The sequence below is a fragment of the Hydra vulgaris genome, chromosome 09 (assembly GCF_038396675.1).
Source record: "Hydra vulgaris chromosome 09, alternate assembly HydraT2T_AEP".
NCBI classification, from domain to species: domain Eukaryota; kingdom Metazoa; phylum Cnidaria; class Hydrozoa; order Anthoathecata; family Hydridae; genus Hydra; species Hydra vulgaris.
The window spans coordinates 7,306,784-7,378,872 of NC_088928.1; the positions used below are offsets into that span (position 1 = coordinate 7,306,784).

The window sequence follows — 72,089 nt, forward strand, 5'->3', positions numbered from 1 at the left end:
AATGGTAAAAACTAACTTTAGACCATACAGGAATTTTTTAAATAATACAATTTAAAAAAAAATAGTCAAAAAATAAAATTTTCATTAAGAATTTTTCTTCATGAATTTAAAAAATATTGCCGAATAATAGATACGACCTATCAATCCTTAACCTTATTGGTTAGAATCATTTCTATGAGATGAGTTAGCAACTTGCGACCTATAAAAGTAGCGGGCATATGATAAGTATTTAGCAATATTATACATTACAAAAGTAATAAAAATTTATAAATTTTTAATATAAAATTAATTTCCAAAAACGAGTAAAAAATATACAATGTAAAATTAAAATATAAAAATCAAAAACGAATCGTCAAAAAATTTACAAAAATACCATAAATAATGTAAAAACGTTTTTTCGAGGTTATAATAAATAAATAAATAAACTGATTAAAAAATTTGTTATATCAAAGGCTTCTAAGATACACAAAGTAAAACTTTTTTGTCTATAATGTTTTATGAAATAAACAAATAAATGAAAAGTGCAACAAGAAATTTCATTAATAAAATTTCTTGTTGTACTTGACTTTTAATAGGATATAAAAATATTTTTTATTTTTTTATCTGAATAATATTTTCATACCCTATTGTAAATAAATATATAAAATCGATATATATATATATATATATATATATATATATATATATTTATATCGATTTTATATGTATGCGCGTGTTTTAATAATTTTCTATATATTACATTTTTAAAAAATAAAACGTCAAATCAAGTTTAATTTGAATAAATATGTCAAAATATAACGGTATTATAAAAACAAAATGCTATTTATATATAGTACTTCTAAGTGTTAACCAGCCTCTATACAGTCCATTTAACGGACCATTACTAATGGTATATAATAAAGGACTTTCTTACATGTAAAAATACTACTTTTTTTTAGAGCTAAAACTCTAGCTAAGGCACTAAATAGTTTCCCAATTCAAGAAAAACAGCTGTAAAATTTATATCCCGGTTAACACACTTTACTATTAATGAGTAGTTAATTAAGTTAAAAATCAATATCTATGTAATTAATAATAAGTACTATTAATGTATTTAGTTTTTAGATTAATGTTGAATAAATGTAAAAAAATGCAAAATATATATATCTTTACTTGTACAATAGTAATATATTTTGTAGCAACTAAACAAAGAGAAACCAATAATGTAATAAATAATCAAAATTTTGATCCAAATAAGCAAACATGTGATCCACTAAAAATCCACATAAATAAGTAAGTTATCCTCTAAAAATCCACAGGAGCAAACATATAACCCGCTAATGATTAGAAGATAACTGGAACAAAATCTGTCAAAAAATTGATTTTTGATATCTTTTAACTCAACGTCAAATTTAATGACGCTTTTTTTTACGACAGTAATGCTTCATATAAAGCATACATTAAATAAATAAGAATACATATCAAACATTTGTTTCCTTTTTAAGGAATGCTATATTTTCCACAGTGACGGCTTTCGACTCTCTACGACCTTCACAATCTGTAGTAACATTTGAAGTATGAATATCTATAACAATGAAAATCGAAGTCATTGGTAAATATTATAATTTATTATGCAAAATATGGTTATATTTATTTAAAAATATATTCACATGCAGCTTACTACATGCTACACCCTATCTATATCCATGCGATATCTATATATACCTTTTAAGCTATTTATACAGGAGTATGTTCCAGAGAATTCTGAACTTCCACTTTCAGAAACTAGAACATTCTGTTTTCAGACATTACAATACTAAAATACTTTATATAATCTAGAGCCAACAAGATTATGATTAAACATTCTTATTTACTATTTACTTATTACTATTTCAATTATTGAATGTTTAAAAATCGAGAATAAAAAAAATAAATAAAACTGCTTAAGGTAGGCATTATCTTAAAATTTGAAAAAAGAAACAGCATTTTACCACTTTGTAAAGAATCTAAATACAGATATGTAAACGTAATAAAAATGTCATTTAAAATTACACAAATGTAAAAATTCCATTTGTGTAACAAACGTCTGTAAGTGCATAGCAATAAGTTGAGTTTGTGAGCGGTATATGGAACGATCGTGTATAATATACTTTAAATAATATAAAAATTACGTTAAGGGGCGGATTTGAACCCTTGGCAAACGACTGATGACAGTACACTAAACTACTGAGCTATTAAAGATATGCAGGTGGTCAGCTAGTATTTAAATAAAATATATGTTTTGTTTTGTTTTTATTTTAATTATTTTATTAAAAATTAGAATAAGGCGCTGACTTTTTGTTGTTGACTTTTCCTGTTTTTTTATTATTTTATTTAGAATTTAATTAAAAGGTTTGCTTTTATTTTACTTATTATATATATTTAAATTCTAAATAATTTATTTAAATCATTCATATTATTGTTTTTATTTCAATTTTAGCATTTAAAATTTAAGTAAAAGGTTATTATTTCTGTTTTTATTTAGAATTTAAATAAAATGTGTTTTGCAGCTTATTATTTTATTTATTTTATTCAAAATATAAAAAAAAGTTTTTTGTCTTTCTAAGTTAGGTCGACATTGCCGAATGCCAACCTAACTGCCTTATATATATATATATATATATATATATATATATATATATATATATATATATATATATATATATATATATATATATATATAAGATTTTTAATCTTTGGGCTCGTGGTTGTCAAGCAAGAACTTGTTTTCGTGACGGCACTTAGAAATAATTTCTGCTTTTTTATTTAATAAATTTTGCGTACCTTAGTATGATATTATGCAAAGTTTTTCATGAAGGCAAAGTAAGCATTTTTTTGTTAGGTTGCTGTAGGTGGGGACTTGTTTAATTATTGACCAAGTTAATTTTGGTGTTATTTTCAAGTTTTGGTTGAATTTTTCATCTTTTTATTTGTGAATGAGTGATTGTGGTTAGCCCATCTTTTCTTCCATTCACCTTCTGCTAGGCCAATATATACTTTTTCTGGGGTGTTAGGGGGGGATACTATACATTTATAAATAACATTAGAGGCTCTACATTTTCATATTATAGGGTAGTTTTCTTTCTTTATGCAATTGCAGGGTGGGTATTCTTTTGGTCTTTCTGAACTAATTTTCTTGTTGTGGCTTTTAATAATGCTCTGTGGAACACAACCTCTTGGTTGGATGTGGACTGTATTGATGTAATGAAACACTTGTTGTATTTCACTTCTTGTATTGATGTTCTTCAATAAAACACTTTGATAAAACTCACTTCGATAAACTGTCTTAATAATACTGACTGATTGACTTCCATATACTGACTGAATTACATTGTCTGAATTACATTGTCGATTTACATGTCTCTTATATAGTAAAATGAACCTGTGTGAACCTGTTCTGGAAGATTCTAGATGCTTCTTTTTGATGCTTCTGAATGCATCTGAATGTTTCTGGATATTTCTGGATGCTACTGAATGCTTCCAGATGCTTCTTCTGGAAACTTCTGGAAGCTTCTGCATGCTTCTAGAAAATTCTGGAAACTTCCTTTAATTATTAAAAAACTTCCGTGAAGTTGACACAGACCAGACTTAAGAAAATGAAACAAACTAAAAAAGTTGCACTTGTTTTGTCCGCTGCAAAATGGTACTTGTCAACGAAATTCTGCCTGTGTGCTGTCACCTGTCAGCTGATTGCTTATGCCATGACATGCTATGACTCCAGACTCCTGAACTGTTTGCTGTGGTAGCATAGTTTGTTTCGTTTTTAAAACATGTAAAATTAGGAACACTTTTTAACATTGTTTGATGTTGGTTGCAAATGTTTTGTCCAATACTGTATATATATATATATATATATATATATATATATATATATATATATATATATATATATATTAAAAAAAAAAAAGAAGTAATAAAATAAATAGAATGAAATCATGTCTGAATTTATGCGTATCTGCAAATATATGTATATATGCTACTTTTGGAGGTCAACCATCCCTTGGCAGTGGTTTGGTGTTTTTGTCAGCAGAAGCGTAAACGCACCAACACTTAGTAATCAGGTTTCATATACAATGACACCATCATTTGACTCTTTAGTTTCTTCTGCACAACCTTTTGGATAATCTAGATATGTATTTGGAAGTATACCGATACAAAAATATTTTTAATACGTTTGATAAATAAGATTTTAATAATCCTGTTTGACAAATAAGATTCCAATGAATATATCTGGCAAATAAGATTAAGTGGGCAGAAGACAATATATTTGTTATGAAAATTATAAACGTTTTTATCTGCATTCTAATTTTTAAACTATTGTCATTTTAGAAATGATATATGTTATCCTCGTCTATATTTTATCAAACCAAGCCCCGGCTAAGTCATGTTTCAACTCCAGTTGCTCACTATTTGTATGGTAGAAAATACTATAATATAGCCTATATTGATACCTGTTATTTAAAAATAATTATATAGTTTTTAAACAAATTCATTATATAGTGGAAAAGGGCAACCCAGTAATAACCGAGGCTTTGGCTAAATAATAATATTAGTAGGAATTGTAAGCTGGGTGCTAATGTTGTAAGCTGGGATATAATGTATAATATATTATACATTAATGTGTATACATTTGTATGTATATATATGTATGTATGTATACATATGTATACATTTTTTATTTATTTAAACACTAACATTATACTAGAGAGCAGAAATTCTTGTACTCTCAAGGATGCTGAATCTTAATATCACATTTAAAAAACTCCTAAAAATGGAGGCTTAAAATGACATTCGTAATGAATATAAGCATGGTTTGCAAAGTTCAAAGCACATAAAATATAGTAGATGTTATGAGTTTTGATTTCCAATATATAAATATAGTTAAACAACATATATAAGTAACATTTTATTATATATATAACAAAAACATAATAATACATAATATAATAACAGATAACATGCCAATATATACATATACATATATAACAGATAACATGCCAATATATACATATACATATATATATATATATATATATATATATATATATATATATATATATATATATATATATATATATATATATATATATATAAATATATATATATATATATATAAATATATATATATATATATATATATATATATATATATATATATATATATATATATTTATATATATATATATATATATTTATATATATATATATATATATATATATATATATATATATATATATATATATATATATATTTATATATATATATATATATATATATATATATTTATATATATATATATATATATATATATATATATATATATATATATATATATATATATAAATATATATATATATATATATAAATATATATATATATAATATATATATATATATATATATATATATATATATAGATCTATAGTTTGTTGTCTTAGGGAAGAGCGGAAGGAAAAAAGTGATTCTTACGCCAACACATACGTCACTTTTAATTACTTTTGACTTTCGTCCAACATTTGCGTGTTGGACAAAAGTAAAAACCATTAATTTAATTACAAATAAATTGTTTTTAAAAAAAACCACAAAAACACAAACTTAATTGACCAGAATGTTTTAAAAACATTCTGAATGTTTTTAACACTATAAACAATGTTTTTATTTTTATTTACTGTAAATCATGCGCGGAGTGTTGCTACATTGACTATCTTATAGCCTGACTCGCAAGGGAGTGCTGCTACATCGACTGACAAATAGCCTGACCCACAAGGGAGTGCTGCTACATCTACTATCTTTTAGCCTGACCCGCAAGGGAGTGTTGCTACATCGACTGAGGGTTTGGTTGGGGCAGGCAGTCTATCAATTAGTAAAAAAAAAAATTCCGGTCTTGCATTTTAATTTTTACTTTTTGTCAACAAAATATGGAAAAAACTTTCGGACAACATCTACGGGTTGTATATATATATATATATATATATATATATATATATATATATATATATATATATATATATATATATATATATATATATATATATATATATATATATATATATATATATATATATATATGTATATATATATTTATATATATATAACAAAGATCCTAGTAATACATTTAGGGAGTCCAATACGAAGTGTTTAATAAACTTTATCGAAAGATAAACACTTCGAAATTGTGAATATGATAACTATTGCTTTAATTATTTGAAGCTGTTTTAAAAATGGTATTTTAAATAAGTTTTAAATATGTTTTTAAACACCTTTAATTTTATATAAATATATGCACAAAAAAGAGTTGCAAGCATTTTAAGTCTTAAATTTTATAAATATATAAACTTTATATATATAAAAATTTTATAAATATATAAATTTTGTATATATAAAAATTAATAAAAATGTACTAAATAGTTACACGCATCAAATTAACAGTTTTATTTAAATTATATAATGTAGTTGAACAAGAGAAAATTAATCTTGATTTCTTTTATTTAAAACATTTGAACACTTTAAATTCCCAAAATTAGAGAAAGTTAAAAGGATGAGATAAGCAAAAAAATTATATTGGACAATTGAACAATGATCTAAAGTAACTGAAAAACTATGGTTTAAAGTCGTTAAAGAGATAAAGAGGAAACCGTTGTTCATCATTAAATTGAATAATGCATTATAAAACAATGTTGTGCGAATTGAAGCCATCATGAATAAAAAAATTCCAGAACATTCTTCAAAAACTTGCATTTCTGTGCAAAAAGAACTATGGGTCACACATTTTTTGTTTTTCAAAAAGATAAAGATCCTAAATGTACTTATTTAAATTCTACCAAAACTATATCACACTAAAGGATAGCAATTTTGCAAAATGGGGTCTCGTTGAATCCTGCATTATTTCAGTACATGCAAGATCCTGAGTCATCTAATGCAGGATTGACATTAGATTTGTGGAATTTAAATTTTGCAGTTAATTTACACAAAAAAGAAACAACAAAAATTAAAGATGTACCAATTTGGTTTGGTTTACTAGCCAATGCTGATGCATCCACCAATGTATATTAATCAATCAATGTCATCGGCCAATGGTGAAGCCGATTAATTGGTTGCTGGTTTTTAATTAATTGACATAGGCTAGTAAGTGAGTCACTGGTGATGTATAGGTGCATGTTATATATGTATTTTACATTCTTAATATTATTATGATACCCTTATATAAATACATTAATACCTATTATTAGCCACAATCAGCCATCAGTACATCATTAACAAAAATCAAATTTAAAACTTGATAGCGCAAGAAATAAACACACTTCATGAAAACGAGGCAGGCTTCGTAAATTTGAAACTTTATATGTAAAATATAAAAATTTACAAAATATATGAAAAAATATAAAAAAATATATAGAACTATTTTAAAAACATTTTTAAAAACATACAAAATATATGAAAATATATTAAAAAAATATATAAAACTATTCTAAAAACAATAATATACTGAGCAAAAGTAAAATTTTATAAAATTTTATAAAGTACAAACAAACAAAATATAAGTTTAGTTTGTTTTGATTTTTACATATCCTTTGAAAAATTTCTGTTCTTCATCAGAGATATTTATATAAAAGTCTGTCCAATCAAAATTATGCTGATAAAACATGCACTGCACTCAAATGTGTTGGTTGATGTATGATGTTACTGAAAACTGTTACATTTGTGAAGCGTCTAAGAAACAATGCTTTATTTACTTTTATTTTAAAATGAATATGCAGTCTATTTGAAACTATTTAAGTTTTAAAAAATGTTTATTTATACTACTATTATTTGTGTGTATCACAGTGAAATTATTTTTTAAAGTTTTAAGGTCATTTTAAATGTTTCAGTATATTTAAAATATTGCAAATCAAAACTTATTTCTATGAAAAATTTAAACAAGTGTGTTGTAAAAATTATTTAGTGAAATATTTGTAGAAGAACAAATATTTCACAAACAAAAAAATAAAAATAAAATATATGAATGTCCATGAATAGAATTTTTGTAGATTAGTTAAAGTTGTGATAAAAATGCAACAAACCATATGTACATACGTATGTACGCATGCATGGAAAAAGGAGAGAGATGTATCATATATATACAGGGTTAGTCAAAAGTTTTGTCTCCCCTTAGTGGCACTTTTTTTGAAGTACATTTTATCTCTTGTCAGCGTTGTAATTTATAGATAATTATTTTCAGTATCTAACCTTGACCTTAATACTGTTGTTTACTGATGTTATTTTTAAAAATATGTTTTTGATATAAAAACTATTTAATTTAATATACGAAGATTTTATTATAAAGCAGGAAGGTAAGAATATTTAATAAGGTGCTGTTATTAAATAAACGTAGTTATTTTATAATGAGCATTATTATTATAAAATGAAAACACGGATTGTTAGGGTTTAGTTTAATGTTCAAAATTTTAAAGGTGAAATTTTCATCATGCATGTCAAAAGTTTTGTCTCCCCCCACCCTAAAATTAAATTTCAATTACAAGCGAAGTATTCTGGAAAACTTATGTTTTGTATTATTATTTTAGATGGGAAAAATAGCTGGTGTCACAAATACAGCTCCTGCTTTAAGAAAAAGAATGGCGGAACTGCAGGTAGCCGGCATGACGAAGACACAAATCGCCAAAGTGTTGGGGTGTCATCAACAAACGGTTCAGCGGTACTGGACAAAATCACCATCATCAAAGTTTAACGACAAGTTTCGTTCTGGTCGTCTGAAGGCTTTGTCACCAGCGTCAAAAAAAATCATCACCGAAACTATAAAAAATAAGTGGGGTTCATCTCCAGGTGCTTGCGCAAGAAAGCTGAACATGTCGCATCGATATCAGGAAAAAAATAAAATCGTATCAGAGTCAACTGTACGAAGATTCGTTCACGAACAACCGTGGAGTAAAATTGCTTATAAACAGCCAATAAAACCCCTACTAACTGCAAAAAATAAAGACGATTGCTTAAAGCTGTGCCAGTGGTTAGACGAAAACGGGTATCTGGACGATAACCATTTGGGGCGTATCAAGAGGAGTCACATTCTTTGGACGGATGAGTCGCCCATCGAACTTTTCCCGACTCCAAACCGACAAAATGTCCGCATTCGCACTGACAACAAAACTAAAATTATCCCGGCGCAGAAGCCAAAAAATGGACTTAAAATTATGGTTGCCGGTGGAATGTCAGGGTATGGTTTGACAAAATTAATAATTGTCCCAGAAAAAGTTATGATCAATGCTGATTATTACATAAATAATATTCTTCCAGTTTATAAAGAAGCTTGTGTAGGAAAACAAGCCGGTAATGATGCTGACTGTCGCCAACTTGTGTTTAGCCCTCAACACGTGTTATTTCAGCAAGATGGTGCTCCAGCACATTCTGCGAAGAAGACCCAGGAATTTTGTCGTAAAAATTTTGCCGCCTTTATCCCAAAAGGTCGGTGGCCAGGTAACAGCCCTGACATGACCTGTATCGAACACTTGTGGGCAAAACTTCAAGACAGTGTGCTGCTTGAACCATGGCCAAAAAATAGGGAAGAACTGGTACGCCGTGTTCAAAAAACTTGGAAATCGATGGATGGTGATTATCTGAAGGCTCTGGCGGAATCTCTGCCGAGTCGTGTTGAGGCTGTTCGAGCTGCAAATGGAGGACATACTAAGTACTAAGCATGAATTATATTATTATTTTATTGGTTTATGTATTGTTGTGTTTAATAAATATGTATTTCTTGCAAATCATTACTTGTTTTTGTATTAAAGTTGAAATTGTTAGACCAGTGGGGAGACAAAACTTTTGACTAACCCTGTATATATATAATATATTATATTATTTTAATTTTTTATATTTTTTTTTTTTTTTATTTTATTTATATTTATATTTTTTATATTATGACTATATTTTATTACTTTTTTATATTTTATTTTATTATTTTAAAATTTCTATAAGCAGTAAAAACTTTATAGCACTTTGTCAAATTTTTAATCAAATAAGTAATGTTTTTAATAAATGAATGGATAGCTAGTGTGAAAACATAAAGAAAACGCTTGTCTAAAGAACTTTTTCATGGTGTAATAAATGACGCTTGCTATGTATATATTCTTGTAACAGTAACATTACAAACATATGCTTGTAACAAGTATAAAACCAAATTGTTTATTCAATAAGTAATTCAAAAAATAAACAGATATATATATATATATATATATATATATATATATATATATATATATATATATATATATATAGAGAGGCTTCGGCAGGAGTAAATGAGTGCAAGAGTGGAGAAAAGCTCCCCTAAAATAAATATGGCGAGCCATATTCATTTTCAGGGGAGCTATATATAAACACACACACAAATATATATATATATATATATATACATATATATATATTCATATATATATATATTCATATATATATATATTCATATATATATATTCATATATATATACAGATCTATATACATTATGGTGGGGCAGAAAACACCAAAGTAAAATAAAGACAATAACATAATAATTTTTCTGGTTTATTTTGATATGTGTATTTTAACAATGTAATTTTTTTTTATGGGTACGCCTATGGTCAGTCCCAGCAGTCCATTAATTAGAAAATTTATAATTTTTGTTTATAATAATGGGTAGGGTCACTTACAAATATTTTAAAGATATCTTAAGGGTTATTTTTGTAGCCTGATATATTTATTTTTATGTATTAGTTTATGTTTTGTTTTATTGCAAAAGATGATGGAAATGGTCGACCCTACCCATTTAAATACATGATGTTTATATTTCGGAGGTGGAGGGGGGGGACGTCTGTGTACTATTTTTTCCTATGTATTATAAATAAATAATATTTTTAGATTTGCATTTATTTTTTAAAGAATGATTATTTTAAAGTTTTCAACCAAGATTTTTTTTTCTGTTGTCTGAAATTTTAGCCAATGATCTGCAACAACTAATAAATTAGCTTTGCTATCTTCTTTGTTTCTGAAAGTTTCAATGAAGTCTTGACCAAGTATAGCACATTCTGCACTATCATTTACAACAAGAAGACCAGTGACATAATTTTTAAATCTAATGTAACCCAAAAAATTTTCCCAGTTTGATGAACTGATTTTAAGCCATTCTGTCTCATGTAATGTCATTTTTAATAAATCAAATAAAAACCAGCTTTCAGGACCAATAAAATCTTCAATATTTTTTGTTATTTTTTTTTTGATTGTCAGTAAAAATTTCGGAATTCAGTTTCCCCATCTTATAACTGGTGGGCTTCGCTGTTTTAACTAATTTAAGAGCTAATTTTTGTAGCTGATCTACAGATAAACATTTATCAGGAAGACACATAACCACAAATCTTTCATTTAAATACTAATTGTGCTTTTAAAGTGATTTTAGTACGGCTTCTGCTGGTTTAAAACTGAATTCAGAATATTGCATCATTTCATTAATAGCTTTTAGATCTAAAGAAGGTGCTATGGCAGGGATTGGAGCTTTAATAAACCATGGAACATAAAATGTGCTGTAAATGAAGCAATTTCATAAATCAGCTTTCCCTCTTGCAATGATATTATGTTAGGACCTAAGTTACTGAATTGTGGCTGAAGAAGATTATATGTTAAATAATAAACTCCCTGTGCCACAAACCTGGCATGATGCGAAGCCATTGGAAATCTAAATTGAAATTTTGTTACTTTGCCACCTAACCAAAGAACTGCTAATTGAATAAAATACTGGTAGTCATTTCTTGGAAATATATCATTATCTAATTTTGAAGGTGATGGCGACAAGCCATCCAAATTAAAGCTTTTCCGCTCCACTGCTCAATTAGAGTACAAGCATTTTAGTCAACCAGTATTTGTAACTGTGGTGTCAAAGGACAGACAATTAACATAGTCAAATAGCTCTCAGTCTTGTAAAGTTTTTTTGATTGCTTTCCCCCAAGAGACTCAGCAGTGCCATCTTTCACAAATTAAAATACCCAAAAGTTGGGATTCTGAGAGATCTGGTAAACTGATTAGTACAGGTACTCTTTCAACTTTTTTCTTACCAAGTTCTTTCATTTCTAACATAACTTTTGAGTCAAAATGCACAGTAAGACTTTTACCCTTAGCCACTGTGCTCCAGTTGTCTTGAATATTACAGGCAGTTTTTCTTATACTTAATTTTTTCTGCCTCAAAATACTTTCGTTAGAAATAGAAAAATCATCTGTCGTTCCAGAACTATTATTTATAGAGAAGGAAGAGTTGCACTCAGTGCAGTCGAACTTATTCCCTATTGTGACGCTGTTGGACCTAAAACTTGTCCGATATTTTTTGTAACAATAAGAGGAACAACATAAGATTTTCTAATTTTTCGAGAAGACTGTAGATACTCTTTATCTTGGTTATCATCTAAAAAATTTAAAATTTTTGTTGTGTTTTCATATTTCTCAGTAACTAACTCTTTCTGTTTTCTTATGGACTCTTTCGTTCTTTGATTTTTTATTTTCATTTCTCTTTTTGTTTTGTTTTTAAAAATTTTTGTGAAATTTTATCTTTACCTAACATTTTCTGAACATGCACTCCTTTCTGGTCGTTAAGAAAATCTGCATCTTCTCTTCTAGTTTTTATATCTTTAGTTTTATCTTTCATAATACCTTCACAATTCTTTTGACTTATAATATCAAATACCTCCTCTAGCATTCTTGAAAACTGTTCTCTTTTTAAAACTAAATTTGTACTTGAATGGTTTCTGTGTTTGTTTAAATCTTTTCTCTTCTTTAAGTCAACAATCTTGTCTCTAAAACAAATGTAGAAGAATGCATTAAAATTAATGTAATTTATTATAAATATATAAAATTGTATGACTTTATAATTGTTACTTATATAACATAAATTTTAAATTGGATTAAACTAAAAATTAAAAACCTGATATGCTTGTCAGTATTAATAAAAGGAATTCCTGCTTTTTGCCATATTTTCTTCAACTCATAAACAACGCATGGTAAACATTTTTGGAGACAACTGCCTATTTCAGCACATTGTGCCGTAAAGAAATCACCAAGAGGACATGAAGCTATACTAACTGAGGAAATGTTTGGAAAATCAGCTCTTAGCATAAGATCTCTGTAATGGTAATATTGCAATACAGTTTTTTTAGTTGGCAATTGTATATTCGGTATTGTTCCAATTTTTTTTTCCAACAAGAAAACTTCACGATGAGATATTTTTCCAAAACTATTGCTCGTTGACATTATTTTCATATATGCTAAGATAAAAATTTTTAAAATTACCAATTTTTTTAACTTAACCCCTACCTCCCAAATACAAACATCATGTATTTAAATGGGTAGGGCTGACCATTTCCATCATCTTTTGCAATAAAACAAAACATAATCTAATACATAAAAATAGATATATCAGGCTACAGAAATAACCCTTAAGATATCTTTAAAATATTTGTAAATTCCCTGCCCCTTTATTATTTACAAAAATAATAAGCAATCGTGAAACTTAAAGTTGAAGAAAAAAGTTGGATAAGCGTTTTTTACTGATTTATTATTGCTCTGTTCTTTAAGAACATTGAGCACTTTATTTGTAAAAGACACTAACATAATTTACGCACACACACACACACACACACACACACACACACACACACACACACACACACACACGCACACACACACACACATATATATTAAAAAGCATTTTGCATTGTCGAGCAAGTATTGTATGCAAATATAAAATAATATTTTACTTACATCGAATAATAAACTGTTTCAACCGATTTTTGGATAGAAAAATAAATATGAAGGTTCCAATAATTACAAGTAATACAAAAGTTACTAAACAAATTGCTATGATGAGAGCAGTCACTGTGTTTTCTATAAAGAAAGTTGAATATTTTGTATATAATTTGTGGAATATAGTAGAGAGCATAAAATTTTACTGAAATGTTAGGGTTTAGGCATCTTATTATTATTATTATTATTAGGCATAGGTAGGATCTATGTATTGAAAACATTTAAACAGCAAAAAAAGATGTACTTAATTTTATTAATTAAAATTATAGAAGAACAAAATATAACATAAAAACTTTCATTTTATTTATAAATAAATACTAGTAGCAAAATATATATTTTTATCAGGTATTTATCAAGTCAATATTAAAAAAATTTATTTCTACTCTCATAAGTATAAAAGTAAACCTAATTGGTTAACTGTTTCTTCACTTTTTTTCTTTAGATTTCCATTATATTTTATTAGTTTTTGATTTCTATGCAGTGTTGAGTTAAGTCCTAAATTAAATGGTATTTATACCGTTATTTAACACATTATTTATACCGATATGTATGAATAATATATAATTTCAATGTGTACACACTAAACTATATATACCAATACACAGTAGGGTGTCAAAAAAAAAAAAAAAAAAGACTATACCCTCAAGTGTTTAGGATTTGTAGGATTTGATCTGTAGAAAAAGAAAATACCCATATGTTATGGTTCATTTAGTCAACAATTGCAAGATGTATATTTTGAAAATTTGGATTTAACAATTTTTTCCGTATTTTTGTTACTGTTGCTTTAGTAATAATTGTCATGAAAAAAGCATTGCTGTTAAAATCATACAGAAAGATTTATTAGATAGCTTAAGAATGTTTATAAATTGTTCTAATAGATTTACTTGTTAAATAATTTCAACTAGTGCAGAAGTGTTCACAATATCATTTTTTTTTTAATATGGAATGTTCAAAAATGGAAATAAAGCAAGGTTCAAAGAGAAAATCCAACTTCTCTATTAGTCCTAGAAGAACTGTTTACCTTCTTAATTATCCTATAAAGAAATTGCCAAAAACCCAACTGCCTTCTGAGGGAAATGTGTTGAGATATTATTTTTAAACTCTGAAAAAAGCTGCAGATTCAGGCCATCAAAGTTTCACATTGCGTGTCCACAAAAACGTCTTGGATTTGAACTTGTGTGTTATAAAGAAGTTTGTGTTGATCATGTTGGGATCAATTGTGTTGTTGCCAAAGTTATTTTTGTATGGATCAAAGCAGGTTTTGGAGATTATATTCAGAAGGGAGCTCAAGTAAGGTAATTAGTAACATTTAAAATAATGAATATTTTTTCAGTTTGTACTCGTTTTTTGTTAGCAATAAAACAATTTTTTTTATTATTTACTTAGGGACAAATTAAAGAAGTTCATTAAAAAATACACTAAAATGCTAAAAATGAAATCACTTGAGTTCAAAGATAAAACAAAGCACAACATTCTAGTAGAAGAATTTAAATTCGAATTAAGTAATCTTTTTATATTTCAAAAATGGATCTTAAACAGAAAATAAGAGCGTCTAATAATGATATAGAAGTAGTTAAAAATGACCTAGAATTTTTTAAAGACCAAATGAAGGAAAGGAAAATGTTCATTGAAGAAAAAGATGATGCAGCTTACAGAGCTAGAACTGAAAAGAGGAGATTCAGCTTTCTAACTATTGAAAAACAAAAAAAAAGAGATTCATAGAGTTCAAGGAAGCCTGGAGATAGTAGTATATCAATATGTAGTGAAAATTGGGTTTGAAACAGCTGACTGCAAATTTGACTCTTCTGATTGCATTTGACTCAGCTGACTGCATTTGACTCTTGAAACAGCTGACTGCAAATTTGACTCTTCAACAGATGATGAATTTAACAAAAACTTATAAAGAAAAAAAAAAGGTAATTGTGAACTAGTACATTATTAAAAATAATTTTTATTTATAATCAAGTATTGATTTTATTTCCAGAACAACTTTATAATTATTAGAGGCATATTAACTCAACAACAAATTTAAATAAAAAATTAATTCATTAAACATTTTTAGATTAAAGAAAATGACTAAAATAATCATAGAACTTACTCCTGATGGGCTTATTGAAGCAACATCAATTGTGGCAGCAAAATATAATATTGAAATATGACCTCAAACCGCAATTATGTCTGCCATTCTTTCCAAATCTAGTGTTAATTTTAAAGAAATAAACATCTCTAGGTCTTCTATTCACAGAAAACGGTTTCAGATAATTTAGTCAACAGGGGACCTTCTGAAAAAGCAAACAACTGATTTACTAAAAGGTAAAAGCCTAGTTTACATTTTGACACTAAACTAGTTAAAGAAATTTCAGAAGACCTTCAAATATCTGTTGTTTATGACAGATTGGCTGTGAGCGCTAGTTCTCCAGTTGCTCCAGATTGTGACAATATATTGCTTGGGATTGTCCAATTAAAAAATGGTACTGGAGCATGTCAAGCAATTAGAATGAATAGAAATAGAATATTACGAGTGCGTTAATCAATTGTTTGCTTGCTGCTGCAATACAACCAGTAGTAACACAGGGATATATGTTGGAGCAATTCAATTGCTGAGCGTAAAACTTTACATCCCTTTAACATGATTATTATGCAGGCATCACATATATGAACTGCATATGTATCACTTCATTGAAATACTCACAAGAAAGAAAAAAGGTCCCCATACAGCATTATATTTCATAGTTAAAAAGAAAGTGGAACAAAGTTCGTACTGAAGTGAACACTCTAAATGAGTTGAACCTAGAAGTTGCTTCAGTGTTGCACACTCTTGCAAAAGATGGCCTTACTTTCTGTTCAAAAGCTCTGCTCAAAAATACTTTTGCAAGAGGTAATTATAGAAACCTTTGCCAGCTTGTTATTTTTTATCTTGGTGGAAATGTAAATAATTTTAAATTCCATCAACATGGCACTTGTCATGAGGCACATTTTATGGCAGATGTACTTTACCTCCTTACATTGGAAATGACAAAAAATGTTGTTAAAATAATGACAGAAAAGAAAGAAAATGAGGTACAGAGGGGAAGTTTTTTTACCGCTATTCTTTTTGCACAGTAGTTCTTAAAATACAAGAACAATATGATGACCAGTTAGGACAGTCTTTAACAAAGAGTATAAAAAAACGCTCTTGGTACTTAACTCCTCAGCTTGCTGTGTTAGCGATTGGAGATCGTAACGTTAAAGACAATGAAAAAAAAAAAATTCATAATCTACTTAAATTTCCTATGCCTACATTCCATATTGGGTACCCTCAAATTACTTCAGTTCTTGATTCCAAAACAACATTATCTCTTCTGGATGGTCCAGAGTCTTGATATCTACTAAAATTATTGGAATTTTAAAAGTTGAATCAAAGGCAAAATATAAGGCTAGTTGCAAAAAATCATAGAAAAAAATTACAAGCAAAAATGCCAAAAGATCAACTCACAAAAGCATATACTTTATAACTGTTTTCCTATGCGTTTAATTTAATAAAAAAAAAGGTTTCTAACAATGTGATTTATTTTTTCTCGCTGCAATGGTTGTTCATTTCATTTTTTAATTCTGCTTACAAATTTAGAAAATAAATTTGTAAGTTGGTGTTTTTCATGTTTATTGAAGGAAAATTATCTTAGTAATATGCGCAATAAAACCGTAAAAAAATATAAATTTATAATTACACATCTAGCAAAGTTGCTAACTTTGGATCAAAATTTTTTATATATTCTATCTTTATAGACCAAATCACATAGTTTGGAGGGTATAGTCTCTTTTTTCAAAATTTTCATTATTTTTGGGACACCCTAATATACAGGGGTTAAAGTGAAGCAGTGAGAGACGGGATGAGGCAGAATCTATCGAGGCATATGCTTTTATGAAGCACTTGTGTATGCCATACTTTTTACTTTTTTAAAACAATATTAGCATTTTTATCATAAAAATTGAAATTTTATTTCAAATTATTTGCAAAAAACATTAAACTCATGAATTCTTATCAACATAATACAAAAAGAAGTAATTGATCCTATTTCAAGAAAATCAGAAACATTTATTTTTTTAAAAACATAACTTGGCATCAAGTACTTTTTGAATACAGAGGAAAAAAAATTTCAGCATTAAAAAGTAAGAACTATAAAATAAAAAAATAAATTTAACTGAAAATAAAACAATTACATTAAGTAAACCTAAAACGAATCTAAAACAAAACACTTATCACTTAAAGGCATGAAATACATTTTAATTATCATGGAGATATTTATAGATATCATATCAATAACCATCTCCATGAGACTTTTTGTCTCTTTTGTAATGTTCAGATACCTGTGTCTTGTGTATAACAATTCTAATAAGTGTGAGTTGAAACTTAATGAATGTATTTTACTTTCTATATTGTGTATCTTTATATTGGAAGGTTGTCTTGCCTCATGCCCTCAATTCCATTTGTTCTTTAATCAACACCACTACTAATCAAATTCCTCATGAAAATTCTGCTACAGGACACTCAATCTTGTCATGGCTCGCCCAACTCGGCAAGATGTTATTGAGACGTTAAAAATTCGAAGTATGAAACTAATATACATGAGGTATTCTAATGGAAGCAAACCCACAATATGTGTTTATTAAGCATGTCAGCAGTTGTACATCTACAGTTTTTATTTATTATCTTACACTACTAACCCAAGACTCACTTACAGTTATCATGGAAACACCAAATTTAAGCTCATTGGAAAATTATTAATAGAATCAGTTGTTACAAGTTACAAACCAGTTACAAGAACAAGTGAGTCTGGTCATTGGATATTCCTACAATATCCAGTGAATCAATTCAACATCAATTGATTTTCACCGTTTGACATACAGTAAGCTCTGATCTGCCATGTCCAATTAGGTTGAAACTGATATTTTACCAAGACAATCAATTCAAAAGCACATAGCTTCAAAATCGGTTTGATTTTTAAACAATGAACTTAGCCCAAGTAGCCACTACTTAAAGGTGTTGGGGAGAATGCGATGAAATGGAATATTATTATTGTTGTTTTATTAATATTTCTTCTTATTGTTTTAATTTTAAAAAAATTTAAAAAGTAATGAATTAATTACATTAATTATCTGTCTTTTGTGGTTGATAACAATAATATATATACATATATATATATATATATATATATATATATATATATATATATATATATATATATATATATAACTATTATATATTATATATATATATATTATATATATATCTATTATATATATATATCTATTATATATATATACATATATATTCATATATATTCATATATATATATATATATATATATATATATATATATATATATATATATATATATATATATATATATATATATATATATATATATATATATATATATATATATATATATATATATATATATATATATATATATATATATATAAATTAGTAAAAACACTTATCTAATTTTTTCTTTCTTCTACACAGTGTTTCTCCATCAGTAGGTTCATCAGGAAGAATCTGATTCTTCCCAAATTATTTTCGCTATGTTCTTTAAGAACATTGAGCACTCACTTTGTAGAATACACTAACATAATTTATATATTTATATATATATATATATATATATATATATATATATATATATATATATATATATATATATATATATACTCTAGCGCTATTTTTTTTTTTTTTGTTAATTCACCTCCCCAAGGCCCAGAAGGCTACTACAGACAACTAGGCTACTTAATTGTGGTTAAAACCCTCTCTCAACTCTATAACTCCGAAACACGAAACTTGACAAACAAGGCCGTTGCGCGAAGAAACAAGTTGAGAGCGGTACTACCAGGGACGTGGACGCACTTTTCCTACTTTGATTTTTTTTTATGACCCAAAACAGCAATTTCATATATTTTGAGTGCGTCTAATAATGCTTCCATTATTTTATATTTGTATAAACTTTTATTTGGGTAGCGTCAGGCAAGATTTTGTGTAGTTTCTTTTTAGAAACATATATACACATAGATATTTTTTTGAAAGAAGAAAAGTTAATCTGATTTTTATATAACTTCTATGTATAGTTACTAAACTTTTTAATGGATTGTTTTGTTCCTAAAAATATGGTTGATGTTCTCACATGAATTTGTAGTCAAGAAAATATTGAGCCCCCTTTTTTTATTATTCAGATAGTTTTCTACATGCATTTTCTATGCACATGGCAAATTTCACCAAAAAAGAAATGGGAACAGATGGTTTAATTAGTATTATTTTAAGTCTAACCCTTTTTTTAGGTAGCCCTAGGCAAACTTTTTCTTTGTGGTAATTCTTTTTGGAAAACATATATAAATCTAGACTACTTTTTAAAAGAAGAAAGGTTAAGCTTTATTTTTATATGGTTATTATGCATGGTTACAATACTTTTTGATGGGTTATTTTGCTGAAAATAATGCAAGAAAATTTGGTTGATGTTCTCATGTGAATTTGTAGACAAAGAAATGTTGAGCCCCCTTTTTTTATTGTTCAGGTAACTTTTTACATGGATTTTTTATGCACATGCCAAATTTTAAGGAAAAATAAATAGGAGTAAATAGTTTTATTAATGTAGCACTTAAATAATGTAGCAATTAAATAATGTAGCACTTTTGGTATCTAATTTCTGTTTTTCTGTTGTTTTTTTTCGGCAAGAAAAGTAAGGGGACAGATCGAGGAGCCAATTTTATAAATAAAAATTATTGCAATAATGTATTATTTTGATTTTTGTTATTAGATTTATATTAAAATGGAAAAAAATTTATAAAACTTTATTGGATTCTCTTGCAGATAGTGAGTTTATTGGATTCTCTTGCAGATAGTGAGTTTAATTTATCTTTTTTCATAATACTATTATTAACAACTATTTCTACAACAAAAACAATAATGATAAACATAAAACGTAATATTATCCAGTGACAATTTTATTAAGACACTGCATATAAGTCATAAAAAATCACACTCTTAATTGGTTTATTCTTAACAAAAAAACTTGTCTTTTTCAAATATAATAAAAGATATTATAATTATTATTATACTTTATCATTTTCAGATCGCATACTTCTTTATCTTTGGATTATTGTTTAAATCTTTATACAAGCATGCCTAATGTTTATTTCTTGTTTAGATTCTAGCACACTATTTGAGGATTTTTTAAGATTTTGTATGTATAAATCACACAATTTATGGGTTAAATCATAAAAAAATCATGTTAATCATTAAATACAAAGATAAAGTAGTATACAGTAAGTAAATTTAAATTAGTAAATAGACTATTTAAAGTATTTTAAATACTTTAAAAACATTAAGTCAATGTTTTTTATTTATTGTGCACTACTTTATCTTTTACCTTTTAAGTCTTTATGTTTATTGTTTACATAATTATATAAACAATTCTAGTGTTAGCTTGTTGTTTAAAAATATAGTTCCTTTATACGTTCATTGTTTATTTTCATTTTGTTAATATAGTTGTTGCACACAAAACTGATTTGATGATTGTTACTTGTGCAACTGTTGATAATTTCATTGTGTTTTGTGTAATTTTTGTACATTTTTTATGTTATCTTTAGTCCAATCTACACAGCCTACAACCGGTAAGTTTGTATAGCATAACTTTTGGTAATGATTTTAGAATTACAAATATAAGCATGTATGCTTTGGTTTAATTTATATTCTTAATCTTCACTCCTTTAATTAGTTGCAATGGTTAGTAATTTTAAAAGCTAGTACTTTTTAATCTGTGAATAGATTTAATACTAATTTCAAATAGCAATATTTATTTTTTATTACAACTTTTAAACTTAAGCTGCATCTTCATCTGAAGCAAGTGGTAAGTTTAACAATTTATACTTTTTAATATGTATGCATTTCTCGACAATTGCAAATTTATTTTTTATTAAAACTTTTTAATCTTAGTTCCATCTTCAACTGCATCGGGTGGTAAGTTTAAAAATATTTTTATTGTAGACTACAAAAAACTTGTTCATATATGTATGTTTTTCACATATATTCTTATATTTTATTACACCTTTTTAACCTTAGTTCTAACTAAATCTGCTGCAACTGGTATGTTTACAAAATATTACTTTCTAATATGTTTATGCATTTCTCAGCAATTGCAATATTTATTTCTTATTACAACTTTGTTAACCTTAAGTTACATCTTCAGCTGCTACAAGTGGTAAGTTTAAAACTATTATTTTCTAATATGTGTATGACTTATAAATTGTAAATAAACTATTATTACAACTTTTTTTTACCTAGTTCCACAACCTTCACAAGTTGCACAACCTTCTGCTGGTAAATTATTTATTTAGAAATATTTCTCAATGATTATTGAATTCCCGGAGTCCTTGCCGCCATTATACCTAAGGACTCCAGGTTCAAAAAACAGTTGTTTCTCTAACCTAAAAGTCTTAATTTTTTTCTATCAGTAGTCCATAAACATATTTATATTTTTTAGAGCTCCTGAATATCAAAAACTAGGATAAAGTAATCTTTTTGTGACTCAAATCCAGAGTCCTTTTTGGGTTCCGCATCCCTGATTTATACTATGCTATCCCTAAAAGTGTCATAAAAGAGGAATCAATAGCAGTATTTAAATTTTTACGTGTATAAACATTTGTTAAGCTATCATCGATTTATTAGTTGTTTGTTTTATTTTCTCAGCTACAGGGATTGGTTTAAATTAAATGTAACAACATTCAGTACTAATCTTTTTAAGATTTATAATTTAGAGTTTACATATCAGGCCTATTGTAGATATAGGTCCCAGCATCTTTGACCCACCATCAATCATTCATTGCAGTGAGTCGAATTAGGAGGGCAGGATAATGAGTTGATTTGATGGCCCTATCATCCTCCAAACAAAAGTGCTGGAAGCAACAGCAGAAAGGGTAATGAAAGAGGTCATGACAGCAGATGATATCAAAGACTTATTGTTTTTGTGTGTGTGTTTTTTTTTTCATAAAGGCAATTTATACACCAGTTACAATTTTGTAAAGTGTTGAAATATATATTTTATTTTTTATACTAGATTTGATCATTTTTGTAAAGATTAAATACTTAAAAGAATGAAATTTTGATAGGGTGTGTTAAACCTTCTTCACAACACAACACCCAACTCTCAGATAGACCTCTAATATTTGCTAGTGATCTGAAATAAAAAAATATTAACTTGTTCTATAAATATTACCATAATGTATAATATTTCATAAAAAAATACTCTTTTTTAAAAAAAATTGTTTTTTTGTAAGGCATAGGTGGTGGATTGGCACACCCCCTGTTGCCCTCGATGTGTCCTTTAGAAGCTTATATAAAATTATACCCCATTTTTACATTTATCTTTTGATACCAAGTTATGATATTAGAACAAAAATTGACAAAGTTATAACAATTTATGTAGAGAATATATATATATATATATATATATATATATATATATATATATATATATATATATATATATAGATTTGACCACAGTTTTATCAAGAAATCTGTATATCGAAAATGTGCTAATAAAAACATCATAACTTTTTATAGAATCGTTTGATTTTTATAACTTTTTCACCTTTAAAATGCTGTATTAAAGGGCTTCTTGATGATATATAACATTCTAGTATGTGATCAATTTAAAAAAATCAGTCCACGTACCTAATATATATATATATATATATATATATATATATATATATATATATATATATATATATATATATATATATATATAATAGTAATAATTTATATATATAATAGTAATAATTTTATAATATATAATAGTTATAATATATATATATATATAATAGTAATAATTTTGTTGATAAATACCGGGATATTATTCTCAATACAGAGTAAAGCAAACTATATTATGTAAAATTAAATAATAACGCCTGGTATTTCAAGAAATATGACTCTGAGTTTCACATCTAAGGCGACCATCAGATGTAACATCTTTGTTTCTTTAATTACCAGGTGTTATCATTTAATTTTATATATATATATATATATATATATATATATATATATATATATATATATATATATATATATATATATATATATATATATATATATATATATATATATATATATATATATATATATATATATATATATATATATATATATATATATATATATATATATATATATATATATATATATATATATATATATATATATATACATACATATATATAAACATAAATATACTTTCGGTGGTCTCTTGAAGAGCTTTTTCAATACGTTTACAATTGATATCAGGACAGCAACATTTTTCACATCCGACGTAAACATTGCGGACTTCTTTTTGATCGTCAGATGAACAATGACAAGATAGTTTGCAATCTAAATCGCCAGATGGAGTTGAAAATTTCTCCTCATTTAAGCATGTCATGAAATTTTCTGGAGAGAAAAAATGACAACTGTACAAGGTAAACTGAAAAAAATGTTTCAAAAATCATTCCTTGTTTGTGAAATAACTTCAATAAAATTTCAAGCAATAATGCGTGAAGTGCGACTGCGATAGTCTATTTGAGTTAAATATTCAAAGTTAAATATTCAAAGTTACTCATGACTATACGTCATTAAATGACTATGTATTTAAAGACATACGCCATAGGCTATCACATATATATAGAAATATATGGAAAATAATTCCAAAGGAATTTTCTAAAGCTTTTTAGAAAATTCCTTTGGAATTACATTAACTTTAAATACTATGACACATGGCCTACTTAAATACACGGCCTTCTAATCTGCTTAAATCGAAAAAAATAGAAGGCCAGTTAAAAAAACGAATATTCCATTATATGGACTAACTTTCTCAAAATATTTTAAATATTGCGCTATCAATGTTAAGTAAGTATATCTGGAACAGGATAAAAATTTTCGCGTTAGATTAATTGACATCTCTACTAAACTTCAACAACTTAGTATTGTTATTTGTGGCTACTTTTTAATTGTTAATAATAATAATGGTTAATAAATGCTGTGTTGTTGGTTGTAATAACCTCCAATTATAATGGTGTGAAGTAATACCAGTCTTGGGTTTTCCAAAAGATGATGACTTGAGAAAGTTATGGGTTAGATTTGTAAATAGAAATTGTTGGACTGTACTAAATCATCTGTGATCTGCTTTAAACATTTTGATGAAAGTTTCATATACAAAGGAGCATCAGAAAAACGATTTCGTTTGTTGTATAATTTGAAGCCTGTTCCTACAATATACCCGACCAACATTGCAACAGCTTCACTTCCAGCTATGTAGGTACGCGGAAATCGCGTTTTACGGAGCCGATTTTTGTGCTAAAATTTTGTTCCACGTTTTTTTCACTTTTTTAAGGTAGCGTCAGACAAACGTTTTTTTTGTGGTGTTTTTTTTAGAAACATATATAAACCTAGATATTTTTCTGAAAGAAGAAGGGTTAATCTTGATTTTTATGTGGCTTTTAATGTATGGTTACTAATTTTTCATGGTTTGTTAAGGTCCTGAAAATATAGTATATGTTCTCACATTAATTTATAGTAGAAGAAATGTTGAGCCCGCTTTTTTTATTATTGATTTTACTTTCTACATGCATTTTCTAAGCACATGCCAATATTCAAAGAAAAAAAAAAGGGAGCAGATAGTTTACTATGTGTTATTCTACAAATACCACTTGTTTTAGGTAGCCTTAGGCAAACGTTTTTTTGAGGTATTTCTTTTTAGAAGCACATATAAACATAGGATATTTTTTGAAAGAAGAAAGGTCAAGCTTGATTCTTATACTATTTTTAAGTATGGTTGCCTAACTTTTTTATGAATTTTTTTGCTGACAATTTTCTATGAAAATTTAGTCGATGTTCTCACATTAATTTCGTATCAAAGAAATGTTGAGCCCGCTTTTTATTATTTATTCTACTTTCTACATGTATTTTCTTTTTACCTGCCAAATTTCAGCCAAAAAAAAATGGGAGCAGATATATAACTAAGTGCAGCACGGAGGCGGATAGGGGGGCCAGTTCTTAGAAAAACAATTTTTTTTTCTGCATTATTTTTATTATTAGATAACAGATAACAGAAAAACAGATAAAATGGAAAAAAAAGACTTACAAAATATATAGATTCACTAACAGATAGTAAGCAAATTTTTTTTTTCATAATTATATTATTGCTAACTATTTTTAAAACAAAAACATAAATGTAAAAACCTTACTCTTTTTGTTTATCTTAGTAAGATAATCTTAAGTATAAAAAGATTAATGTATTACTAATACATTTTTAGTAATACATTTTTAATAATACAGTTTTAATCTAATACTATTAAATTAAAACTGTTTTGATTTTATTGATAGATTAAAGTATCATTTTACAGGTTCATTAAAACATCATATAAGTATAAAAATTTGTTAATACACACATAAGTATTAATAATACTTATTTTTATATTAATTATATACTTTGTTAAAAATAAATTACTTTACGATTTGTATAATTTGCTTCTTTTCTTTTAAATTCTATAGAAGTCTACAAATCGAATTTATACTGATTTATTCTTAACAGACATATTTTTTGGTGTTGAATGGTATAAAAATTACACTCATCTACTTTTATTATTTTCCTGTTGTATACTACTTCATCCTATAAATATTATTTAAATCTAAACTTATCAAACATGTCTAATATTTGCTTCTTGTTTAGATCCTAGCACTATCATTATAGATTTTTTGAGATTTCGTAAGTATAGTTCCCATAACATTTTTGCATTAACTTAATGTTTCTAAAGTTTTTTTAAATATAAGATATAATTATTATTGTCTATACCTTTTTCTTGATGTATACTAGTGTATGTTTATTGTTTACATAAGTACATACCCATTCTTAATGTTAGCTTCTTGTTTATATACATATAATCTTTATATTTTAATTTTTTAGTTGTTATTTTTTGAACTTACTTTTGGCAATTACAAGGTGTTATTTTTTATCGTACAATTTTTTTGTTACCTTTAGTTGAATCGACAAGGTCTACCATTGATAAGTTTGTATATTATAACTTTTGTTATGAATCATAGTAACAAAAGTTTAAACATGTGTGTCTAGGTTTAACTCATATTTTGTTTAACTCTCCTTTCATTACTTGCTATAGCTAGTAATTTTGAAAACCAGGAATTTTTATTCTGTGAATATATTTAATGCTAAACTTATTTTTTTTTGCGGTGTCTTACTCCTTTTTTAACTTTAGAACCATCTTCATCTGGTACAGTTGGTAAGTTCTAAAAACCTGTTATGCATTCCTTATCAAATGCAACATTTATTTTTTTATAACAATCTTTTAACCTTAGTTCCAACTTTAACTGCAACAAGTGGTAAGTTTAAAAACTATTACTTTTTAATATGTGTATGCATTTCTCAACAAATGCAATATTTATTTTCTATTAAAACTTTTTAACCTCAGGAACATTCTCATCTGCTACAATTGGTATATTTTAAATGCTTTACTTTCTAATATGTTTATGTATTTTTCATCAATTTCATCAATATTTGTTTTTTATTACAACTTTTTTACCTTTTTATTGTCATCTGCATCAAGTGGTATGTCTAAATAATATTATTTTTTCATATGTGTATCCATTTTTCATCATTTGCTGTATTAATTTTTTATTACAACTTTTTAACCTTAGGACCATCTTCATCTGGTACGATTGGTACGTTTTAAAATTTTTACTTTCTATTTGTGTATGCCTTTTTTTATCAATTGCTATTTTTCTTTTTTAAAACTTTTTTTACCTCTGTTTCATCATCCTCTGCATCAAGTGGTATGTCTAAATAATATTGCTTGTTAATATGCGTGTCAATTATTCATCATTTGCTATATTAATTTTGTACAAATATGGTACAGCAAGATTTATGGCTTGCAAATTTTTTTTGATAGACGGCTCTGGCTTACCTTCACGTGGTGTCTATTGTTAAAAATGATTTAATTTTATTCATTAATGGAATTGAAAAATTAAATCATTCACTAAAAGCCAAGACAAAACTTAATTACATTTTTTATTTCAAAATACTTATTGTTTTTGTGTGTTTTTTGTTAAGGTTGGAGTGGGTAATCGGTCCCTTTAAAGGACAAAATGGATATTCAAACTCAGCTAGTAATGTGGCAAATTAGTTTTTTATTCTAATTTCTCTCTGTTTAAGAAAGCATTTTAACATTTTTTGTGAAATTGTTGTTAATTTTTTTTTTCAGGTTTAGGGCAGCAGGGGGAGGGGCGGCATACGCCCCCTCCAAAAAAGGTAATTTTATACACCACTAGTTACTATTTTTCAAAGTATTAAAAGGTTATATTTATTTTTTATAATGTACTCATTTTAGTAAATATAACAATATTTAAAAGAATGAAATTTTGATAGGGTGTGTTAAACCTTACCCACAACCTAACACCCAACTTTACGATAGACCTGTAATACTCGCTAGTGATGTAGAATAAAATAATACCAAAATGTTATTCATAAATATTATCAATTTCATAAAAAAAACACTCTTTAATGGAGAAAAAGTGTTTTTTGTGAGGTGTCGGTGGTGGATTAGCACCCCCTCTGGATCCCTTGATGGGCCATTTACCTAGAAAAAAGTTTAAATTAAAGCCCATTTTTACACCTATCTTTTGATATCAAGTTATAGATTTTTGAATTAGAATTGACAATGTTATAACAATTTATGTAAAAAAAAAATTTTTTTGACCACAGTTTTATCAAGAAATCCATATATCGAAAATTTGCTACTAAAAACGTCATAACTTTTTATAGAATTGTCCAATTTTCTTAATTTTTTCACCTTTGAAATACTGTATTTAAGAGCTTTCTAATGATATATAACATTCTAGTATTTGAATAATTTAAAAAAATCAGTTCACGTACCTAAGCTATGTTTATACCAAGAAAATCACCAACTAAAAGAATTTTTCAAGAAGATGAATATCAGAAGTTTTTATCAAATGATATTATTGAAGATCTTTAATTCTCTTACAGTTGCTGATTCACCAACAGGATATTCATTTTCCAAATTCGATGATTGTGTCGTGTTCCATAAAATTATTCAAAATGAACTACACATACCTGAAGTTGCTGAATGTATTCGTATCGACAAAAATCTTCATGTCAAACTTTTTTACAAAAATCTTCCAGTTTCTTAGCCACCTTGGCTCAGAGTAACCCGTCAATGTATGTTAAAAAGAAAGAGTATGCTGGAAAACTTTGATTCACATTTTAGCATCGAAGAAGAAAAGTTGTCTTCCATTCTTGAAGAACATAAAAGTCACCAAATAAAAAAAAATCAAATTTATTCTTCAAATATGCTTCAATTTGCCTTGATGTTGCGTTACACATCATTGCAAACTTATCATTTACTGCTGAAGGAATTCCCTCTTACATCTATATCACTGTTAGGCAAGCTTAAAGCAGGTGAAATTGATTCTATTAAAGTTTTGAAATTGTTACATGAAAATGGAAGCTTATCAAATGATCTTATAATATTTTTTGATGAAATGTACAAAAATGTGCAGAATATTCTGGTGGAGATGTAATTGGGATTAGTGAAGAAAATGAATGTTATAGAAGCATTGTTTCTTTCATGGTAGTTGGTTTAAAAGAAAATACCTCTTGTGTCATCAAAGCAATTCCAATTATAAAATTAAACAGTGATTGGTTGAAAACTGAAATTCTCAGCTTGATTCAATCTTTAATAAAATATAGTTTTAATGTTCAAGGTGTTGTTTGTGACAATCATGCTTCAAATGTTTCCTCTTTTACAAAATTGCTTGATGCATATGGTAAAAAACCAGATGATTTGTTTATTAATGTACAATCACAAAAAATTTACCTATTCTTTGACACAGTGCATCTGATTAAAAACATTTGAAACAACTTACTAAATAAAAAAAGGTTTATTTTTCCAGAATTTCATTTTTAAGCTTTTAAAGAATTCACGTTCAACCAGGAGAAATATCGTGGAAAATATTTCATGATTTATTAGAAAATGACAGCCTGTTGGATGCAAGTTTAAAAAAAGCACCAAAAATAAATAGCAAAGTTTTCCATCCTGGAAACTACAAGCAAAATGTCACTGTTGCTTTAGGTATCTTGGATGAACTACAGCAGCAGCGATAAAATCATATTTTCCCAACCATTTAGATATTGCATCTTTCCTAACTCTTTTTAATAAATGGTGGACAATTACAAGTTCGAAAAATCAGTTTTCTAATAACTGTCTTGGAAACGCTGCTATTATTAATGATAAAAAACCTGAGTTTTTTTCGAGCTTTCGCTGAATGGTTAAATAAATGGAAAAACACCAAAATCCCAAATTTTGAGAAATATACATTATCTCCTTAAACATCATCAGCACTACAAAGAACTTTATTATGTCAAGCTTCTTTAATAGAAGATCTATTGGAAGATAATTATAAATTTATATTGACTGCTCGTTTTCAAAGTGATCCGTTAGAAAGAAGATTTGGACAGTACCGCCAAATGAGTGGTGGCAGGTTTCTTGTCAGTTTGAAAGATGTTATCTATAGTGAGAAGATAATCCAAATAAAAAGTCTAATAAAGGAAGGAATTAAAATATTTGAAAATGATATTAATGATGTTCAAGATACACAACATGCTAGATCCTTGATGGATCAGATGAAAGAAAGAGATTATGATTGTGTGATTTTATCAGATGATTCGCGTGAAGTTGCTACTTATATTGCTGGTTTTATTGCCAAAAAACTGATTAAGAAGTTTAAAATATGTTGCAAGTTGCTTTGTAGTCAATATTGTCAACAGGAGTCGAATGACTATAGTTATTTAAATAAATTGTCCAGAGAGGTGGGCTAACAACTCCATCACTAGCCCTTTTTAGAATATGTCTGTGATAGTTTTGCTATGTTAGATCATGTATTTGATGTTATTTATCGATCTCAAATGCAACACTGTAAAGCAGCAAAGTTAGTTCTTGGCAGTAGAGAAAGTTACCAACCATTTTTATGTTCAAATCACCAAAATTGTGGAAAGGAAATTATACACACTATTATTTCAAATATTTATTTTAATAACATCAGAAAGAGAGTCAGTGATTCCATTGTTTCAGATAACATTGTTGCCTTTAAAAAAAGACAACAATGAAAAAAATAAGAATCTTTTGTTTCACATTTTTAAACAGTTTGTGTAAAATTTTTTAAAATACTTTCAAAGCTTCCTTTCGAGAATTTGTGTATTCTTATTTCTTGTACAGTCCTTGAATATCTTAAAAATTCTACTGACAAATATAACCCATGTCTTTCTATAATCATTTAAGTAATATATAATTATAAAGGTTAATAAATGTTGTGTTTTTTACAATAAAAACATTTATTAATCATGATTATTTATTACTGAAAAGAAACCTAAAAAAAAGCCTAAAATTTTACAAAGTTTAGTTAAGTATAGTACATACTTCGATTAAGTCAACGCAAAATTTTTTATCCTGTGCCAGATTTACTTACTTGAAATTTATAGCTCAATAATTAAAATATTTTGAGAAAGATCGTCCATCCGACAAAATAAGCGTTTTTTTAACTGGCCTTCTATTTTTTTCCCGGTTAAAGCAGAATAGAAGGCCGTGTATTTAAGGGCCGTGTATTGCTATGACATAGTATTTAAAGTTAATTACTACGACTATCATCAGTAGTATTTAATCATTGTATGGAAAATTATAAAACAAATATATGGAAAAAGAGGAATTTATTAAAGCATATATGCTTTAGGAAATTTCTTTGGAGTTATTTTCCATGAACTGATTATTTAATATGTATTTTGATTTGTTTACTGACGTATGGTAGCCTACCGACTTTCGGTAGCCAAAAAAAAATTCTTATCCTACCGAAAGTCCGTTTCATTGGCCTAGACGAATTATTTAGCAATAAAATACGGTTTCGATAGTATAAGTGGATAGGTAGGTAGATAAGATAATAGTTTGTTTTTTTACTCCTAATATATATTTGTGCATACATTTTTTTAAAAAGATGAAGTTATAAACTTTTAAAAATTTTAATTTTTAAAAACATTTTTTAAACTTATAAAATTTTTAGACTTGAAGTTTAATTTTAAAAGTTTTATAATTAAATTAAAATTTAAACTTGAAAATTATAGATTTTGCGCATACAAGAGAATGTTTTCTTCTGTTTGTTGTAAATTTTATAAAAATAACGCTAATAAATAAATGGACTGTCTAAACCAAAACCTCAGCTGGTGTATGTACACTCCAATGCGCCTATAGGCGCATTGAAATATAGATACAACAACTCAAGGATATATCCATTAATCAGTCGATATATGTACACTAACTGGGTCTACCTCTACACACACACACACGCGCGCGCGCGCACACACATATATATACATATATTTATATATATATATATATATATATATATATATATATATATATATATATATATATATATATATATATATATATTTACATATATTTATATAAATATATATAAATATATAAATATATATATATATATATATATATATATTTATATATTTATATATATTTATATATATATATATTTTTACGTTTATATGAAAGATTTTTCACAAAAAAAAGTACTGTGATAGGAGAGTGGGAACAAGAAACCCTAAAATCTTAGCCCCCTTGCCCCAAACTTGATAGCAACAAGCTGATGAAATATTTTTTGTACTATTTTCACCAAGACTTATATTAATCGATAAATTTTAAATTTTATAGTAAACATTTCAGTGTTCAGAAATTATGACCATTAAAGTTTAATTCTAAAATTTCTAGGAAACCCTAGAAATTTCTAGGAAATCTTTTATTTTTTTTTATTTTTTTTTTTATGCATTTTATTTTACAACTACAAATTATTTACAAGTAACCAATCACAGATTGGTGGTAAAGATATGCAAATATAAATATCATAAATATAAAGTTCGAAATAAATAAAACGTATTTTTATTTATTTCGAATTATATATTTATTTACGTCGTAAATAAAAAATATTTTTTATTTACAACGTAAATAAAAATATAGTTGCCATTCAACTCCGAGTCATGATTAAAATAAATACCAATTACAACAATATAATAACGTGTACGTAAAAATAATCCGAGAAATATATCTCTTTATTATTCCAATTAAAATAAAAAATACAATAAATAAAAATAAATCTGCTGATTTTTCGGAGGAGTGTTTAGATGTTTCACTATAAAATATTAAAATAAAAAATATATTATTATTTTAATATATTATACTATACTAAAATAAAAAATACAATAAATAAAAATAAATCTGCTGATTTTTCGGAGGAGTGTTAAGATGTTCAGTATAAGTTTATTTACCACATTTCAAAATAATGTTAGTGTATAAATATGATAAAAAATAAAATTTGTGTAAGATTGATAAATAGAATTACTTATTTGTAGTTATAGGAAGCGCGCAGAAAACATAAGTCAGTCTTGTCATCGAGTACCTTTTTCCAGAGACGTGTAATACACATAAAAAATCAGTTACATACGCGGTATATACACTAGTGGCCATTGAAATAAAGCCAGCAGCAAATTTTTGGAAAATACACAGTTTACTCTAGCAACAAGGTTTAGCAGGCATATTATCAAATGCAATTTTAACCTTACAATACACTGAATAAAGTTCTAGCTCAAACGATGAATAAAAGTCAGTAATTCACAGGATATTCTTTATTTTTAAGCACAGCATTAATGCGATCAGGCATGCTATGAACAAGTGTTCTACAGTATTCCGGTGTTATTTCTGTCGTCCACACACGCTTCAAAACCTCTTTCAGGTCTTTTACTGATGTAGGACGATGTGCAGCGACTTTTAGCTTTGCATAATTTGCCAACAATTTTCAATCACATATAGATCAGGTGAATTTGATGGCCAATTGGAAAGAAGTTCAATGTTGTTGTCTAAAAACCACTTTTGGACAATCTTTGCGGTGTGACAAGGGGTTGAGTCTTGTTGCATAAATGTTGCTCCTGAGATGTTCATGTGGATTTGAAGCTTACTTTCAAGAACCTCCAAGTACTTTTTGGCATTGACCTTTTCCCCTTTATCGAAGATGTGCGGTCTACACCGACCACTTGCTGTGATGCCACCCCATGACGCTTGGTGGATGTTTGACAGTTTTGATGGTGTATTTGGGATTGAATTGCTGAGAGGCAGGACGTCTGACATAATTGTAACCAGGGCCTCTTAGCTGCTAAAAGGTACTTTCATCTGTGAACATGACTCTCTCCCACCACTCCCTTGACTTGTCTTTCATCGCACGGCAAAACTTCAATAGCTGGAGGATTTGTTGTTTCGTGATTAGAGAATTCTTCGCTGGTCTGCGAGCTACAAGAACAAAGTCATTTGACAGACGTCTCCTCACAGTCCTAGCACTCACTTGAATACCCCTGTCACTAGCTAGGCTTCAACGCTTCAGAAGAAGTATGCGGACTAGACACAACAATGCTCTTTAAATAACGATCATCACGATGATTTGTTTTTCGTACTCCTTTGCAGTTGGAACGTCGTGAAACACCTCCAGATCTTAAAACATTCTCAGCGGCACCTCTAGAAATCTTCAGTTTCTTTGCAATATCACGCTGAGAATAACGCTCAGCATTCAATGTTACAATTTGCCCCTTAACAAAATCATTAATATCTGGCTTTTTCCCCATTATCACACTAAAATAAGCAATAACAACATTATAGTTTTTCAGCAAGAAATCATGAAATTTAATTAAATACTAAGCCAAACACGTGTATAATATGCATAACATAAATAATAATGACGTCATATATAAACAAACCGAACGGCATGACATTGTCTCTTTTTATAAATATTTCATTTTACAGCAAAATCATCAAGTGGCTTTAATTCAATGGCCACTAGTGTATGTATGCGTTACATATATACCTTGTTGTTAATATTATTATTTTTTTATCGATTTGCATTAAAAGTTAAGTTACATTTATTTATTAATTTTATTTAGATTTGAAAAAATTCCTTATAGTTGTTTAATTTGATTATGGTAGTTTTTAGTTTTATTTTCAGAGAGTGTTCGTCTTAAAGTTGCTTGTTGCTCTTGTATTGTATTTATTTATATTGTTTTTAAAAAAGTGTGCCGTAAAAATGTTCTGGAACCAGACTAAGTTTATATTTAAACATGAAAAATATATTTTGAAAAGTATTTATTTGAAATATATTTAGTGTGTTCATTTGCACCAGTAGGGGTTGAGCATGAGTAAATTTGTTTTTCTTGTATAATAGTCTTGAAGCGTGTTTTTGACGTAAGTAAAGTGGTTGTAATTTAGATTTGTGGGTACTGTCCCATGCTATATTGGCATACGTGAGATAGCTATGTATGAATGAAAAGTAGATAAGTTTTAGACTTTTTTGGGACAAAAATGGTCTTGCCTTGTAAAGTAAACCTATGTTCTTTGATATTTTTGTGTTTATGTAGTTTGTGTGGGGTTTCCAGGAAATGTGTTCATCAATTAGAACTCCTAAAAACTTTGTACTCAGAGCTCTTTTGATGGTTATATTTTCTATATTAATTGTTGGTAGGTTTAGGGGTATATTTCGTAATTTTTTGATTAGAGTGGAATAGCATATACTTAGTTTTTTCTATATTGAGTGACAGTTTATTTGATTTAAACCATATATTAACTTCTTTTAGTTCAGCATTTGTTTTTTCATAGAGGACTTCGATTGTCTTTGACGAGTAAAATAAGTTTGTATCGTCGGCAAACATTATAGTTTTAAAGATATTAGAGGCGTTTGGAAGATCGTTTATATAAATAATAAACAAAAGAAGATCAAGAATGGAACCTTGGGGTACACCACAATTTGTTTTTAGTAAATTTTAGTTGCTTTTTCTATCTACAATAACACACTGTTGTCTGTTATCAAGGTAGTTTTTAAAACAATTTAAAGCTTGATTTTTTATACTATAGTTTTTCATTTTTGTTAGTAAAATCTCATAGTTGACGGTGTCAAATGCCTTTGACAAATCGATAAAGATCCCTAATGTGAATTTTTTTTTTTAAATGATCTACTTATCCTATTTGAGAGGTCAAGAATTGCATGCTCAGTTGAGTGTAGCTTTTGAAAACCATATTGGCCTTTATTGATAATTTTGTTAGTTTTTAGATATTCGTTTAATTTATTATTGATTATTCGTTCAAGAAGTTTTGAGAATACTGAAAAGATATAGATTGGTCTATAGTTGTTTAAAGAATTGTTTTCTCCTGGTTTATAGTTTGGTATAATTTTAGAGATTTATAGTTTATCAGGTACAATACCTGTTGAAACTGATGAATTAAATACTTGGTAAATTGAATTACGTATCTCCTCAAAAACATATAACACTACTTGCAAGAGATCTAGTGAATTCCTATGGACTTGATTTTAATTGGTTTTTTTTTAATTTGACTTTTTCAATTGATTTGACTATTTCAAGTTCGTCTTAATTTATTTCATTGAAATTTAAAGAGCATTGTGAGCCCGTTAAGTAACTTTTAATTGCACTATTTGGGCATTGAATTTTTGATGCAAGATCAGCACCAATGTTGGCAAAGTAGCTGTTAAATTCATTGGAAATATCTCGCTTTTTGTTTGATTAATTTTCATTAATTATTACTGAAAATTGCATTTTGTTAAAATTAGATTTAATTTTTACCAATTCTCTTACCTCATAATGTCCCATGTCTTTTTTAAGTCCCCATTAGATTTTTGTATTTGATTAGAATAATATGTTTTTATTTTTATTTTTTCAAATAGGCTTTTGTATTGCTTGCAGAGGAATAGGTTCGCTTTGCTTCTATTTTTTAAGTAGTTTACGTATAGTTGTTGTTTTTGTTTTGAGGATTTTCTTATTTCTTTTGTTATCCATGGACAATTTAAATATTTTGCTTTTATTTCTTTTTCTTGTATTGGAAATCTTTTATTATATTGTAGGGTAAATAAATTTATAAAATTAATGTACGCAGAGTTTGTGTTTCCTAGGTCATATTCTTGGTAGACCTTTTGCCAATTTGTTGCTTATAGCAAGTCCTTAAGTTTTTGAGTAGATGTTTCATCGATAATTCTTTTATAACATAAGATTTTTAAATTATTAATTTTTGTGGGATTTTGTGACAAAGAGAAGTATATTGGAAAGTGATCTAAAATACCTGTTTTTATTATCCTGATTTTAGAGAAGAATCATATATAGAGTTTGTTAATATATTCTCAATAGCAGTAATAGATTTGGAAGCAACCCTGCTAGGTTTGTTGATAATGGGGAAGATATTAAGTTGAAACATGTCGTCAAAGAAATTTTTAATAATTGCATGCTTGTTGTACATTAAAAAATTTATGTTTATATCTCCAATAATGAATGACATTTTCTGTTCACTATTTTTTGTATTTATATGTTTCATATAATTCAAAAAGTTACATACCTCCATCAGGTGGTCTGTAGCACGTAGAAATTAGAAAGTTCTTTAGGGCAGTGTTAATAACTTCTGTTGTGAGGACCTCACTATCGCCATCAAGTTTGAAAGATCATTTCTTATTTTAATGTTTAGATCATTTCGTATATAATTCACAATTCCTCCTCCTCTTTTGCTAACTGATCTTTCTTAGAAAATGTTTTATAGTTTATAGTATAAGTATGTTTGCATTCAAATAGAAAGTTTTTTAATTTGTCTATATTAATAAGTAAACTTCTGATGTTTATGTGTATTACCGTAAAGTTATTTACCCAGTGGGCACGCATCATCCGGAGGACGTCCAGAGTCCGTAAGACGTTCGACGGACTTCCCCCGGACGATGCATGCCCACTGGGTATAGTGGTTTTAAGTTCAAATTTAAAATTTTGTAAATCAAAATATGCAGAATCGGAGTATTTTTCGTTTTATAAACTTAAGTCGTCAAAATGATTGTGTGGTAAAAATTTATTAGCAATTTCAAAGATATTCAAACGCAGCGTGTCAAAGTCTATTGTTTCATTAGCCATAATGATTTCTTAGCAAATAAAAACTTGTTAGAAAAATGCGCTCGCTTAAAACGGCTGTTTCATTTTTTAAAATCTCTGCAATGAATTTTATCAAATTTAATAATTAGCGTACTTACCAGCTTTACGAAGTCGTTTAAATTACTCACATATTTTCTTTCGATGTTCTATTGTTTCTTTCGCGTAGTCGTTGTTTATATATAGTCCAGTCTCTCTTTTTTTTTTTGCGTTGTTAAGAACTTTAGTTTTATCTAAATAATTTAGCAGTTGAAAGATTATTGTTCATAATAACTTTTCATTTCTTGCATTTCCAATACGATGGGCTCTTTCAATTTTAACTTAGTCAGATATTTTAAGTTTGTTTTAATTATTTCTTTTACCGAGTTTCTACAATCATCCCAGCTTTCGCCTTCTTTTTCCTTTACACCATCGATAAATTGTTTCTGCGTGAGCGGTTCTCCTAAGTCCACTGTTTTTTTTACTTCGTAATGTATATCATACCCCAAATTTGTTGTAATTTTTTCCATTTTTTTAGTTATACTTTCTTCTTGAAAGTTCAAGCTCTCTTTAATTTCGTAAATTTTTCTTTCAATGATTAGGTACGTGCGTATCTGGCTTTTTACGGCACCAATTTCAAAGACAAAAACTGTGACCTTTTTTTTTCACAGCGTGCTCGAAGTCGGTGTGGTAAAGATGTATTTATTTGTCTTTTTTTTTTTAGAATTTTATATCAGCTTAGACTTTATTAAAAAAGTAGAATGTTTTATCTTGAATAAATTATGGTTTTTTTTTACGAGTAATAAATTTTTCAGTTTTTTTATTGGTATTTAAAATTTCGTTCCTGTTCTGGCACTGCATTGAAATTGAAGGCATTTTGGTACATATTTGAAATTTTCTAGTCAACTGTATATTTCTATTTTCTGTGCCTGCCAAATTTCATTGAAAAAATATTCATCACCACATACCGTATTTTTCAACCCAGTGGAGGTACCAGTTCCACCCCTTTTAGTGTTACTGTTACTTATACACTTTAGAAAGTTACTGTTATTGTTACTGTTACTTTTTGTTATAAATTCTGTTTTTTTTTTTTACAGTTACCAGAGATTTTCATTCGGTTTTAAAATTTTGTTTCTGTTTCGGAGGTGCAATAATATTAAAGGCAAGTTTGTATATATTTAAAAGGTGGTTATATATTAATTTTTTTTTTTTTTAATGACTAACTCTTTTCACACAACAAAATTAGTTTAAAGGCAAAATTCTGCAAAATAAAATTTAAAATGCTAAAATTAAAATTATATAACACTATTTTATGATGATTCTGTATAAAAATCATTTCAAACAAAAACAGCATTTTCTCAGCTTTTTCCATACCCATAATTTACCATATAGCCACCTTAAGCTATATACGATATATAAAAATTATACATATATTTAAAATTTTTTTATAGATTAATGGTGATTTTTTAAATTATTTAATTATGATTAATAGCCGACCCAATTAAATAGTAGTATTATGATTGATGAATTTAATTTAGTGCATTATGGGACCTCACAAGAAAACAAATCTATTTTATGGTAAAGCTAAAACTTATTTAGCTTGTAATTTTCCAACACCAGCTCATTTTAATATTGGCTGTAGAAATGGACATCTGCTGCATATATTTGCAACTAACAACGATTCATATAAAGTAACTGTAGAATTAATCGGTAAGTATTTTATCATCAAAATTTGTATAAGTCAGATTCAGCAACTAGTTAGAACATCAAAAGTCTTTGTAAACCATTTTTCACGAAATTCGAAACCATTTGTTGACATCTGCAACATGATCTTTGCATCTTTTGAATTGCTTTCTTTTAAGAAAGCAATTCAAAAGATGCTATCATTGAATGATAGCATATTTTGAATTGCTTTCTTTTACTTCATATTCATCTTAAAAATTCATCTATAAATCTTAGCCCGGGGGGCTAAGATTTTAGGGTTTATACTCACGTAAAAAAATTTGAATATTTTTTTTGTTTTTATATATATATATATATATATATATATATATATATATATATATATATATATATATATATATATATATATATATATATATATATACTATATATATATAACTATATATATATAACTATATGTTAACAATAAAGTTATATGTTAACAATAAAACTTTTAGCTTGACGTACTTTACAACTTTTGTGAACCATTTCGATATATTAGCTAATTTTTTGCTCAATATTACAGCTATTTTTTACAGTAAAACAAACCAAAAAAAAAAAAAAAATTGAATTTATTATTTCTTTGCATAATTAGCTTGACAAAAAAAAAGTCCGCACGCGATACACACTCATTGTTCTTGATGAATTGTTATTTTTGCAGATCATGTGAAAATGAACTATTTTTTAATAACGTAAGCTACTATGGTAATAGTTTGATTTTTACAGAATATCATTACGTTCCGCACGTTGGGAGTTTTTTATGCAATAAAATTTAGAATTAAAATTATGCGACAAAACGTTGTCACCATTCAATAACCACTATCACTTTTAAAGCGAAAACATAATTTTTTAAATTAATTTATTTTTTTAAATTCACCTCCCCAAGGCCCAGATAGCCACTACAGACGAGGAGGCTACTTAATTGTGATTATAATCCTCTCTCAACTCTATAACTCCGAAACACGAACCTTGACGAACAAGGCCGCTGCATGGAGAAACAAGTTGAGCGCGGTACTACTAGGGACGTGATCGGACTCGGAACCCCTCGCTTATGAAGCGGGCGCTCTACCATTACACCACTACCGCATTGAAAATTGATTGACAGAAGAAATGAAAGGTATGAAATGTCTTGAAACATATTTTTGCATATATGAATATATATGTTTGTTTATTTTTTCAAATTTTTATTTAGGTGCCCCAAGAATCCTTACGGTTTTATCACGGAGCACCGCGGATGAGCATTTAATTGTAAGTTCACGCCTACTTCCTAACCGATGACGCAAAACTTGCCCAGTAGGTGTTAGAACCAGTGATCCTTTGATTCTGAGGCAAGTGCGCCACCACTGCGCCACGGCTGCTCTATGTTAAAAACAGTTTACATATATATTTTTCCCTAATAATTAGGATTTAAAAAAAATTTTAAATTACAATTACATATAATTTAAAATTTTTTTAAAATTATATATATATATATATATATATATATATATATATATATATATATATATATATATATATATATATATATATATATATATATATATATATATATATATATATATATATATATATATATATATATATATATATATATATATATATATATATATATATATATATATATATATATATATATACAGGGCCTGCGCGTGTAGCTGTTACGTGGGGAAGGGGGAGAAGGGCAATACAACTTTTGCCAACTAAAAACAAAAAAAGATAAAAAATGATAATAATAAATGATAACAAAAAAATAGGTATCTATATTCAAATGCGCCTATCCCTGAATCAGTAGATGAAAACTCAGTGCTTTTACACTTAAGTCAGTGAATGTTTCTATACTTTATTTAGATTATTGAAAACTTGACTTATTCTATAAAGACCATCGTTTCACCAATAGCATCTAATACAAGATTTTACTCATGCTTTAAATAACTTACTACAAATGTTTTTAGTTATAAATTATAAAAGTTTGTCACTTATTTAATTTATTTAACGAAATGCACCACGAAAAGGTAAATCATAGAATTTTGGATTTCTTTTGATTAAATAAAACAAAAATTAGTTAATCTATTCACCTCGTGTCGTGCACAATCTGCGCGACATGTTTTAAAAAGCTGGCATTTGTTAAATAATTGTCGGATTGATCTGAAATTTTTTGAAAAGTATTTTTTTCTTTTTGTTGTCTTCTGTTTAAAAAAAAACTCAAAAATAATTTAAAGCGCAAAAGGTCACAAGGAGGGGAGGGGGAAGGGTATCTGTGAAAACATTTTTTTTTTAGTTGTAAATCATGCAAATAAATATCAGTCTAACTTTTTTTCACTTTTTTCTTATATAATGTTAGACAAGAAAATTGAGCTTGCGGTTGAATGTCTTGTTTGACTTTTCCCTACCCCACCACAAAAATCAGTTAAAAAGGCTCGTTTGCTACCAAATGTGGTCATGGAAAATCTTTTCTTCGACTTCAAGGTATTGTTTTTGTTAGCTAATGTTTTTAAAGAACTAGTTTAGAGTTTTTTAGTTTATTTTCATTGCTAATATTATTATTATCTGTTACTGAAACGCGTAAAAAAATATATTTATACATATTGCAGGATGATACAATTGACTGTGCACTAAATGCACTGGAAGATCGTGGAGTCAAACAACCGATGCTGTTGCGCATATCTAATGGATATTATATCAAAGCGGATAATACAGTTATATCGCTGGCTTTTTGCAGCTGTTTTATGGAGGCATTAGAGTTTTTATTTATGTCTTTTTATGTTTTCGCTGTCGAATATCCGACCGAATTAAGATTTTTTTATGGCTTTTTAGAGAAAGTTATGGGACTTAATATTACTGTAAAAAGTGCAACCGTTGCTGATTTGTTTACCAAAATAACTTTTCTTCAAAATGTATGATGAATTTAAATCCCAGATGGGTTTAAAGACAAATTATTTGTTTTGTTTTTTATTTGATGAGATCTTTTATTGGTATATTTTATATTTGGAGATAACTATTTATATTTATTTTTTAATTTAATTATTTTTTAATATAATTAATTATAATTGTTTGCCTTTTTGATTTAAAATTAATTCCACATTAGTGTGGAGTAACAAAGAGTCCACAACTGTGTAAAATAAGTCCACATTTCTGTGTAGGAGTGAAGACTACACACGGATGTGGACGAAAGTGTGGAGGAAAACTCCACACTTTCCGCAAGAGTGTTGGTGGTGGAACTGTTATGGCTTGGGGGCCTTTTTCTTTTGCTGGAAAACTTCCAGTGGCATGGATTTCAATATAAATGAATTCACAGGACTATATTGACTTATTAAAAATTAGTTTGCCTGAACATGGTGAAGAATTGATGGGTGAAAATTTCGCTTTTCAACAAGACAATGCTGCTATCCTTAATTCAAAGCTTGCAAAATCTTGGTATGGAGAAAAAAATATTCACGTAATGGGATGGCCCGCATGCAGTCCAGATTTTAATCCAATTAAAAATATATGAAGAATATTTCTAGAAAGGTTTATGAAAAGGTTAAGCAATATGAATCCACATTGGAACTGAAAACTCATATCAGAGAAGCCTAAATTAAATATATTTAGAAACTATCCAAAAATCTTGTGACTAGTATGTCAAGCCACATATTTGAAGTCATTAAAAAATCAGGAAGAGCATTCAGCATATATTCTACAACCATTGGATAGAGGTGTCTATTGTCATGTTAAACAAGCATGGAAAGAAATTCTTACAAAGTATTACAAAGACTCAAAATGTAAGAATTTAGATCAACAAAATTTTCCACCGTTTCTCAAATTGTTGTACGAGAGTGGTAAATGTTTTACACGCTTGCGTGCAAACGCTGGTTTCCAGTACACTGGCTCATTTCCACTTAATAAAAACAACATAAGTTATAAGGCATTAGCAATCACACAAACGTTTAATCCACCTTCATTAACTTTAGCAGCCTCCGCAGCACGTATACTATTTCGCTCAGACGCAGCTTCATCATCTTCAATAGCTGCCGCAGTACCCACTCCAACTACACACCAATTACCATCTTTTTCAACTACACCAGCTTCAAGTTTTGATAGGTATCAAGCATGTGTTGAGAGTTGCAAAAACAGTATTGAGATAGAGTTGAAGCAGTTTTTTCAATCCAGAAATCAATCGCATGTTAAGAAACCAAAACAGTGCAACATGTCAAAGTTTGGCAAAAAAATGTATTACCCAAGAAAATGTGATCGAGTTCCTCAAACAAAAAGATGAAGAAAAAGCAACAAAGGAAACTGTGAAAGTTGCAAAAACTTAACGCAAAGCGCAGACTCTCTTTGCCAAGTACTCAAATACCTGACCATGACAATGCTGAGCAACCTCAGCAAAATAATATTAAAGAACAAGTACCAGCAGCCAAACGATTAAAAGTTGCGAAATGTAAAAAATGTAGAGTACAGTTATACACAGAAATGTTGCAATGCGAGAATTCGATGTGTCGGGAACGGTTGTGCAAAGAAACATGTTTACCAAAGAAGCAAGTAGTTGAAACTAAATTTTTTTGCTGCAAAAAATGTAAAAATATAGTTTCTTAAATATAAGTTGTGTTAAAAAAAAGAATATAAAAAAAAAGTTAAAATTTAAAAAATTCAATGTTTTCTCAACACGGTCGTTTAGATATTAGGAAAAAGCGTTATGTTTAGGTACGCATGCGCCAGTTTTTGGTTAAAAATTTAGAGCTTTTAAAATGGCTGCGATTCATAACTACGAAGTGAATTTTAGATGACAACCATTTAGTTGCATTTTTTGGTGTGCTGTTCTGTATTATAAACTTTTTTTTCCCTTAGAATCAATGAACAAGCGTCATATTTTTCACTCCACTAAATTAAAAAAAATATCATAAAATGTTGGATTGGTAATTTAAAAGCATAGGTATCTTTAGAGAGGTATTGGGTACTCGAAATAGCGTATGGCAAAATGCGGGTGGGAGAGGTCAAAAAAAGAAGCATAAGTACTTTATGGGCGATCCCTAACTGCAACGGCCTCAACTTTCGCGGTTTGTTCAGACCTTAAGTTTCTAACTTAGATACTAGTTAAAACTCTCAGTTAATGTATATACATTTTCCTCCTTGTTTTCTAAGGCATTTTCTAAGGGGTACTATACTAAATCCGCCACTAATACAACTTCTTCTTTTGGATGTCCATAAAACATGTACGTAGCAAAACCACTGGTTTCAGACCCCTTTCCTCATTGCACGTTAATTTTATGACATCAAACGTTTCTTAAGGTTCTTTGGAAAAATAACTTCTCAATCCTCTGTATCCGTCCTTAACGTATGCCTTAATAAGACCTTAATAAAGTGTAGGTCAAGGGTTAATACAAAGGGCTATTTTTTTGTGTGATATAATTGAATTTGAAATCTATAAATAAATTGAAATAGAATTTTAATTCAATTTCAATTCTTATCATTTAGTAAACTTTTAGCAAAAACTCAGATATATTTTGTTTACAAATGTCACGTCACATAAGAGGAAGGAGAACGAGGGGGGGGGGGGGGAGGGATTAATAAAAATATCACAAAATGCATTATAGGGAGGTAGAAATCTAAAAAAGACAAAAAAAGTGTCATAATATTTATATAATTGGACAGCCTTATAAGTACAAAATCAATACCCCCAGGTATAATTTTAAAACATTAAAAACAAACAGGATTCAAAGTTTTTGTTAATTCAACATTTTTCTGTATTTAAGACAGGTCGTTTTAAAGCGCATGAAAAAAGACATGAAGATAAACTCATCATTCGTATAATATTAATAGTTTAATTAAAAAGCTAAAATTATTTGACAGTATAATTTTAATATATTATAATATACACTATTAAAATCTCTAAATTAATAATAAACATATTTGAATCTGTACATTGGCTCAAAGGCCAGGTTTGCTAGATGGTGGAGCTTTGTGTCCCATAGGAGGGAAATAAATTCATATAAAATTTATTAACTATATTTTCAACAACAACAACAACAAAAATAGATAAATTTTATTTACTTATCTCTCAGAGTTACACAATTTAAAAGGTTGTATCATACTGATTGAATTTTTGATTTAATCCTCAATTGAATTTCTGAAATTCCTCAATATAATCAATCTGTAGGTTATTAGCATATATCAATTGTACAGACAGTGTACCTACTTTATGCAATCATAGTTTTTAAATCTTAAAGTTTTTAAATTTGAAAAATATGTAGAATCTAGTTTCAGCTTCTGTCACGCAAGAACATGATACTATGCTTTTAATGATCAAATTGTTTTCCTAAAGTGTTTTATAAAATCATTTTTTTAAATCGTTTTGGCTAGATTCATCTAGAGAAAAAAATTTAAACAAAATAATAAATTTGAATCAAGGAAATTTAGGAATTAAACTTCCTTTAAGGTATAAACTTCTTTCGTCAAATTACATTAAAAAAATTAATACTAAATAAGGGCACATATATAGACAATGAAAACTGAAAAAAGTCTACTTTAGAAATCTTAATGAAAGAAGAAGAGAAAATAGTACAAACAAAATTAGCTATAAAATTTACACTCACTTTAATGCCATTAAAGTTAAAATAAAATTAAATAAATTCAAAAAATAAGGAATCTTGAACAACATATGTTTTAAAAACACAAACTAACATAAATATAAAATCATATATAGTACTAATAAACATCAATAAGCATTGTCTAACTGTACATTACCAGCTACTAATGCAACTTGGTATCTAAATTAGTAAAACCGAACCATGTTTAAGTATTTTTTACAAGACTTTAATTGCCGTCATAATAGTTGTTCCAATATTTCCAATATTACAGGGTTGAAATATTGGAACAACTAATATGATGACAATTATAGTCTTCTAAAAAATAGTATATATAAAAAACAGATCAATTTTAGATTTAGTATATGTAAAAAAACCAAGTAACATTTTAACTTGATTAATTTTTAGTTTAATATGAATTCAAATTAACTTAAATTTCATGCAAGCAATGTATTTTAATGTGTTTCTTAAAAATGTTTGTCTTGTTTGCTCTTTTTCATTCCTAAAATATAATAAAACTTATTGCGCGTTGCTCTTTCTCTCTCTCTCTCTCTCTCTCTCTCTCTCTTTCTCTCTCTCTTTCTCTCTTTCTCTCTTTCTCTCTCTCTCTCTCTCTCTCTCTCTCTCTCTCTATATATATATATATGTAAATTATGTTAGTGTATTTACCAATAGAGTGCTCAATGTTCTTAGAGCAATAATAAATTAGTAAAAAACACTTATCTAACTTTTTCTTCTACTTGAAGTTTCACCATTGCTGAATCATCAGGAAGAGTTACTAAATCTCAAAAAAAATTCAATTTATAGAAAAAAATATTTTACAGGAAGTTATAAATTATTATAAAAAAATTTTAATTACTATATTTTTTTGGTTAACGGGAAGTTACAGAAAGTAATTACTAAATAAATTCCTTTGGAATGGGGATTGTTTAATTTGATCATTTGTTTTTATAATTTTTTAAGAGGTATTTATTTTCGTGCCTACATTTAGAAATTAATTCAGATTTTTTATTTAATAAATTTTCCTGATTTAAATGAGTAATTATTTCAAATTTTTCTAGCAAACATAGCACACATTTTTTGGAAATGTTATTATAGGCAGGGGCAGATTTTAGAATAGACCATTGTAAATTAAATTTTTTTTTTTTTTTTAAATCTCAAATATATTTTGACAGCATAGTCTCTTTTGAATATTTTTTGTGTTTTGTGGTTGGCGTAACGTTTTTTTCTATTCCCTCGGTTAAGCCAATATATTGTTTATCAGGGTTATTTTGTGAGGAAACAATGCACTTGTAAATTACATTTTTCGAAAGACATTTTCCATTTAGAGGGTAATCTATTTTTTGTTTACAATTACAATAATCAGTCTTTTAAATGTTGATTTTAAGTAATTAACGCGTAGTTGTGGCCTTTTATAATTCTTTCTAAATTTTTTGTACAACTATAACTTACTTTAATGGTATTTCTGTTTAATATCTTATGTAATTTATTAGTGGGAGGAAAATGTTTGTCTACTAATTTTAGAAAAATTTTACCTATATTTGTTAAAACATTTTTGTTGTACGGGGATTGAACCAACTTATGTTTCTATTTCTATTACGCATTTTCCTAATTCTAATTTATATTCGTATAAGAAATGTGGTCTAAAAATGAGTATTTAAGAAGTTATTATTAAATATGTCAATCAAAAAAATATAAGTAATACAGGTATACATTATAATTTGACTATTGAAGTAATCCTTTATAGACGATATAATTTATACCAAGTTAAATCTATTATCTATAGCTATTCATTATATAAATAAAATAAATTTCAAATCCAATTAATGGTGTGTGGTGACTAACCACGGATCTATGCCAAGGGCGGATCCATAGTTAGGGGGAGGCAATCGCTCCCTTAGACATTTGCAATTTTTTTTTTTTTGTAAAATTTTATATTAACACAGCACTTTGTTTAAATTACGTGAGTAAATTAAAGAGGCTATTTAAAATCAGCAAAATAAAATTATGGACTTGCCCGCCTAAAAATCATCAAAACTGAAAATTAACCCTCCCCCCTCCTTCATAGGTGGTCAGGATCCACGAAATTGAAAAAACATGCCTCCCCCCCCCCCTTGTTAATACAAAGTCTTAAGCCCCCTTCCACTTGACATGTGCTCTTCATTAGTGATCCAGTAGCAAAAAAATCTGACTCGTTAGTAACTTTATTTTCTTAATAATAACAAAACATAGTGTTACTTTATAAAATCTTTAGTAAAAACTATTTGAAACATTATGGTTAACTTTTGAGTCAAAAGTTGTGTGATATTTTATAATAAACTTTATATTATATTTTGTATTAATAATGAATATTATCTATTTTTGTTCAATATTCCGTATTACTCTTATGTAGTTAATTATGTTTTAGCAACCTGGGATTCTTTTATTATTTTCCTTTGATGCCTTGAGTTATTTAAACATAATATATTCAGAACTATGCAGATTAATAGTATAGTAAATATATTAATAAAATGAATTTAAAATATAATAAATTTATAAAATAAAGAAAATCTTATCTTTGCTAATAATGTCTACTAATATTATTGTTAAGCAAGTATCATGGTTATAAAATGTCAAGATTTAGCTAGTTTAACTAGGCCTGTTAGTGCACTTATATTATGGTTTCTCAATCAAGTATGTGGAAAGGAGCTGTTTAGAATGAAGATTTACAAGGAGAAGGTGTAATTCCATCTAATTGGATTTGTAATAAAACTGTTTATTGGCCTCCAGGTACCAAAGCATTGACTGCACTAAAATGCTGAGAAAAATTGGCTTAAATTCTCTTCAGGTATTACATCTATATATTACAATTATTATTTTTTAAATAATTTTGTTAGAAAGAGTTGTTTTGTTGATACAAAATATGTAACTATAGCTATTCATATAACTATTTCAATTCCACAGAAAGCAAACAGGATTGTGAAAAATTTGAATTTACAACTACAAAAGAAAAATGTTATAATGAGAATGTCTATTTATGAAAAAGAAAACGTATACAAAGAGAATTTCCTAAGCAGGTATTAGTTTTATGTGCTTCGATTTTATAAATTTCAATTTTTATACCTAAAAATAAAAATGTTTTCGTAATTTATACCATAAGTTAGTAATTATATTTTACAGGTTCAGTTATCAAAGATTTAGATGAAGTGTCAATGCACCTGACCTCCAGTTGTTCATTGATCAAATCTATAGGTAAATATATATATATATATATATATATATATATATATATATATATATATATATATATATATATATATATATATATATATATATATGTATATATATATATATATATATATATATATATATATATATATATATATATATATATATATATTTATAAGTTTAATTTTGCTGTGAGCATATATTCAGCAAGAGTGCTTAATGAATGATATCAGAGCTATATAATATATATATATTTTTACCTTATGATTGCTAGACGCATGAAACTTTTAGTAGTAAAAAGTCATGTAGTTATTTTTATTTAATCTCGTCAAATCAATTATATATATATATATATATATATATATATATATATATATATATATATATATATATATATATATATATATATATATACACATTGTTCTTAATGTTCTTAAAAGAACAGAGCAATTATGTATTAGTAAAAAATCACTTAAAATTTTTATTTTATTTTACATCGTGTTTTATCAATAAAGACTCATCAATACTTATCAATATTGACTCAGTGTAAAATGAAAAAAAAATTTTGTTAAGTGATTTTCTACTAATATATACCCCCCCCCCCCCCAAAGCTGTCATATAAGTATTTAAGTTGACACATTTAGCAAGTTTTGAACTATAGTTGGCTAATTGCAAATATTGAGGACCTTTTTTTTGTGTGTGTGTGTCTCTAGTTGGCAAAAAATATATATAATACCCCCTTCCCCATAAGAGACCACTTCGTAATGGCCCTGTCTAACAGTTAAATTACCTTTTAAAAATTCATAGTTTTTTCATCACAGTTTTTTTAACGTTGATAAATCAACGTTAAAAAAACTGTCATTCTTAACGTTGTTTTGATGTAAATTCAACGTTATTGTAACGTTTTTTTGCGTCAAATCAACGTTGATATAACGTTTGAACCTAACGTTGATTTAACGTTGAAAAAAACTTTCATTCTAAACGTTAATTCAACGTTAGCTTTCAACGTTGTTTCAACGTTATTTGCCGGCTGGGAATTGATTAAAATGAACCAGAACAAAGTTATTAAAAAAACTAAGCTCTTATAAAACTAAACGAATTAAAATACACTTTTACAGAAAAATTAAATTTAAGCAACGACCAAAAAATTGTCAAGAATAAAGAAAGTAATAATAATAACAAAACAAATTTTTTTTAAAATTTGTACAGTTAGAAATTTTCAAAATTTATTTCAAAAAATAAACAAATCACTCAATGTTACAAATAAAAGTTTTAGCCAAAATACAAATTAAAATACTTAAAAATAATTGTTTAGCGTATTTATTTATTTACTAATATAAAAAGGCATTTATTTATTGATTTAGATCAGTAATATGGTTGCAACACTAATTTTTACAAAAATAAACTAAAAATAACAGTAGCTATATAAAAAAAGATTATGTAGCTAAGAACGCCAGCCATTTTAAAATCTCTAAATTTTCTCAAATCTTCTGTCACATGCGTACCTTAAACATAACGCTCGTAAACGACCTTGTCAAGTGTGCGGTTTTTTTTCTCTTTAAATTTAATATTTTCAATAACTTTATTATTATTTTTTTAACATATATTTATATAATATTATGTAGCTTTTTATTACCTATCAAATAAATAAGAAAAATAATAATAATAATAAAAAAAGTAACTTAATTTTTATTGATAAGTGAGCGGTTAGACTTGGCTTTACTCTAAGCATTATGAAAATGCATATAATTTGAATATATTAAGATTCTATTTTATGCTGTTATATTATTATTATTATTGTTATTGTTGTTATTATTACTAAGATTAATTGTATATAAATAAACTATTTTTTTTAAGGTATTTACTTGAGATTAGTATTTCAATACTATTTGTAAATAGCCGTGAAAATTTATTTTCAGAATATATATGATTGATTGATTGATTGATTGATTACACTTCTTTCTTTATTTTTTTATTTTTTACTCTCCTTTTTTTGTTTTGTTTTTTTGTATGTTTTTTAAATTAGTTTATTTATGTATATAAAATAAATAATTTTTTACTTGTTACCATAATTTTATCTTTAATATTTATTTTTTCTTTTCTTTTTCTCTTTTACCGTTAAAACAACGCGACCGCCATTTGCGAAGACTTAACACCGTTCCTACATACGGAAAATGGATAAATTCGGCCGTAGCGGGGCATTCCAGAAATTGCCATGGTGCCTTTGGCTGGAATAAAAACAACACGGTTAAAGTAGAGGTAGACTATTTTAAGAAAAAAGTGAGAGAGTTCTTGGTAATACAGTTTCACCAATGTTCTCCAAAATGAAGGCGGTTTGAATGAAGACGACGGTGATTACGTCACATCGTCGTTTTGGAAACCTTATTTTTCTTATTTAAGACGCAAGAACACATTACATTGAAGTTTTATTATTTGTTTGTTTTTTAACGGGTTTTTTATATTACTTGAATGACGAGGGTATATATAACCCCTAGAAGTATTGTAATTTAATATAAAGAAATTTATAAGGATAAGTTTACATACTATACCAGATGTTTCAACTTAATTAAAATTTAACTTACTTGTTTTTAATTTCTTTAACTTGTACCAATTCATACCCACAGAGTTGTATTTTCATAGAAGTTTTTCCAGATATTTTATCTCGAAGTTTCTGATAGAGAAATTCAAAAGTTCTGCTCGCTTTGTACACAACTATACTTTTTTTACAGCATTAATAACATCACACAATTGATTGTCTGGATGAAGTCTTCATTTTGAGCTACCAGTTTTTATCCTAAATTTTTTTTTGTCATTGTAAAAGAATCTAATTAAAACAATATTTATTTTTATGGTAAAAAAGAAATAAACTGATCATTCATTAAACATACAGCATGTATGGAATTACATTTTTCATTTCATACTTATGGTAAATTCAAAAATGCTACATTGATTCTGTACATTGATACTATAATGATGAGCAGTTTTTTTAATGTTTAATTAATAGCTAAATTTAAAAATAAATTTTTATGTTATCTTTTAAACTCCTTGTCTTCGTTTAGAAATAAATTTTTATGTTATCTTTTAAACTCTAATAACAACATAAAAAAAATTTATGATAATTTATTTCAAAACGGTGCGGTTCCATTAATTAGCAGACCAACAAGAGTGACAGCTACGTCAGCTTCTATAATTGATAACATTTTAACTACTGATATTTTCAATAAATTTCTTAAAATTGGTATTATAAAAAATGACATTTCTGACCATTTCCCGATTTTCTTCTCAAAAAATATTGTCTCTAAATTACTACCACAACAAAAACAAATTTTTACCAAACGTTTTTTTAATGAAACAAGTTTGAAATCATTTAATGAACAGTTATCCTTAATTAGATGGACAAATATCGACTTTAAAAGTGGCGCAAACATAGTCTATGACACATTCTACAAAACCTTTTTTGATATCTACGACGCAAATTTTCCAAAAAAAGAAATATGTAAATCTAATTAAAAGTTTAAAGTCACAGTGGATAAATAAGGACATAAGGAAGTCTTCTAAAATAAAACAAAAACTGTATGTAAAATACTTAAAAACAAAAACAGATGAAAGCAAAATTTTATACAAAAAATACGCTAAACAATTCGAAAGTCAAAAAAAAGCTGCAAAAAAAAATTATTATTTAAATATGTTAGAAAAGCATAAGTTTAATTCAAAACGCACGTGGCAAATTTTAGCAGAAATTACAGGTAATCGCAAATTAAAATCGTGTTCTTTGACTAAAAGTTTAAAAATTAATGGTAATAATGTTGATGACCCAAAAGAAATAGCTAGTGAGTTAAATAAATTTTTTGTATCTGTTGGCCCAAATTTATCTAAAAACATTCCAGACATGCTAAATCCTATAATTAATTGAGTTTTTCCACTTAAAACTAATTTAAATGCTTTTGAAGTATCATTTTCAGAATTTGAAAATGCCTTTAAAATGCTAAAATCTAATAAAGCAGTAGGTCCAGACGACATCAGTGGAAACGTATTCATTAGTTCATATAACAACATAAAAGATATTTTATTTAAGGTTTTTAAATGTTCAATAAATCAGGGAATTTTTCCTAAACAACTGAAAGTAGCTAAAGTTACTCCTATATTCAAAGGAGGTTAACTAAAAAATGTAAATAATTATCATCCAATCTCAGCTCTTTCTGTTTTTTCTAAAATATTTGAAAGAATTTTATTTAACAAAATATTTAATCATCTCTCTGTTAATAATATACTTTATAACAATCAGTATGGTTTTAAAAAGAATAACTCAACTGAACACGCAGTAATTCAACTCACTCGATGCATTACAAATTCCTTTGAAAAATCACAATTTACTTTAGGCGTTTTTATAGACTTATCTAAAGCCTTTGATACCATCAATCACGACATTCTCATAAAAAAACTGAAACAATATGGTATCACCGGTGAAGTCTTGACATTATTAAAAAAATACTTTAAAAATCGTAAACGATTTGTTTACATTGATGAATCTACCCCTTCAAATGTTTTAGAAATAGCCTGTGGAGTTCCACAGGGTTCCATACTTGGACCACTATTATTTCTTATTTATATAAATGATCTATATAGAGCCTCTAACTTAATGACAATAATGTTTGCGGATGATACCAATCTTTTTCTATCCAACAAAAACATCAATCATTTGTTTCATGATATGAATATTAAACTGAAAAAAATTTCAGACTGCTTCAAATCAAATAAACTTTCGCTAAACATTGAAAAAACCAAATATATTCTCTTTCATCCAGTTTCAAAAAAGCATATTCTACCATGCAAAATGCCTGTGCTTATTCTTGATAACATTCCTATAAAAAGAATCACTTACACAAATTTTTTAGGTATCATTATAGATGAAAATCTTTCGTGGAAGTACCATATCGATAACTTATGCCATAAAATATCCAAAAGTATTGGAATTCTTTATAAATCAAGAAGTATTTTAATGAGACATACTTTAATTAAGTTATATTACTCTTTGATACACTGTCATATTAGTTATGGCAATGTCGCGTGGGGGAGTACGCACAAAAGCAGGCCCGGTTTTAAGGGTAGGCGACGTCGGCGACAGCCGACGGCGGCACTTTTCTAGAGCGGCATTTTCTTAATTTATTTTGTGTTTTCCCAAAAAAAAAAAAAAGCGATCTGACTATAAAACCGTTAAGTGCCACTCGTTGGGAAAGCAGGGTCGATGCCGTACGGGCACTTCGATTTCAGATTAGTGGAGTTTACGATGCACTAATTGAAATCGCAGAAGACAATACATTAACTACTGCACCACAAGTCAAGAGTCGCGCAGAGGCTAAGGGAATAGCCAGAAATATTTCAAATTTCAAATTTGTTTGCTCCTTGGTATTGTGGTATGACATTTTATTCCAAATTAATATTGTCAGCAAAATGCTCCAATCACAGGCTTTAGACTTGTCGCTTGCTCTAGAGCATTTAAACGCTACCAAATCTTTCCTATGCAATTATCGCAGTGATGAAGCATTTGCCTGCTTTTTTCAATCGAATATTGGACATCGCAATTCAAGCAATAAATGAAAGATTTACGCAATTATCGGAATATAACAAGTTATTTGGGTTTCTTTACAATATCGGCAGCAAACACTTTACGGATGATGAGTTATTGAAACACTGTAAGGACTTGCAGTTAGCGCTTATGTCTGATGGCCAATCTGATATCAACGGGGTCGAACCTTGGTATGAAATTAAAGCTATTGGGAGACGACTTGATACTTCCAATAGCGATCCAAAAAGTGTATTAAAATGTATTTACACATCTAATGTTGTCGAAGTATTCCCAAACCTTTCGATAGCTCTTCGCATACTACTAACGTTACCAGTCACAGTTGCTAGTGCTGAAAGAAGCATTTCAAAGCTGAAAATAATAAAATCCTATTTCAGATCACAAATGTATCAAGATCGTTTAGTTGGTCTAGCTACGATTTCCATCGAGAAAGAAATTGCTGATCATTTGGACATAGAAGATTTGGTTAAAGATTTCGCAGAATTAAAAGCTAGGAAAATTTACTTTTAATTACGATTTGTTTTTTATTTTTTCATGAATGGAATTTGTTTTGTTTTTTATTTTTGTATAAATTCAGTTTTTTTATTTACTTTGTTTTTGTGTAATTTTTCGTAATAAAATAAAAATATATTAAAGTTTGATTTTCAGTGTTTTTCTATTTTCCTTCAAATTGGAAATTATTGCATTTTTAATTTTTGCGGCGGCAAATTTGCATCTCGCCTACACATAGAAAACTGTTAGAACCGGGCCTGCACAAAAGTAAGTTAAATCCTCTCCATTGTCAACAGAAGCATGTAGCACGTCTTATAAATTTAAAAGATCGTTTTACTCGTGCAAAGCCTCTTTTATTTAACATGAACATTCTTAATATTTATGAGGTTAATATTTTCAACGTTCTTTGTTTTATGTTTAAATGTAAAATTAATTTATGTCCAGTTTCTTTTAGTGATTTATATTCATGTAAAGAAAAAAACAAATATATACTCCGAAATAATAATTTTATACGACAACCAAAATGTAAAACAAATATCGGCAAATCCTGCATTCCATTCCGTGGAGCATTTTTATGGAACAAAATAGTCTTAAAAAATTTTGATTTTACTCATGAATGGAGTTATCCAGTATTTAAAAAAAAACTAAAAGAAATAATTTTTAAAATTGATGACATATTTCTTTATTTTTGAATGCTTGGTTTTGATGGCTTCATAAGATAGCTTTATATTTTAGTTTTGAATATATTTGACCACTAACGATATTTATATTTTTGTCAAGTCAAGAGTTTTTATCTTTTAACTTTATTTTATTGTATTTAACGTTCTAGCGGTTCTCGATGACAAGGCCTAGTAGTCTTCTGCGAGTCTCCGCGTTCTTTATATTAAAATATATATATATATTTTAGTATTTATATAATATATTTTAACGATTTATTTTAACATGTAACACGAGTTTTATTCAGATTGTAATAAAAAGAACAAAAAAACGAAACAAAAAAAAACAAAAAAACAAAAAAAAACTCCTTGTCTTCGTTTAGAAATAAATTTTTATGTTATCTTTTAAACTCCTTGTCTTCGTTTAGAAATAAACTTTTATGTTATCTTTTAAACTCCTTGTCTTCGTTGAAATGCTTTTAATAGCTACTTAAAAAAGCAGCTGTGATGTAATGTTTGGAGTTCTAGCTTCAGAACTGGAGGTTCTAAAGCTAGAACTCCAAAATTGGTAAGGAAGGCGGCATGAACTTCATCGTTAAGTGCTATTCCGTGGGGCTTTGTGATAAGAACATTAGGACATCTTGAAGCCCTTAAATAACTTGGGAAAAAAAAGTTACTTTTATGAACTCCGGCACATGAAGATACTATAATCACTAACCTGTAATGTAAAAAATGTGTACACTATAACCGATATGGATAGTTATAACATTACAACGTTAAAAGAACATAGCAAGATTGTTTCCCGCAAATGACCCGCTTCTCTCTATTCATAGTCATACCATTTATACCTCGTGTTTGATAAAAAAATAAAGCAAAACTATTCGTTCTTGAGTTTTTGAATACCTTTTGATGTTTCTAAAATACAATAGACAAGTGAATAACTGGTACAATAAAAGAAAGTTTTATTTATTTTTTAAATAATAGATTTAGCCAAGGGCCGCACAGATGAAAGCTCTGTACAGTAAGTCTTAAACTATTTCTAGTTTTTTTGGTTTTCAGGAACATCAATAAAAGAAACACGAAGATTTAATGCAACGTAAAAAATATGTCTAGTTGAGAATAATATAAAAAATATTTTATCAACTTGTTGTACTCACGCTTGGGGCAGGCCGAGGTGGAGGTCGAATATTTGAGAGTTTTTTGTTCCCAGTGTCCAATTACCGCAGTTTTTGTTCCCAGTGTTCAGTTATTGCACTTTTTTTTTTAAGTACAAAATCACATCTGTAGAGGATTAGAGATCATGAAAACACGCGCAAACAAACAAAAACCAAATGCGTTATTTCCAAAGCGTCTCTTTTTTTTTTTTCCATGTAGTCTTTCAATATACATATTTATGTATACAACAAAAAAGTTTTATTTTATTTTTATATTTATAAGTTACGCCCTTTTTGTGGCCACCTTAGTTAGCGCTCATGGTACGTGCCATGCCTGCCATGTTACGCCAATGCTTTTAATTATTTTTAAACTTTATTTAATGTTTCAGTTTGCAGTTTCTGCTGATTATTGTTCATGTATGCATACCTAATGAAAGTGATGACACCCATACTAAAAACATATTAGTAAACTATATGACATTAAATGAACATATCTACTGTAATGAAAATATATATACTGTGATGAAAATATATATACTGTGATAAAAATATATCTTCTGCGATGAAAATATATCTTCTGTGAGGAAAATATTTTTACTGTGATGATTGTATTTTCTGTAGAAGAACGTTTTCTGTAGAAGAACAACGAGTTTTTTTAATCGAAGCAATAAATAAACTGAGGCAAGATATTTTTTATATATTAATAAAGTTGTTAATAATAAATAGTGTTGATTTATAAAAATTCATATGTTGTTGGTAGAACACATTTTTTCAGCATTAATGACCAATTGGTTGCATTACGACGTAAACTTATGCAATGTAAAATTAGTAAAGATATGTTTTCTTATAAACATTTTCCACTTAAAATGATAGAAAAAGATTTTTAGAGTCAGAGAGCTCATATATGCAGTTAAAAAATTAAAAATTATTAGAGAAACACTGAAACACTCTATTTAGATCAAATAAACTCCACATTAAAAAAAGTATTAAAATGCGTTGTAGGATATCAAACTGACACAGGGGCGGATCCGGCATTTTGTAACCCTCTCAAATTGAGGCGGGTTCAAACAAAATGAGATCATAATTTTTGAACGCTGAAAAATTATACTATAAAACCTAAAATTTATTGATGAATATAAGTCTAATTGAGAATGATAAAAAAAATATTGTATCAGTTTGTTGCTCTCACGCTTGGGGCAGGCCGGGGTGGAGGTCAAATATTTGAGATTTTTTTGTTCCCAGTGTCCAATTATCAAAATTTTTGCAAATTATCCTTATTTTGGAGTTCGCTGGAAATTAACTATCTTGAAGACTAAAAAATGCTTGATCCGCCTCTGAGCCACCAGTTCTTAGTTACACCAGTTCTTAATTACATCATGACAAAGTGTACAGGGAATGGTAGACAAAAAGTTAGCACCTAAAAGAAAAATTAATGATGCATTATTTAGTAAATTTTCTGAGTTTGTCAATAAATTCTTTAAGGAGTAACTGTAGTAATCTTAGGGATACACTGAGTACAGGAGCAAAAAAATATACTTCTTTTTTTAACATCTTTACTTACAGCAAGGCTGCAAGCAACTACTATTTGAGTTGGATGCTATGGGAAGTGAAAAGATGAAGTTTATAATGTAAGATTACGATTAACAGACAACTTAAAAGATTGCAAGTTATATAAATCAGGAAAACAAGTAGAAGGGAACGAATTTTAAAGAACTGATGGTTGATGGTAAAAACTAGACGAATGAGAATTTTTGCAGTACTTAGGAACAGTTACAGTAAAAGAATGAGACTTAATTGAATGACAAGAAACGCGAGAATGTATTTTAGTAATAGCACAAGAGACGCTAGCTCTTTAGAGCAGCGCCCATTATGGTATTTGTAGAAAAGAGATAGAAAAGCAACATTACGACAATCTGATAATGGTTGGAAGTTAGTTGCAAGAGCAGGTCCAACAATGTTTGCAATGCGTTTTTGCACCTTGTCTAAAAGAGAATAAGTATCATTGGAAGATCCGCCCCAGATATGCCAACAGTATTTCATACAAAAACGGATTTAAGATTTGTAGAGATAAAGAATAGAATCCTGAATAAAAAAGTGGCAAGTACGATAAAGAAATGTTATTTTAGCAGACGCTAATTTTTTAATCCATTTGATATATAGTTTTCAAGAAAGGTTGTAAATAAGAGTTAACCCTTGAAGATGAAGGGTACATAACTAATCGAGTACATTACCGTTCATAAATATAGGAAGATCTACATTATTGCAATAACAATTAGCTGAAAAAATGGAGTTTTACCTGAGTTAAAGTTCACCTGCCACTGAGAGCCCCATACTGTAGCAGAAGTGAGATCATTTTTAAGCTCAAATGCCCCCTCCAAGCAATTAGAGAGCGTTGGCTTCTTATCAAGACATGAATAAATGATAGTATCACCCGCGATCAACTCCACCTTATATGTGAGAAGTTCTCAGCAAACAAATCTGCTTTGTCTTTAGGTGAGCTTACTAAATCTGAACCATGCAAGAGAGGAGGAATAACAGATTTCCCATTATTATAGACACTGTTAAATATTCTCCAGAAGTCTTTGGAGCTTAATTTTTAAGAAGAAATACGAAATTTTGTGACCTGAGAATAGCGGGATTTGGCTTTAGACAAAACATTTTTACAATGGTTTCTAGCAATAGTAAACAGAAGTTTGTTTTTTAAAGAATTTTTTTAGTAATAGATATGGAAGTAATTGTTACAATTGGAAATTAGATGAGAGAAAACCATTGAGAAACTACGATGAGAGGAAACTATGGAGAAGAGTGAGGATTGACTTGAGATTGTTGAGAGGAAATAAAAGGTTCCATGCCAGCCTAAATCTAAAATGTTACATAAGAAGCACATTTGTCAGCAGGAAGAAAAAAGATTTTGACCCAAGGGCCATCACGGAGAAAATTGCTGAAAGAGTCTCAGTTAGCTTTATGTTAGTTAGAAGTGATGCAGTGATTGAGGGATACTCATGACGAAGAAGAATGAGAATATATACTTGATATACTTGAGTTAATCATTCTATAAAACCAGAGTTAGGGAAAATTTTTGTGAAGATTAAAGATCTGAAAGTATTTTTTTTTGTTAGGTTTTTTGCTACTCTTTAGACTGTTTTTTTATTTAAACCTAATTTACTAAGTTTCTAAGGTGATTTTTAATGTTTGGTAAGGTTATGAGATAAATGTTAGGAATTAAATTGCGTATCATCGAATGCCAAAAAAAAATGACAAGTTCTTTTTTTAAGGTAGTCAAAAAGCTGCCAGCAAGGTTGATTTAAAAATGAACCATCACTTGCAAAAAAAATAAAGCGCCCAAATTACTATGTTTTAAAATTTTTAGAAGATTATGATGGTGACCAAGAAATTTACCGTTTCAAAAACATTGCTTGCTTTTTCAAAAAAAAAAAAAATTATTTTGAAGTTTTAGACGTTATTATAAATTCCATTAAAGAAAGCTTTGATCAAAATATTTTGCATTTGGAAAATATTTTAGAGTCAGTAACACTTAAGCATTTATTTGTGCGATTTTTGTAGTTCGTTTTGGAACGCTTTAAATAACAGTAGCATGCTTGGAAAACTATGAAAACCTTTAAAGCTGTAAGATAACTCTAGAACTATAAATATTTGCTGTTTAGTAGTTTTTTATTTGTACTTAGTTAATAATTCTTCTCTAAACGTTAGTTGGACTTCAAAGGTTATTTAGTTCAAATTTTGCTTTGTTGAATACAAAGGTTTTTATATTTAGGTACAATACGATTAGATTTTTTTTTTCTGCTATGGCTGCACGCAGTAACCTAAACCCTAACCCTAAAACATTTAGATTTTTTGCATGAAGTTATTTTTCATTCAAGAATAAACTTAAAGAATTTACTTTTCTTATGACATATTTTTACACTTTTAAACGTTAAGTAGTATACTATATTATTTTATGTATTTATGCAGTTAAATTTTTTTGTTTTTAAGTTATTCACCTCCCCAAGACCGAGAGAGCCACTAAAATTAAGGAGGCTACTTTTGCGGTTACAACCCTCTCTTAACTCTATAATTCCAAAACACGAACAAGGCCGGTGCGCATAAAAGCAAGTTGAGCACGGTACTACCAGGAACGTGGTGGGGATGAAAATCGGAACTTCTCGCTTATAAGGCGAGAGCTCTACCACTACACAACTACCTATACCTATATGAATACGCATTTTAATTCTATTTTTGATTTAGCATCTTGTGAGTTACGCACCTAACCACCATTTTGTGATTAACGCACCTAACCACCATTTTAGCACCATTTTTAGCACCATTTTTGGTTAATCAGTTTTATTTCAATGACCGTATAATTAGCATGCTTTAATATGTTACAGACTGTTACCATGACATTTTCTTTTTTTTACTTACCCTTTTATAATCTTGAATTCCAAAACGCCATTGATTATTGTTGTCATTTTTTGTTTGTTTGTTTGTTTATTTCGCCGTTTAACTTTTACAATTTAAAAGGTTATAAATAAAAACACTGGCGGGGCAAGTAGAAGATATTTTTTTGTCTTATCATTTTAAAATCCATAAATAATAACATGTTTTAATTCATTTTTAAACTGTTGTATACTAACTTTTTTCGTATTTGCAATATAAGGAAACTTTTTCCACAAATAAGGTCCACAATATTGAAATGAATAAGTAATTTGTTTTGAATTATATTTAGGGACAATGTAGTTAATATATGAATATTTTGTCGGGTATTTATGCACTACTTTTTCAAAATAGGACTGAAATATTTCAGGAGATAGTCCCATCTTTATTGTAAACATGAACATTAAAACTTGGTGTAAGTTGATTTTATAAACGTTTAATGTGCCTAGTATACGCAGAAGAGGCTCACATGGTACAATTTTATCAGCTCCAAATAATATTCTGCAGGCGTGTTTTTGTTTACTGAACAATTTTTTTAATTTTGTATGATTTGTACTTGCCCATGCAATATTACAATAAATCAAATAACAATGAATGAAAGAAAATAAAAACTTTGTAAAGATTTATTATTTAGAAATGGTTAAGCCCTATATATCATGGCAATATTCTTGATATTTTTTCTCTAAGCTTTTTATATGTTTACTCCAACGTAAATGTTCATCTAGTATTACGCCCAAAAAGTTAACTAAAGTTTCTCTTTTAATGTTAGCATTATTAATTATTAGATTTGGCAGTTTAATGGGAATATTTTTAATACAATTTAAGAAGTTTGTTGCTAAGTTTAAATCATTTATATATACTAAGAATAATAAGGATCCTAAAATAGAGCCTAGTAGTAGGACACCACAAGTTACAGCATATGGAATTGTTCGTTTTTGCTCATATTGGATGAATTGCTTTCTATTGGTTAAAATTTATTAATTTAAAAATAAACATTATGGTTCACAATATGCTACAACTAGAATTTCTCAATAGCAGAGCCAAAATTGCTGTGTACGACCAGACTTATATGCACGATAGTAATAATTTATAGAAAAAAATTTATAAATTTGTATATCTTTTTTAAATGACCCTAGTGGTTTATATCTTTCGGAGGAAAGAATAAATCTTTTTGTACTAGCACAGGATTTTTTAAAGATTTCTCGATGATTGCTATCACATTGAAACATATCTTTAAAAACGCCAAATCTGTTGTTAATGCATTTAATTCCTTATATTTATTCAATTCTACATCTGTTTCTTTAACTTGAATTTAAGTGGTAAGATTATTAAGGGTTTCAAAAATATTTTGACTTCTTTCATACTGCAATTCATCATAAGATTTCAAAACTTTACAGCGTTCTAGTTCAGTAGAATTAGTGATGTATATTACCAATTAGGTAACATTTCAGTAGATATTTCTTCTTATAATGTTGCTTCAAAAGTACTGGGGACGAAATTGATATTTTTATCTGAAACTATTTTGGGGCTGTCCATTAATTACGTGAACAATATTTCGACAACTTTTACCTCCCCAACCCCCTTCCCTCCTCCGCTTGTCAACTTGTCAAATTTCCAGAGACCCTTCCCCAATAAAATTGCGTCATCATTTGATGGTCTCTCTCCTCCCCCCTTCTCCCCCCTCCCCCCAAACCTTCTTGAATGAATCTCTTTTAATGATAGTGTTAAATATTTATTATACATTATGTACAGTGCAGAGTCGCAATCCGTAAATGTGCCAACTCTTCTTACTTTAACTTTCTAAAATTCAAAACTTCTTTATCATTAGTCTCATCTGTTTTTTTTTGATTTGTCTGGAAAATATGCATTTAATTTGTGAGGGAAATTTTTATAAAATATATCCATATACTTGGGAATACTCAGTAGAATAAGATTTTTGCGCATTTGCTGAAGTGCTGGTGAAGTCAGCAAGTTCCCTCTTTTCTTTCTTCAAAAATCCATTTATTTAAAATCATGTTTCAAATACCCTGGTCTCTCCGCCTTCAAACGACCAGCGACGTGAGAAAATTTTCTCCGTTCTTTTTTTTTTTCCTGCTTACAAACGGTGACTGGGATCCACTGTACAAAGATGATACATTCTTAAAATCTTCTGTATCCATTGAATATACAATTTATTGATTGCCAGTTTTGAAATTTCTAATAAACTGTTTCCAATCATGTGTCATAAGAAAATCTGAAACTTTCAAGTTTTTTCTTGGCCCGTTTAATAACTGAGTGGACAGAATCTACTTCCAGATAATTATGACCTTGAGGTATGACTTCATCGTTAATAACCTTTAACTTATGAAACTTTTGAAAGACTAACCAGACATAAAACATTGAAAGGGCAATATTTTTGTTCTTGCAGCAGTTGTTTCATTCCATACAAAACGGTACCCCTCATCTTCGGAGCTGTCGTATATAATTCCATTTAGAGTCAACGACGTGCAGAGGTAAAATAACTGGGAGTTTGTTAAAAATATTCAAAAAAGATACTTTTGCATGTCAATTATCTAGATAACCTCCGATAGCTGGTTTTCCTTCCAAAGTTTATCAACCCTTTTTAATTCATAGCGCAGTTTTTCTTCTTCTATATGAACGTTTTTTTCGTGATTTAATTGTTTATTTTTTTTCTGCCTATTTTTTTCTGCATTGCTGAGAGATAAAAGTATTGCATGTATTACTCGCAGATGTATGAAAGGAATAGTAAAATTTGTTATTGAATATTAATCGGTAGAGCCACTTCTAAGCAATGTTAGAATCAGTTACGTTATTTTGTATAAGTTGCAAAAGAATGCAAGAAACAAGAACCGATATGTATCAGTGCTCTTCAATGGATAAAAAATATGCTAGCTGTGTTTTCGGTAGATAAAATGATAATTTTCACTGTGCATTTGATATTAAATGTCCTTCACTTGAGAGAGAAAAAATACCCTGAAAGAAACACTTCAAATTAATCGTTTAAACGGATGATAGAACCTACATAAGTTATATATTATACTCACTATGAAATGTTTGTTCTTTTACTAATAAATTTCCAGATGGAAGGGCGCATATACTTGACCGAAATCCAGACATAGTTTTTATCATCGAAACAGGCATGACTTTTAAAAACAATAATACAACACCAATGATAAAAATTTATGTATATGTTTTTTGCCACAAAATAAGAAAAGAAAGAGATAAAGAAAAAGGTGGCGGGGTAGGAATTATGTTAAAACAATCAATGGACCTTTCCCATAAATCGGCAACTGCGCAATGCATTGTGGTAGTTGTATTCATTTAAATCAAAACAATCCGATTAAAGTATTAGGAATTAAATATTATTATAATGATTAGTTCTTTTAATGCTAATTTAGAAAATAAAATTGATGCTAGTTCTTTTCAGAACTCTTGCCAGGCATCTAAAGCTATGTTTCGGGAACTTAAGCATGATGAGCTTATTGCTGTTGACGAAGAAGAATCTATAAACAAGAGTATATCAACTTGGTCAAGAGACATTTCACTTTTACCAAATATATCTCACAATTTTATCAAGAAATATCTTGTTAATGATACTATACATATTGATAATTGTAAAAAAGGAGCCAATAAACACCAAACTCTTGGCTATCGTTTATTTAAAGAAAACTATGTCAAAAATGTATGTGTTAAAGCGAATGTAACAGCATCCATAAATTTGTTTATTGTTAAGTCTAATGTTGCTGCTTCTATGAAACGTAAACAATACGAAGTTTTTATACACTTGTGCCAATCTACTGGTGAAATACTTTATTCGAAATGCCATTGTAAAGCTGGTGCGGGGGGCTGTTGTAAGCATGTTGTTGCATCATTATATCAACTAGTTGATTATAAAGAGTTAGACATTAAAGTGGTCCCAGAAACAGAAACATGTACTGATGTTTTACAGATATGGCATGTACCAGGTGAATCATCCAACTCTGAAGCAATTTTGTTTTCAAACTTAAATTTTGAAAAAGCTGACGCTTTTAAAGACAAAAATAGTACTCGAAAAAGACCTTTAGTTTCAGGAACACGTAGATACCATTCATTACCAAATTGTTACGAAACCTCAACTTTACAACTTCAAACTCCTTGTAAAGGTTTAGAAAATCTCTGCCAGGGGACATATATATCTTCAATAATTCGTGATAATAACTTTCAGGCATGTTCCTTTTTTAATTCATCTCTGTCAACATTTATAGACAATGATATTGCAGAACCTTTTAGTAAAAAAGATGACCGATTGATTATTATTACTCTATTTGACAATTTAAAAAAGGTGATTGATTTAAGTTGTTTGTCTACTGAACAAAAAGCATTTGTAGAATTACATTTAATTGTTGATATTGAGGAAGCTAAAAATATTGAAGTCAATACAGTTAAACAATCTGAAAGTACATTATGGTATCAAGAAAGATGCAAACGATTGACAGCTTCAAATTTTGGTACTGTAATAAATAGGTGGAAAAAAATTTACCCTACATCAATTTTAAAAAAATGTTTACAAACAAAAAATATCAAAGCAGGAGAAAACTGTATGTGGGGAAAGGTTAATGAAGATATAGCAATAAAACTATATGAAAACATAACGAAGTCAAGTGTTACTCAATGTGGTTTTTTTATAAACCCAAAATGCCCTTGGTTGGGTTGTAGCCCTGATGGAGTAGTTAGCGCTGAAAAAGTACTTGAAGTGAAATGTCCTTCTTCAAAAAAACATTTAACAATTAAAGAAGCGTGTCAAGATAAAAACTTTTATTTGAAATTTAACGATGGTGCTCCAAAATTAAAAATAAACCATCCTTATTACTATCAGTGTCAAGGCGTTATGGCACTAACAGAAACTAAAACAATTGATTTTATTGTATACACAGAAAAATCATTGCACATCGAAACAATAGAGTATGATGCGGAATTATGGAATACAATTATTTTTCCAGAGTTAACAGATTTTTATTTCAAATTTATGTCATCAGAAATATTTAAAGTAAAATAAACGTTTACAGAATATTTATAAAATGTTTCTTTTTTTGTCTGGTTACATTATTTGCTCTCAGTTTTTATTAGAGGTGGCAGAAAAGTAACTAAATAACAAACTATGACCCATATTTTGTTCATGTCAGCAGCCATTGAAAGTGGAAATGTGTTTTGTAATATTCTGTAGTTTTTGATTCTTGCAATTGCACGTTCGACATGAATTCGCACAAATGCAATTCGTCTTGTTTCTAATTCTTTTTCCAATGTAAGTTGAAAATCGCCTTCAAAAAATGGTGGTATGTTGAGACTAATTCCTTTTGGTAAGTCATTTACGATATCGAAACCTCTATCAGCCATCAGGCTATCACCTTTTTCTAATAATTTTAGTATGTCACAGTGATTTGTTATCTGTTTATCACTTGATCTTCCAGCATATAAATCAGATACAAATGTAATGGCACCACTCGGTGCAATACCAATCAAACCCTTTGCTGTGTGATGATGTTTATATTTTGAAAACATAGCTGATTGAGTGCGATAGCTAGTTGGCATCACAGTAAATATTTCTGTACAGTCTATAATTACACGAGTATTAGGGTATACATCTTTAAAGCAGCTAGTTTCATTAACTAGTTTTTTTGTTGGCCATATTGGAATTGATTTAAATTTTATGTGCAAAAAATCATACCAAGTAATTAATATCCTACTGGTAGTGCTTGATGAAATATTAAACCGTATTGCTAAATCTTCTATAGGAAAGGCGCAACGTAGTCGAATTAGCACCATGAAAAATTCCTCTTCAACGTTTAATATACGTGATCTTCCTCTTGTTTTAGATGAAGAATTTTCACTTAAATCGTCAGCAACAGTAGACATTGAACCCCAATAATTTAGTGAATATATTTCTGGTTCTAAAAACTTCATGACTACTTTAAATAGTTCAAAATTTTCAAAACCTGTGTAAAATTTGAAATGTTCTTTGTTATGTTTAAACCTTTCAACTGTAAATTGTGATAGAAGTATTTTGTCATTGAGCTTACATATAGCTTCTTTTTGAGTGTTTTCTAACGCTTGTTTTTCTTTTATAATGTCCTCAATTTGATCTTTAAGAATTTTATTTTCTTGTTTTAATGTTTCTTCAACGCTTAAAACAGGTGTCGATAGTTCTTCACTATAAGGTATTTGTATTGTTTTATGTATTAAACCAAGGCTATTTTTGGTTTTCCTTGGTACACGAGCAGTTAGCTTAACTGTTTTTGGAATAATTGTTGGAACATTATTCATATAAGTTTTTTTGTTCTCTTGAAAGTGTGCTGAATAAACTCTGTGTGAAGAAGAAGGACTAAAGTCTTTTCTGCTAATTTTGGCTAACCATAACTTTCTTAACACTTTTTCCTTGGGTATAACATAAAATGATAAGTTTTTATTACGCTTAGAATTATTAAAACAATTTGGTACACAACAAGTACATCCACCACTTGTTGAACTGAAGTCAACTTCACTGTGTTCAACTTCTCTCAGTGAGATCGAATTCTGTGAAAAGAGTGAAGTTAAACTTTGTGAAAAGAGTGGTTCACTGTTTTCGCAAAGTTCAACTTCTCCGTTAAAAGTGAGTTCACCTTCAGTAATTTCACTATCATCTTCACTGTTTTCATAAAGTTCAATTTCACTGTTTTCACAAAGTTCAATCTCACTGTTTTCACATAATTGAACATCACTGTTAAAATTTATTAGGCTTTTCGACATTTGTTTTGATTTAAATGAATACAACTACCACAATGCATTGCGTTTTTGCAGATTTATGGGAAAGGTCCATTAAACATAAACAACTACCAAATAAACAGTTTCACTCTTTTGAACACGTGTGTGATAAAATTAATGTAGCTAAAAGATAACTAATTTTAATTTGCATTTATAGACAAATATTTGTCTCTTGCATAACATTTTTGGATGAATTCATGGATTTACTTGAAACAATAGTATCAGCAGATTGCACATACGTTATAGCGGGTGATATAAACATACACTTAGATACCAAAGAGCTATTTAGCAAAAGCTTCAAAGAAATGCTAGATGAACTAAATCTAACACAACAAGTCAAAGAACCAATTCATAAAATGTGACGCATACTAGATGTTGTAATTAACAAGCCAGATGAAATATCAGTAATTATGGTCGCTGTAACAGAGTTAGATTTGAGTGATTATTTTCTCATCGATTTTAAAGTAGAACAAAAAATAGAAAAAATATTATACCAAACTATCACATACAGGAATTTAAAAATAGTGGACATACAGTCCTTTAACAATGAAATATCAAAAGATAAAGCAGAAATATCGTCAGCTGAAAATATGAAAGACAAAATAACCATATATAACCAAATTATAAAAGTTCAGAAACCTTTGAAAGCAAAAAGAGTAGTAATAGTCAAAACAGCTCTTTGGTTTGATGGAGAATATATGCAACATAGGCAAAAACGAAGAAAAGCAGAAAAATTGTTTAAGAGAACAAAAAATGAAAAAGACAAAAAAGTATATAGACGGCTCAGGAAAAAAACAACAATAATTGCTTATATAAAAAAACAATATACTTCTCTAACCTATTAAATAAAAATACTACAAGTAAAAATCTATTCTTATTAGTAAACAAGCTACCTGATAAAACTCAAGAATATGTACTACCAACAGCCGATTCAGACGAAGAACTAGCTAACAACTTAAATAATTATTTTACTGAAAAAATCAGAAAACTTAGGTCTGGTCTTCAAATATTCCAAACAAAGAAAAACACATAAAATTATAATGGTCAGTTTTTAAGAAACTTTGATCCAACGACATTCGAAGAAATTTACAAAATCACCATGTCAAGTAGAGTAAAATGTTCTCCGGATGATCCGATTCCAGCATATCTACTACGGAATAATTTACAAACATTTATACATATATGGGTTGAAATAGGAAAACCTATTGCTAGAATCAAGCAGTATGGATTGTCTAAAAAGTGCTACATTACTTCAAATAATAAAGAAGTTAGACTCTGCCACAGATTGCCACTGAAGACTTCAAAAATTATAGACCAATTTCTAATTTAGTATTCATTAGCAAACTAATAGAAAGAGTAGTTTCCAATCGTCTTGATTCCCACATGACAACAAACAATCTTTACATAGAACATCAATATGGATACAAAAAACATCGCTCAACTGAAACACTTTTACTTAAGCTTACCAATGATATATTTGAACTCTTTTATAAACAGACACCTTCAGTACTAATGTTACTTGATCTAAGTGCTGCCTTCAATACTATTGATCATCAAAAACTACTTGAGCTATTAACCTATTATTATAGCTCAATAATAGCTATATTTAATTAAAATATAGCTATTATTGAGCTATATTTTAATTAATAGTAAAATAGGTATAATTGACTCAGCTCACAAGTGGTTCGAATCATTTTAAGTTAACTGTACACAAAAAGTTAAAATTGGTGACTCATATTCCAAGAATCAAAATGTAAATTATGGAGCACCACAAGGTACAGCCCTGGATCTAAAACTCTTCAATATCTAAATGAGACCACTATACAAATATCTGAATATAATCAATGTTAAATCTTTTGAATACTAAGATGATCATTAAACTTTAAAAGCATTCCTTCCTTCATCTCAATATAATGCACTAGTCCTGAATATACCAAAATGTCTTGAATACATATCTGGATGAGTAAATTATTCTTATGTATTAACCAATTGAAAACATGAAATTGAAATTGAAACATTAAATATGGCACCACCTAGCATTCATAAAAATATTATTATTGAAGGCACTTTCATTAACAAGGAGTTAGATTTGTTGACTCAGCAAAAAGATTAGGCAATTAATTATCTTTAAATACTAGACAATTAATTATCTTTAAAAACACAAATAAGTAAGATTATTAAAAACTGCTACAATATATTGAGAGAAATGTCTAAATTAAAACAATTCTTATCGCACAAAGATTTGTGCACCATAGTATGTTCACTAATATTTGCACAGCTATATTAATGCGACTCCCTCAACTTTGGAATTGAAAAGTCACTATTAAAAAAACTACAGTATGTTCAAAATTGTGCAGCAAGACTGGTATTTTAAACTATAATAGAAGATCATGTAAACGACCAAGAATTTAACAAATTGCATTGGCTGAAAATTAGGAAAAGTATATACTCCAGGGTCCTTTTAATAATGCACAAATCTATTATTCTGGAAATATCAATGTCATAATGCAATTTAATTCACTACTCAATGTCAGAAAGAACACTGAAATTAAAGGAAACAAAATGCTGCAATCGTTTTGGTAATCGAGCATTATCTAACTATGGTCCTAAACTTTGGAATATACTTCCAAATATCATTTGTGACAAAAAAAAACACAACCATTTATAAGGAAAAATCAAAATCTTATTTAATGACGAATGGTGAACAGTTTCACCAGAAAACTCTTGAATGTTAAATTAAAAACTCTTGAACATTGATATTAAAGTTTTACTAATACCATAACTTGTTGCATAGCTGAGCAAGTTTTTTGTCAACTTTATCCACTAATCTGGCAAAACACAGTAGCTGTGATTAAACATATGTATTTATTTATTTATTTTCTTTACTGTGTTCCTTATACTATTTATGGAGTGATGCCAAATTTAAATAGGCTCCCAAATATTCTACGCTTTTCATGTAAATAATAGCATTCATATGAAGGCAATAGTTCAGTGTAGTCAATTATTGACTGCTTGATTATCTGACTTATTTTGTTAGCTGCTGGGTGTCTTCCTCTTGCATCTGGAGATAGCACTGAGCCTGGAGATTGCAAATTTTTTAATAGTGCCAGAGTAGCAAACTTGTCTATGATAGAGAATGTACTTAAAAATATTATCTTGCAAACTCTGACTCTATTGTTATGTTCAGCGACTGCGAGATAATTAACTTTTTTTTTCTAATGCCAATTCTTGAGTTATCAATTGGTCTAGATTGTGCAACATCTTTGATGTCAATAAGTCACATAAATAATTGACTTCGCAGTTTCCAGCTCTCGGTTTGCCTAAATTGCTGGCGAATTTCAATTCTTTGCTGATATGTAATGGTACTGTAGCCTTTCTTGCTGAATTTTTTTTGCTGAAATAGTACTGCAACGTTTTTTTGATCCTTTTGCAGGGTTTGATTTTGAATTTGAAACAGATTTATATTCCAATCTTTTGAGACGATTAGTTTGAGATTCCACCCTTTTCCACTGAGATTTATCTCCTCCCCTTTGTCATTGGAACTCTCTAAAGTCCAATCAGCATCATAATGAAATTATTCTTCTGAAGAGGAGTCACATGTCAC

The 72,089-nt window shown here is 28.1% G+C and overlaps 3 protein-coding genes and 2 long non-coding RNA genes across 6 annotated transcripts; 3 read left to right on the forward strand and 2 right to left on the reverse strand.

Annotated features, from left to right (window-relative positions):
- Window positions 1–228: 228 nt before the first annotated feature.
- LOC136084526 (uncharacterized) lies at window positions 229–24,553 on the reverse strand. 2 transcript variants are annotated; one of them, XM_065804620.1, is made up of 5 exons: window positions 24,087–24,553; window positions 14,228–14,317; window positions 13,781–13,903; window positions 7,238–7,354; window positions 229–1,564 (listed from the first exon to the last, which is right to left on the reverse strand). In XM_065804620.1, exons 1-4 carry the CDS (start codon window positions 24,268–24,270, stop codon window positions 7,272–7,274), a joined length of 480 nt encoding a protein of 159 aa, XP_065660692.1. In that variant the 5' UTR covers window positions 24,271–24,553; the 3' UTR covers window positions 229–1,564; window positions 7,238–7,271. The 2 variants fall into 2 exon arrangements, with proteins under 2 accessions (XP_065660692.1, XP_065660691.1); XM_065804619.1 differs by lacking the exon at window positions 7,238–7,354 and having other exon boundaries at window positions 24,087–24,488.
- A 1,098-nt stretch (window positions 24,554–25,651) lies between these two features.
- On the forward strand, window positions 25,652–27,321 carry LOC136084995 (uncharacterized). Its single transcript, XR_010640982.1, has 3 exons — window positions 25,652–25,994; window positions 26,379–26,440; window positions 26,557–27,321. It is a non-coding gene; the product is annotated as an uncharacterized LOC136084995 (long non-coding RNA).
- Window positions 27,322–41,894: 14,573 nt separating this feature from the next.
- On the forward strand, window positions 41,895–42,671 carry LOC136084996 (uncharacterized). The gene is made up of 2 exons (XR_010640983.1): window positions 41,895–42,090; window positions 42,216–42,671. It is a non-coding gene; the product is annotated as an uncharacterized LOC136084996 (long non-coding RNA).
- A 12,256-nt stretch (window positions 42,672–54,927) lies between these two features.
- Window positions 54,928–55,485, forward strand: LOC136085233 (uncharacterized). The gene has a single exon (XM_065806522.1). The coding sequence runs from the start codon at window positions 54,928–54,930 to the stop codon at window positions 55,483–55,485; it is 558 nt and encodes a 185-aa protein (XP_065662594.1).
- Window positions 55,486–66,790: 11,305 nt separating this feature from the next.
- Window positions 66,791–68,470, reverse strand: LOC136085234 (uncharacterized). The gene has a single exon (XM_065806523.1). It carries the CDS (start codon window positions 68,468–68,470, stop codon window positions 66,791–66,793), a length of 1,680 nt encoding a protein of 559 aa, XP_065662595.1.
- Window positions 68,471–72,089: the final 3,619 nt, after the last annotated feature.

What these genes read in the sequence shown, in the direction of transcription:
- LOC136084526 (XM_065804619.1), bottom strand. Translation starts at nt 24,270, where the DNA reads ATGACATGCTTAAATGAGGAGAAATTTTCAACTCCATCTGGCGATTTA. An exon ending in TCTTCAAGAGACCACCGAAA is followed by an intron (nt 14,318 to 24,086) that starts GTATATTTATGT and finishes CATTTAATTTAG; the next exon opens with GACTTAACTCAACACTGCAT. An exon ending in GAAACAGTTTATTATTCGAT is followed by an intron (nt 1,565 to 13,780) that starts GTAAGTAAAATA and finishes TCATTGTTATAG; the next exon opens with ATATTCATACTTCAAATGTT.
- LOC136085233 (XM_065806522.1), top strand. Translation starts at nt 54,928, where the DNA reads ATGAAGCATTTGCCTGCTTTTTTCAATCGAATATTGGACATCGCAATT.
- LOC136085234 (XM_065806523.1), bottom strand. Translation starts at nt 68,470, where the DNA reads ATGTCGAAAAGCCTAATAAATTTTAACAGTGATGTTCAATTATGTGAA.